The sequence below is a fragment of the Mercenaria mercenaria genome, chromosome 3 (genome assembly GCF_021730395.1).
Source record: "Mercenaria mercenaria strain notata chromosome 3, MADL_Memer_1, whole genome shotgun sequence".
NCBI classification, from domain to species: domain Eukaryota; kingdom Metazoa; phylum Mollusca; class Bivalvia; order Venerida; family Veneridae; genus Mercenaria; species Mercenaria mercenaria.
In genome coordinates, this window is record NC_069363.1 from 45,850,045 (window position 1) to 45,905,775 (window position 55,731).

Below are 55,731 nucleotides of genomic sequence, written 5' to 3' on the forward strand. Positions count from 1 at the left end.
AGCTCAAAACGTACAAATAAAGGAACATAGTGCCGCAACGTCTACAAACACAACGTTAATTCAGCAAAAATTCTCAAACTCTTTATGCTTTCCATGTTACAAGGTTATATAACAGCTGGCACACATTGGTAAGTAATGACATAAAGACATGGTATAGAAAGTCAAACACAAAACTGCTGGTGTATACACTGATAGACGTTTATAATCGGCCACCTATGATTATTCCGTTAAGACTACGCTGAAAATATAACAATTAAGTATACCAAGCATGCTTGATTTAAGCCATTTCATTTGAAAATTACCCTCGCGAATAAACAGCACATGGGAACAAAGGTGATCTAGAAAATTTCAGTCGTGTAATTTTGATATTATCAGAATCATAACAGTGACCGATTATAAAAGTCTATGAGTGTATACTTCTGATCCTTCAGGATTATGGAATCCATTCAATATGATCAATATAAAATTCCGCAGGGGATGTGAAAGTTTATTCATATTTATTTACCTATCATGAACAAACACAGTCTAACCTAGTCGTATTAATTTGCTTAGTTTCGTTCTTTACGTCCAAAATATCTTCTCAGATCCTTTATTAACGAATCATTTACGAATATTTTATTATTTTACCAAATACATTGATAAAGAAAAATTATTGCCATGGAAGCTGTTACGTATCCTCAAAATGGCCATGATTTCCTATACCTTGTCACAGATGTGGTTTTGAATTGCGTAATATGAATAACGATAGTAACAGCTGGTAGAATAATAACGGTAGTCCTTCTAATGCATTATGTATTTCATTAGATTGCATTATAAACATCCACATCTAGATACTGAAAGTTTACAACAAATATTCAAGCAACAGCTTATTATTGAGATTGCATGAATCATTCTAGATTTAGTAACCGCATCTGACCGGGTAAAACGTTTAAGCCTTTCTTAACCATAAAACTTATGTAGAGAATAATTCTTGCGGTTTCTTCTTCGGTTGTCTTAAAATCTAAACGTGGGGGAAATATGTTTTCCTTGGAATATATTATTTTAATAGATTGTAATAGGAGAATCAATATAACGTAAATATATTTATATTTCGTTTCCAACAGTTTGTGTTTCAGAAAGAGCATTCTCTCGGCTAAGATATTTAAGTGTTGATTTTTCGATTGATTTCGGCCATTGATCACAGCGTCGCCACATTAGCCTGAACTAATACAATGTATATAAATATGCATAAAACATTACTTATAAATATGCATAAAACATTACTTCACTATAGAAGTGATTGATCATCAAACTATTTCTATTCTTAATCGAACATGCTGCACCATGAAATAAAGATTTGTTGATTTAATTTCGTTATTTAGTCATTCTGTTACAATTTTTGATATTTTTGTCATTTTAATCATAATCAATTTCATCTTTTTTTTTTTCAAAAAGTTCTTTTTTTCTGCTATAATAATCATTAAACTCAATTTCTTCTATCAAAATTACAATTATAAAATCGTATTGGAGGACGTTGTCACCTGCAATTATTCAGCAGTCATGTATTTTCTGCATTCCTTATTTTAACCTAAGCCGCCATATTTATGACGTCACAACTTTTTCCAGTCGCGTGCCTGGAAAGAGATACATCGGAAATTTCGATACCTCACTTCAGTCTACAATGTGGTATAGGTCTCAATATATTTCTCAATTCTTTTATCACGGCGACCCATATCTCATCAAATCGCAACCGAAAATAACCAATTCTAAGTCTGTCTGAAATATTGTGAAGTCCTATGACATGTAACGTGTTCCGAAATCCACACCAGTCTTTACTCAGCTGCCCCACTCGTTTTACAATCAATTCAACCAATACAAGCGCGTTAAACATTTTTTCTCAAGTGTTCCCTGTACAACTGGTAATCTTTAACTAAACAAAGGTTTTTTTTCTGCCGCATGCAATTACTTGGAGGAAGAATTATACAGTAGTGTCATTAAATGCAGGTGTGCATGTTTAATTTAGGAATGGATAAAAGAAAAGTTATAACCAGTGTTCATTTTTTATTCTTTTATGTCAAATAACAGTTTATTTTTTATTTGTTTATATTACAAAAACGAGTATGTTAGGTAAAGTTTAGATGTAATGTAATACCCTGCACCATAAACATCTAATAAAAGCGTAAAAGCAACAACATGGAATGATTAAACTGCTAAGTGCTTGCTAAAGTTACACTACCGATAAAACGAAAGTCGGTAAAATATTATTTGTCCTAAAGCTATATGAAATTTGAGGAAACCTGTTTCTCGGGTTTGTTGTCGGTGCAAACGGATATTATATATTATATGAAAAAAAAGATAAATTGGGATGCATTTAATTTTTAATTTAACTGGGTTATCCTAATCCATTTAAATAAATTATAAGATAATATAACTCGAATGGTTTCACAAGTTTACGGAATCTGTAGGAGTGATAATGTGCTGTTGACATTAGTAACGTCGCTCGGTAATGACGTCATTATATTGTGAGACGTCACTCTTTGGAGTTTTTTCAAGGACGTCACTGAAGCGTTATTTGATTCCGAAATTAGAGGTTTCTCAAACAGACTTATGAACATCTGGAACATTTCATTGCATATATGACATTTTGTATTCCACAAGTACAGGAAAATTTGTTATTAAATGTTCGGCCATTTCTAAAATGGTACTTACCAGAAATTTGCACAGTCCACATATTTTCTTTCTACGCTACTTTATTTCTCTACATCATACAGTTTAAATACAGTTGAATCTTAAAAGCGACACGACGCCTATGTGAGCACTTAATAATTTTTGAGTCGGCTAAACGCTGAAAGTTTAATAGTTCCATTAGATTGTCTCTAATTTCAAAGAGTTCATTGACCGGATGAAGTTCAGTTATGTCAATCCCATTTGCTATGACTAATAAACGATGTAATCTGTCAAATTTATGAAGTGTAATTGTGCAATACTCGAAAAAAGCCACGTATTTTCTTTCGCGGTAACTCATTAAGCATAAACACGTATAACGATTCTGCGGGATTTGGTAATACATTTGCGCATATAATTATGGTGACTAATTTTATGCCTTTTTGTCACAAAATAGCAATTATGATGTTCACAAATTCAAGTAAAAACTGCATATTAACTTATTAGCCAAATTATCCATTTGTTACCCTGTCCGTTTCAAAAAAATAATCTTTAAAATCATTGCGCAAATAACAAATTTATTGCGCTGTGCATTTCATGAATTGTGCTGGCTTACCAAGCTTGCGTAACATCCAGCGAAAGACAAAATATAGTTCCAGAACATACTGCTAGTATTTCATTGAGTCGGGTACCTCTGAAAGCATTGGAAAGTCTCTTATCAAAGAGTTTACCACATCGATGAAATTAAATTATGACAGCTTCATTTTAAATGGCCCGAATAAGATATGTGCAGTACGTTAATTCTTCCGCGAGACTTCGCGGGTGAATCCTAATTACATTATGGGCACTTGTCGGCGAACACACGTGACCTGTTTATAACAACGCTTCCAAACTCCAATACAGTGTTACTTCCACTTATCGGTACAGTTGATTGTTTGACAATATTCCTGCGCGGAGGTTGCAACGCCTCTACGACTTTGCGTTTGAAAATACGGACTTCGGTTCACCGAAAAAAATATTACGAAGATCGGCCAGATCAAAATGATGCAAAATCGCGAGTGGCGAAAATGCAAACGTCTACATACAACTTCGTTCTAAATCGTAACCTTTCTGGAATTTTGACTGGTTCGGATAATTTGCTTACGATTCAGGTCGCAAAAAAATGAAACCGTCACCCATTCTGCGTTTCATGATGACAAATGGGTTGAATTTTGCAGTCAGTAAGCGGATAAATTATCAGGAGAAGAAGCTCTTATTGGTTTGTTTAATTACTACTGATTTTAAAAATGATTTTATTTCTTATTTTTCGAGAAATAAACAAATCGGCGAAACATTAAATTGTCTTTTCTTGTAGTTTTTGAAATCGAAAGTAGGTCGTCTATATTAGACTGCTTTGACGAAACGAAACAATTTTTTTTATGAAATGATTTAAATAAGAGGTAATTTCACCCTAAACTTCAATGTCAGATACTCCCACCTAACTAGAGGCCTGTACTGGTTCTTCCCAGGAAAGACGGCTTCGCGTGTATCGGTGCTATACACCGGGCACGTTAAAGACCCCAGACTGTCTATTCGAAAAAAGCTAGGCTAAAATAGCCGGACACGTCTGTACCTGAAAAGTTCTCTCTGTCTGTTCTGGGGGCTTTATCTCACTCTGTCCCTCTGGTCAGATCGCTCTGTGTCTGTACTAGTAGAGGATGATTTCGCGCCCTGTGTGGCTGCAGTTGCTATATGTAAAGCGCCTTTGAACGTGTTTATCATGAAAAGGACGCTATATAAATCGGGAATAATAATAATATAACACAATGAACAATAGCGGCACAGTTTCTGCACTGCTGCTGTCGGAACTCACTATATTGCATATAAGTTCTAATAGATGTCTGGGAAACAAGACAACGCAACATCTTTATTGTTCGCACAGCTAAAACTTTAGGCTCTGGTGGCTAAATGTTGCTTTTTTTTCTTTAAAACGTGTTTATAATCACTGTTAGACTAAATCTGTCTGAGTGAAACTAGGATAAAGTAAGGCACACATCTTTTATAAAGTTATTGACTTTGTATACAAAACCTCATGTGAAAGACAGATTTACATATTTATTACAATGTTTCGGATGTTCCATTGTTACGATTTGGGTTATCAGCAAAATTTTGACCAAGATTCATGTAGATTAGGTAGAAATGTATCATCTGCAGTGCTAATAATGGTTTGTATTATTTGATCTAGCGGCCTTATTTTTACCCCAATCAACAACTACCGAAAACATAGCCTGAATTCATAGCGACTGGTTTTTTATAAATGTTAGTAGAAAATGTTGCCTCAAAGGTGATACTCAGCAATATATGACCATTTTGTGTCGATTCGCCGTAAAACCCAGCTCACTCAAAGGTGATAACAAGATTTCCTCCTATGATTTGGCTTAGTGGCCTTGTCATAAACCCAAAATGATACTGTTGCAAAATTGTCATAAATTCCACCAAATTTAAGACAAACATTCTGGCCAATTTCATGTAAATCAAGAAATCAAGAAAAAAATGTAGCTCATGTAAATCAAGAAAAAAATGTAGCCTCCAGACATGCTAATCTACTTTTTGACTCCCTATAACACATTTTCGGACTTCGCCTAGATTTCGTAAAATCGCTTTGATTGAGCTTTTTCGTGGACGGTAGTGGAAATGCCTGCCATCGTAGACTAACAATCTGAGAACCTCCCAGCTACATTAGGTAAAATGTGACCTCTTAGTGTTTAATGTGATAAACCACTGGCGCCAGATCAGAAAGAAATGCCTCTGTACATGTTATACCCTACCCCTAGATAGTTCTATAAGAAACCATGGTCGTGAACGGGAAAATATAAAAACCCATTTCAATCGCGTATATCATATCTAAAACACGCATTCGGATTGTGTATATTGCATAGATTATGGTGATAATTTATTCCTTTTTGGTCACAAATAGCAATTAGTTCATCAATTAGAAAAACGATATTAATTTACAATTATTTGTTACCTTCCGGTTACACAAAAAATTGCTTGAAATTCCTGCGATAAAAATTTCGTGTGCATTTCATGAATTGGCTGGCTTACAAATGTATGCAGTCGCCATTGTTAAACTATACTTGCTAGAATTTTTGAGTGGTACCCTGAAAGATTGCAAAGCTATTATCAAAATTTACCACATGATGAATTATAATATTATGAATTCATTCAAAATGCCAAAAGATATTCAGTCTTAATTTCCGAGCTTCGCGGAGTGAATCTAATTGACATTTGTGGCTTTGTATTGTTTTAACAGTTCCAAACAATGTGTACTTCGGCCCTTATGTACCGGATTGTTCATATCCTGGGAGGTTGCACGCACTCTTTTCGTTAAAATACGATTCGGTCAACGAAAAAATATTACGAGATCGGGCCAAAATGAAAATGATGAAAATCGCGAGTGGCAAATTGAAGATACATACACTTGTTTAAATCGTAGTACACATTTCCTGGAATTTTGATGGTTGGATAATTGCTACGATTGCAGGTCGCAATAAAATGAACCCGTCATACCATGTTCTTATAGAATACAATGGGTTGATTTTGACACGTACGAGCGGATTAATTGATCAGGTGAGTGAAGCCTTATTAAATTTGTTTTAATACACGAATTTTAAAATGATTTTTTTTTATTTTTCAGATAAACAAACCAAACACAAATCTTTTGAGTTATTGGAATTAAAGTTTCTTATTAGCACAGTTTAAAACAAATCAACTTTCTTATCGAATGATTTGAAATAAATAATAAAATTCAATGTCTTACCACCTAACTAGAGCCTGTACTGTTCTCCCAGTAAAACGCATTGGTTGTATCGGATCATATTTAACACCGGCACGTTGAAAACCCAGATGTCAATTCAAAAAAGCTAGCTAAAATAGCCTGGCAACGTCTTGAAAAGTTCTCTGATGCATTTTGGGGCTCATATATCTCATCTGTCCCTTGGTCAATCCTCAATTCTGTATCAGTAGAGAGATTTCGCGCCCTTGAGCTGCAGTTGCTTATGTAAGGCGAAGTGTTATCATGAAAAGGACCTATAAAGTCGGGAATATACTATATAACACAATGACAATAGCGGACAGTTCTGCCTGCCAGCTGGAACCATATATGCATAAGTTCTATGATGTCTGGAAACAAACAACGCAAACTTTATTGTTCGACAGCTAATTGGCTCGGTGGTTAAATATGCTATTTTTCTTAAACGTGTCAAAACACTGTAACTAAATCAGCTGAGGAACTGGGATAATATGGAAAATTAGAAATTATGACTTGTAATCAAAACCTCATTAGACTATTTACATAATTATATAATGTTTCGGTTGTTACCATTTCTTAGGGTATAAAAATTTTGCAGATTTCAGGTAACGATTAGCTAAAATTATCATCTGCAGTGCTAAAATGGTTTATTATTGATCTAGCGGCCTTATTTTTACCTCAATAACAAACAAAATAGCCTGAATTCATAGCACTGTTTTTATAATGTTAGTAAAATGTTACTCAGGTGATTCAGAATATATCCAGTTCGATTAGCCGATACCGCTCCTCAAAGGGATAACACCCCTATATTTGGTTAGTGCCATTGTCATTAAACCCAAAATAATTTGCAAAAGGTCATAAATTCCCCAAATTTAAAAAAAATTCTCCAATAAAATCAAAATTCAAGAAAACCAATATGTAGTTACATGTAATCAGAAAAAAAATTACCTCCAGACGCTAACTACTTTTGACTCCAACCACACGACTTCGCCAGTCTAAATCGATTGACTCTATATGAAATGCCCCATCAACTAACATCCAGAACCTCACCACTTAATTAGAAAATTACTCTTATGTTTAAGTGAAACCAGACCTAGTATTTACCTTATCCAGCTACAACTTGTCAGAACTTCTCTGAATCAATCTGTAAACGTCATCTGTGAACGTCTAACATGGAAAAATTGTTAACATAAATGAATCCCATGTTTTTTCAGCTTTTATATAAATCAGTTCAAATCTGTCTCATCGGTTAAGGAATTTAGCACTACAAATCATTGTTTATTTTATTTATGGTCGGTATCACTTGGTCAAACTTCGTTTCTCCATAGTCTAGCTCAATAAAATAGGAGTGCTTGTCACAGATAAGATGTATCTAAGCGGAGCTAAATTCAAGAAGAACATTCTACTGTTCATAAACAGAAATGTAGCAACAAGATGTTTAATAAAAATATATAATTACAATTGTAATTTATCTAGTTACCATTAATTTAACACTTTCATCTTATAGTCTTCATGAAATGCAGGAATGTTTCTCTTCATTGTTTACTCCTCCTCCTCTTTGAAACGCCTTATCTGTGAAAGATTTATTTCCGCCTGACAAGAATTTAAACGTAGAAACGACAGGGTATGAAAGTGATACACGATTGTAATAAGAATGAATAAAAACAAAATGATTTGACTAGTACTAAATTCTTAAACACATGGTCATTTTGTTGATTGTGTCAAAGTTGTAAGCAACAATGTGGTTTTCATGTTACAATTTCCTGGATAGACTTCAAAGTACATGGTGGTTAAGTAATGATATTATGAGTAAAGAGTTGATCATGTGTAAGTAGAGTAGGGATAATACTTGTTACTGGTGTTGACACTAGGCCTATAAAAGAAATTCTCCGTACAGTGTTAAAAAATTAGGTAGGTAGTAGGAACATGGTTTTGGGGAATTTTTTATAAAACCTTTCAATTTGCGTGTTCAAACTAAACCAATACGCGGTGCTTAAGAGTACATAATTGATTATCTAAATCAACGATCATTTAACTTAAAAGTGCACAGTACCTGTCCATTTTACAAGTTGAAAAAGATTCTAAGGCTTAAAACTTTTAGTCAGCGTCAAAAATTGGTAGTCTTATAGGAAACAACTTTTCGGCTAAGAGATGGTACAGCACCATATTCACATTTAGGAAATTAACAAGACAAATACTCAGAATCGCATATTTCAATATCCACAGTGATTTAGCGTTTGAACACTGCGAAGAATGTATCATGATAACTCATCGTTGCTGAATATTTTTGTTGGGTATAAGTCCAACCAGTAGTTATATTCATTCCTGTTAAGTTTATATAATTCAACTTTTGGTTTTGCTAATATATACTTATGCGTAAGTGTTACGTAACTTGGACGTGACAATAATTTTACACCCAGCCAATAGATTGAGATAATAGACCGAATTCACAGGAATGTTCCAAGCATTGGTCCTGGGAAAGTAACTGTTGACTGACACGTTTTCTGATATGAATTTGAAGAAAGTGCGTACAAAATGAATCTAAATATCCACTTGTTTATACATAGTAAAGATTTTACTGAAAATAGCTGTTGTTTTAGTTAGATGAAAATTAACGCGATTGAATGTGATTTTAAATTGCCTAGAAAGTTTATCAGTATATCTAGGTGTTTATTTGTTTATAACATATGACAAGAGACATTTCATTTCTGATATAGATACAATTAATGAAGGGGTTATTAAAAGCGTTAATCTATGCATAACTGGATTTTTTTCTCTCACGAACGTCACCACAGATAGTAAACATATTGATTAAGGTGTAATGTTTTTTTATAATTAAATTAAACGTCATCAGTTATAAACAATATTCTAACACGACCAGCGAATAACCTACATACATGTAGAGCAAAATCTATCTCGGGTTATTCTGCAATAAACCACTCGCGTGCAATGACGTCATCCGGTCCAGGCGCGTAGCACGGTCATAAAAGAGTAGGCCTAGTTACCATTTTTTCTAACACTGTTGATACTAGTATGTGGTGTTAGAATCGAAATAACAAGTTCCCAAGTGTGATTTATCGTAGAATAACCCTAGTTTTTCGTTCTTATGCGAAATAATATATCACTCAGGCCTACGGCATTCGTTATATATTCTTACGTATAAGAACTCAAAACACGGGTGATTCTACGATAAACCACACTTGGGAACTTATTATTTCTTAAATACTAAGTACGAATTATTCTCGAGTTGCCTTGCATCATCGGATTGTAAATATCCAAACTTATTCAAACTCCTCAACTTGTGGTCTCTTATAAAATCAAAACAAGAAAAAAAACCTTTAGTTTCATTCCATTAGATATTCCATTTCTTCTTTAGTTTTGAAACTGTTTCTGATATATTGTATCGAACGTCCTTAGCTTTGTCAATATTTTTTTTGTGTATATGTGTTTTAATCATGCCTAATAAAACAAACGGTTAAACAAATGAAGTTATGTCCTTTTGTTGTGTTTTCTTTTGATTCTTTGTGTAAATGTTCATTCTATGCATTTATGTAGTTAATACATCTGTGGTGCAGTATCTATTTCTAAAACATTGAGTCGATCCCTTGTTATCCGGTAAAACAGAGATAAACACTGTCTGTTAAAGCACAACAGGTGCAGTTATGTATATATCAATTACGATAAAATGCAGACAAAAAATGAACAGCATGAGGTAGACATAAAGTACAAGATAAACATAAACTAAATGGTACAAGATAGATAAAAAGAAAATGAACAAAGCAGTCATAAATTAAACGGTATAAAATAGACATAAACTAAATGAAACAAGATGGTCAAAAGCTACACCCAAGATAGACATACACTAAGTGGTACACTATAGACATGAATTAATCGGTACAAAATAGACATAAACTAAATGGTAGAAGATAGTCATAAACTAAATGGCACAAGATACATATAAAATTAATTCTAACACGATCAGCAAATAACCTAGATACATGTAAAGAAAAATTTATCTCTGGTTATTCTGCAATAAACCACTTGTGTGCAATGACGTCATCCGATCCTGGTGCGTAGCACGGTCGTACAAAGTAGTTACCATTTTTTCTAACACTGCTGATACTAGTATGCCGTGTAAGAATCGAAATAATAAGTTTCCAAGTGTGATTTTATCGTAGAATAACTCGAGTGAGTTTTTCGTTCTTATGCGAAACAATATATCACTCAGGCCTACGGCCTTCGTGATATATTCTTACGCATAAGAACTCAAAACTATTCTTCGGTAAACCACTCGCTAACATGCCTGGTGAAATAACCAGGACGTTAGTTTTGAGCGATCATATATTCATTTAAACACAGGTGATTTGAAAAATTGAAGATAAAAAAATCAACAATGTTATTGGTATATTTGATGATTTTTCTGCATTTATATCAAACCACTACTGATGACACTAGAGTTGTCACAGGAGTGACGAATTATACCCTCGCAATATGTCCTTGTCACAGAAGTAAGCCAATGTCAAAGCTGAACTTGATTGACCTTTGACCTACTGACCTCAAAACCAATAGGGGTCATCTGCTGGTCATGATCAACCTCCCTATGAAGTTTCTTGATCCTCGGCCCAAGCGTTCTGAAGTAATTATCCGAAAACTGTTTAAATGTTCCTACGGACCTCAAAATCACTAGAGGTCTTTTGCTATTCATGATCGAACTCCATATTAATTTTCATGATCTTAGGCCAAAGCGTTCTCAAGTTATCATCCGGAAACCGTTTAACTGTTCCGGGTCACTGTGACCTTGGCCTTTGACCTACTAATCTCAAAGTCGACATTGACCTGTATTTCATGATGTTACACCAGTGTACCAAGATTTTTGATTTCCTAGGCTCAAGCGTTCTCAAGTTATCATCCGGAAACCGTTTAACTATTCAGGGTCACTGTGACCTTGACCTTTGACGTACTGACCTCAAAGTCAAAACTGACCTGTATTTTCCGATGTTACATGTGTGTACCAAAATTCATTTAAATCAATAGCCTTTTATGAGTTATTGTTCGGAAACCATGAAAACCAACGGACCGACAGACTGACCGACAAAGACCGACCGACATACCAACAAGCTCACTACTACATACCCCCCCCCCCCCCCACCACACACTCAAACTTCGTATTGTGGGGGTATAATAAGATAAAAATCTTAAGAATGTAAATTATTTTATAGAATACTGATTTTTTTTAAATATTAGATCGGTTCTTTTCAGACAAGTTTAAAAGGAAAGGCAGCGTTGTTTCAGTGTTAATTTCATCTGAAAGACCCTCTTAGAATATTAGAGACAGTAAAAGAATTTTCGAAATCGGCTAAGAAATAAGAAACATCATTTCAATGATTTATTAAAATGATAGTCATTCGTATCCATGGAAACATTAAACAAGAGCTGTCGGAGGACAGCGACGCTCAACTATTTAACAGCCTTATCAATGAATGAATACAAAAGTAAAAAAAAAGGGCTTAATTTTGTAAAAATGCAAAACAGGGTTATGGAACCTGCGCAGTGCTTATCATCTCATGACGGTGTGAAGTTTTGGTACTGAGATACCAGCTTACATACAAAAACCTAACCAAAAACTGCTAAGTTGAAAAAGGGCCATAATTAAAAAAAAACTGCAAAGTAGAGTAATTGAACCTTTGCACTGCATGTCACATTATGGCAGTGAACAAGTGTGTGAAGTTCAATCCATTTCCATTGGTGGGTACTGAGATACCAGCTTACATACAAAAACTTAATAAAAAATTTCTTAGTCGGAAAAGGGGCATAATTTTGTAAAAAAAAGCAAAATAGAGTTACGGTATCTGTGCAGTGTAAGTCAGATTATCACAGTGAATAAATGTGTGAAGTTTCAATCCATTTCAACAAGTGGTTACTGAGATACCAGCTTACATACAAAAACTTAACCAAATCGGGATGCGGACGCCGACGCCGACGTACGAGCGAGTCCAATAGCTCTGCCTATTCTTTGAATAGGCGGGTTTAATTTACTTTTACATATTTGCTGTAACTGTATTTCTTTAGTTTATTCTAGAACGAAAGAAATTATCATGTTTAACATCTTAAGATATTAGACCCATAATAGAGTACCTCCTTTTGAAGAGTATTCAATTCCTACCATAAACCTACTTTGACTGAAATTTTTCAGTAGGTGGGGTGGGGAGGGTAGATTCAAGCCCCACTGGGACCAACATTTTCTCTTCTTTTCCTTTTTTCTAGTAAGTTTTTACTTTTTTAAGACTTATTATTAATTTTATCGTACAAAAGTGGAAAATTTTCATTTGATAAGCGATTTCTTGTTGTTCAAAGTGAATCTACATCTGAAACAGAAGGGGGCAGAGTTAGACATCTTTAAAATACTGAAAGGTAAAAGTTCTCTTTTTTGCCTTTACTCTTTAGTTTACTTATTGTGGAAGAAATACTGGTAGGTTTTACTTCTGCCCCTATGTTATTTTTTAATGAAGTAAGCAAACTTTAAAACAGTCCCGCAGGATTCGACCTTAATTTTTCACTGTTGGAGTTAGAATTCTGTCTCATTAAATCTGTTTCAGATGTAGATTCAATTTAATATTAATTTCCAATATTTTTGCTCAGTGTTTTCTTTTACTCGACCTATTCCGCCATTTTTTCAGTTTGAAATTTGTCTCTATTTGAGTTTAAGGAAATACAATAAATTATACAAAATTTATATATATATATATATAAACTGCACGGTAAAAGTTGTTTAAAGATTTCAACACAGTGAGAAACATGACCAACTTTAAGAATATACCAAGCAAATGCCATTTTTTAAACATTACTATTAGGGGTCCAATACCTTAAAGTCAAGAATCTATAGAAATTTACCTATTTCAAAGGTACTTACTAAATAAATAATACGACGGAGTATAAATGACGTCATAAACAAACTAAAGTGGCTGCCATATTTAGCAATATTCATGAATTTTAAAATATCATTCTAAAAAGTGATCCGATTTTAAAATGTTAAGTATTATGAATGATTAGACAATCGCTTTGATATAAACCCAGCTTATTGTTAGGCATTTTTAGACATAAGAAGTTGATTTTAATCAAAATACATTCAGTTTGAAAAATTTCTTTCTGGTCATTATTTGTTGATAAATATAATCATCTGACAGAGTAAACAAATACAATGAAAATTCTTGTTAGGCATATATTAAGTTATAACAACTAACCACAGTCGTTGTTTAAACATTCTCTATCAAAAACGTTAAATGATTTATTATATTGCAGAATTAGAATTATTATATTATGAAATTATAACATCGCTCGATTTTTGTCAGTTCATCAAAGAAGACTTTCAAACGTTGCATAATGAAATTTTCAGATATACACGGTTTAGGAGCGCGGACCGGTGAATGACAATTATGACGTCACTCACGTAAAACTGCCACCTGACGTCCGATTCACTGCTGCTTAGATGAATATATTTCAGCATAATTTTAGTCATAATATTCCTATGGGCATATTAAAATGAGAATAACTAAGATCTTCTCCTGTTTTATTATCTGATATTCAACAGTTAATTGGTCAAATGTTTGGATATTTAACTACTGGTGCCGAAGTCCCTATGATTAACTTCCTGCCCATTTGAACTGCAGTAAATCAGACGATAAACCACGCGAAAACCTTTTTGTGTTTAGTAAGTGATAAAGCATAAGAGTGTAACAAACCGAAGAAGTTGTATGCATTTCGGAATAATTTCACGAAGGCGTAACCAGAGTGATTTATTTTGCATGTCGTATAACTGATTCGGAATGTTTAATTTGATTTAAACACCTTTCTGTTATATATTTGTTCAATTCTGTTACATACATATCTTGATTGCTACAAGTAGGTCGATGTGACATTGAAAATGAAACAGATACAATATAGAATACTGAATATACATTTTAACATGGTATATCACGATTCCCGTTGAAATATTTACGCACCGAAACATTCCAAATGCTGTCTTTAAGAAATAACTTATTTGCTTTTGAGATACCTTACCATGCAATTAATCAAACCTGATTAAATATAGAAATTAATATGAAATAGAAATGTTGATATATGCAAAATATAGCATCTGTTCTGTCATTATATTACCACTATGAATTAATGTGTTCTGGTCATAAGTGTTGAAATGCAATTCTGTTCTGTTTGATCTGTTCTGTTCTGTTATGTTCACTCCTTACATTATCATACCAGATATTGACGATGTTGAAGTGTAATATACATCTGTTGTAAATCAAGTTAAGATATTCATTTAATTGTTATCAAAGAACTTATTTATAAGCTCTATATCGAATCTGTCCTTTTTCGGCTCATTTCGCTTCATTTTGTATCTAACCAGCTGTTTCAATGATACAAATTTAATACCATAACAGTACCCGAAATTATTAGGATCATAAAATAAATCCCATTCATCCTTTGGGCCACTGTCACTGAAATGGTCCTCACCCCATGCACGTTCTTGCGAGACGGAATTGTTCTTAAAAGCATGAGCTTGTACAGAAATTCCATGGCGACTTCCAAGTAAAGACTTATCAATAACATGTAAAAATAAAAGGTCAACATCTGTTCTTTTGCGCAGACCAAACAAACCAAGCACTGTTCCCGAGTCAATCATGACATCATCTCTAACAACGTATATACCTGGTAGTGTACTAATTGGTGCTATAGATGAACGACTGGCAACTTCTTTTGCAATTGATTTACACTCAGACGCATTCTTAGCGTGATTCATGAATTGTATAGAATTCGGATTTAATATCATTTCTGCTAATATTAAATTCTCTTCTGCGTTATCGGGAATGTGAGCGGTGGATTTAAAAACTTTATCATTGTAAAGCTTTCTTATTGCATGTTTACACTGAACTAGATCTCTTGCATCCTTTGCATAGACAAAAAGAAATAATGCTTTGTATGTTGAATTATAATTTAATAGCATCTGTTGAACTTTTGTTTCCAGCCACGTTTGTTGCCCATACATATGAGATATCAGTTGCCGTATTCCGCTTTTAGTAAAATTGATTTCTCTTTCATATAAAATGTCATTATCTTTTGAGCATTGTTCTTTAACAATGTTGCGCATAGCTTTATCTTTGCCGCGATTGTTTGAAAATACGGAAATAATGGATACTGTTTTGTTCAAGAACGGCAGCTTCAATTGAATTTTCATCCATTCTAACATAACCACATTTAACTCCATCTCCAACATCCCTTGACTTTTGAAGAACTCATATCCCCAGTGAAAACGCTGCGTATATTTGTGGTGTTCAAAGCTTGCATCCTTCGACAAAATTACTGCAGCTGCTAGTCTGTGTGCACCATTTAGAAGAAATCCGCTTCTATCTATTGGAATCCTTGACATGCTAGAATTGAATCCTAAATTCTTGGTGCTTTCTATGGTCTTATGGAATGATAAAATGAAGTCAGATTTTGTATTTTTATTTCTGCATGATAATTTTCTATCGAACCAGGATTTATCTATTTTGTTGCAGTATTCTTTGAAATTATTCCATACTCGTAAATGTTCGGCATAAGCGACTTGCACTACTTGTGGAACTTGATTTTTATGAGCATAGAAATATGCATATACCATTTTGATTATCAAATCAAATCTGTCGGATTGTAGGTAATTTGAAGGATTTTCATATAGTGAGTTTGTATTGCTACTTTGGTTTCTATTTGCAATGATTCGGACCTGATTGCTTTGAGAAATATTGCCTGTCATGTGACGAACTGGCAGAGCAAACATACAATACAACATAAATGCTGTGAATGTTAAGCATGTGCATAACCATAACAGTCGTTTTATTATCGTTTCTTTTCTATAACAACGTATAATGTTTTGCAAAGGCATATTCGTTTTTCTTGTATATCGCAGCATGCAATGACGATTCTATATGTCAGCTTTAGTTCAGAGCAGGCATCAGTTTGTAAGTGACAACCTAATCTTAACCTCGCATAGTCGTAATGTTCACTGCATCACTTAATGCCACAATGTTCCTTCAATCATCTAGATGAAGTAACAAAGGTCAATCTGAAAAAAAATAAATAAAAGAGATAACTAAACACCATCTTGAGATGTTAACATCAGCCATTAAAATGTAGATGTGTCGTCGATAGAATGTTTCTCCCTCTCCGAGAAGTGTGGCAACTTTAGAGCTATAACTGATGGTGATTCATACCCAAAAAAAATCTTGGTTGAAACGGTTAGTAAAGTACTCAATCATACTCATTATATCTTGTTAAATTCTACTCACTGTATATTTTCTTATAATCCTGGAGAATTATTCACTCACTCCCAATAATATCCAATGTGACCGGCCTCCTGTTCTAAACAATTTTAGAAGACTTCTAATCTAATATCATCTAATAATGGTTAATCATAATTTCCTTATATTCTTATGCAATAGAATAGAAAAAGAGGTTACAGACATTGTAATAAATGATATATTTGATGATGCGAAACGAATACTCAGTTTGAAGCAGAGTAAGTGATTTCAAAGATGATAAGAGCACCGAAACTTTAATCAAAATCTGGATACCTACGACAGATACGCGTATTCTTCGAACAATGGAATTATTATAATGTTTCCTACTTTTTTGGCAAAATGATCATGATAGTATGTAAGCAAGTTGTTTAACCACGCTCGGCAAAACGCAGAAACATTGAAATTACATGAATACCATTAATTAACGAGAAAATCCAGCGAATTTATACCCCCCGCTAAATAAATTGTTTTGTGAATGAGGTGGGTATATTTTAAAAGAAATTTTATTTCCAGATAGACGCAAGTTATGTACAAAAGGAACTGGGGTCGTGGGTTCGGGTCCCAATGGCGTGACTACCACGTCTTCTCATATAACATCAGTGTTGGTTTTTACAAGAGCGGACTCGAGAGTGGTTCAAATAAGCTTAAAGCTTTCATCACAATCGAGCTAAAATAAATTAGTATAAACTAAATGGACTGTTCAGCGGTTTGTTGGTATCTATGTTTTACAAAATCAAGGGGAACATTCTTTAGTGATCTATAGGTTTCATTAAATGGCAGTAACTCTGCAGTTAATGAAGAGAATCTGATGCGACACGCATGTATCACCACCCCATAGTGATCTATATTTGTATTAAATTTATTGACGAAACATCAATGGATTACTTTGTAGTAGTTAAAGAGAAATAATTCTGGGTAATAAAGAGATCCTGTCGAATTTGCGCTTGCACCACTGCCCTGTAGTGGTTTTTATTTGTGTAAATGTTTCATGAAGATCCATCAATAGGTTACTTAGATACAGTTAAAAATCCCTAATTTTTACCAAATCAAGGGGAAAAACTCCGCTTTGAGTAGGTAAAGGGGCATAGTACTAAAATTATGTGAGCAAAGGTCTTGTGCTAGTTAATCATTATGTAAGGACTGGTGATTCTAATTAAAGTACATTTTGTATTATAAGCATTTTCATTTGTTTTACCAACCAAGGAGACAAACTGTTTTAACTGAGTCAACGGGGATAATATTACGTTTGAGCAAAGGTCATGTACTAATTAATAACTGTATGGGGTTTAGTGATACTAGCTGCAATACTTTTATAAGCATTTCCTTTTTATTCAAACAAAACAAATCAAGAGGATAACTCTGATTTTACTGGTCAATGGGAATAATGTTATGTGTGAACAAAGGTCAAGTACTCATTAATAATATGTGAGGTTTAATGATTCAAGCTTAAATATTTCTTGAATTATAAGTATTTTCGATTTCGGACAGACGGACGCACACACGCACGCACGTACGCACGAACGTACGCACGGACGGACGGACAACGCCAAAACAATATCCCTCCACCTTTGGCGAGGGATAATTAAATCTGTAAGAAGATACTTTGGACGCATAGACCGTAACAAAGCAAACTAATAGCAAAGTTTGTTTGTGAGAGGTTTTGAGATGTGCTATAGGTCACACGCACCGGCTTAAGTAGGATGCATTGAATATACCAATCAATTGAAAAAGCAGGACACCCTTGTAATGCGTATTTAACAAGTTGGCAAATAAATACTTTAACCAGTGTGGTTTTACAATACCTTCCTTTTTAATAAAAGAAACTGGATCCCAGTCTTACGCAAATGCACGCGAGGAGGCGGAAGAGACAAATATTAACTTTTTTGTTTGTATTTAAGGAGGTAGGTTACCTTGTTACTCTAGGTTACATTCCGTAGCAATTTATTGTATTTCGTGTACAATCTCAAGCTCGTTTATCTCTGTCCCTTTGAGTGCAAGTTTTATCCAGGTTTGAAGTACATGACCCTCCACAGGTATCTCTCCACAGGTATTTTATATTGAAAGAAGAAAGAAAATACGGATATATAACACTTTTCAGTGTATTTCGATTTCACTGTTATCCGTTTGCGTAGTTGATAATTTTATTAGTGTGCGCGTTAGCTTTCTAAAATCAGTTTAAAATGTATATGTTGCGGGGCTCTGTTTCCATGGTAACGCATTTTCTCTCATTTTTAAACAACTATGTATCATAACGGATTTTCGAATGCTTCAGTGCCATTCTGTTAATGATCAACATGGAATATTATGGTAATATTAGTAGCGGAATACTCAACACTTTACATGGTACCCTATTTAGCTTAACGTTTAAAGTAACCATGGCAACAGAGACATTTAAAATATCTTATATCTTGCTTTTTATCGTAATTTCTTTGACAGTGTAAAAACCGAATGAAACCGAATTTTTTTTTACTATGCGCGTCTGAAAAAGCGGAGGTCATGGGTAAACGGTGCATAACCGGACAATCTAGAATAACACATGTAACTGTAACTTAAATTTTGCAACAAGTAGCCATTGAGGTAATTGAGGAACCTGGTAACTTTAATGAATTCTAATGATCCATTATATTAAAAGAAATTATGTTATATCAAATATAATATCGCCATGGCATTGACTGAATCTAATTACACCTAAACATGTTATCTGATTCCTGTTTTAGGATATATGTAAATCCAAAAGTGTAGGAGTTTTCATTGATTTTTTTTATCTCATAAGCGACAATGTAATAAAATTGCGATTTCCCATAAGCTCCTATTGACCAAATGTTACTTCAGTCTGTCAACTTTTGCAAAATATTAATGTAATCGAATTTTACAAAGTGAAACAAATTTTGTCCAATTTCAAACGGTAGTAGAACAAACTTAATATTTTGAGACGTTTCCAATCCATCGCAAGTGTACGATTTAGTGCTTTCGGTCGTAATATTTCAAAAATTTGCAAATTTGACTCAGTTTGTCGTCAGATTCTCATAAGGTTTTAGGAACCAAAACAACACATTACTCGTGATGTTGACAGATCTGAGTTTTGACAATACTGATTTGAGATGGAAATTTACACCTGAATTTTTGCTTGAACATACGATGTTGGTCATTAAACTTAAATTGCTCTCGCAATCAGCAAACTTCCAAAGAAAATTCTACAGCTTCCATTGGAGGCCTTTACAATATTTTTACCTTGTCGTGGCAAAAAACATATTGCAATGCGTCGTATTTAGACACCTTGTAAGCTCATACTAGTATCTCAATTATTACACATTAAAACCGAATGAAACTTCCCAATAATAATACCAACTGAATAACTCAGGATCAATAACTCTTTTTTATACTTCGATGAAAAATGTGCTTAGTTTGTACTTAACCAATTATTCAACACATCGTGTAAGTAGTTAGTATCTCAGTAACCATACATCACTGCTAAATAAAATTTAAAACACTTCTTCGCCTTGATAATAACAATTTAATAAAACAAGTTCCACAACTCTTTCTTTTTTATGAAGTTATACAACTTAAGAAAATATATATGCACAGTACACACAGGCTTCTGTTTCGTTTGTCTTGTATACATTTTGTTAGTCCGTGATGTAAAGTGGAAGGGGGAATATAGAAATGATGTTCATACACCTGTCTATCCTCCCCACTCGGCCCCATTCTGACAGATACTGTCTCTTATTATCCCCACCTTCCCGCTAACATTTCTCACCCGCCCCCCACCCCATTCTCACGCACTGTTACTTTAATTAAGTTGCTTGTTTTCTTGATATTGTGTCGTCTCCCCCACAACATCCTCTTACATTCCCCATGCCGCCCAACCCTATTAAATGAATTAGACACAGGGCAAAATAATGTTTTCTGTTATTTTTTTTCAACAATGGTGACGATACGTGCTTTGCACATGAAAATCAGAAAGTTAGTGTTACTGCTTTTTATTGCAATAAAAATTTGACACTGCTATTTATGTCAATTTTTATTACAGTAAGAATTTGACACTTATGTTTATGTTAACATAGCATGTATTTACGAATTTGATTGAAGTGATGTCTACAGTATATGCTAGATAAACTGCCTTTACAATGTAGATTTTGTTTCGTCTTAACGGTAAATACATAGTGAATCACCCATAATAAGACAAAAATTCCAATCTCGTGAAAATCAGATCAACTTTTTTAAATGATCATGGACACACACCAACACTTTCTCTCCAGACGTCTTGACTAATATTACATATCAATATTACTAATATTAAACTTCACCTAATATCTTCAGACTGTTAATATTTATAACAAGGTATCTTCTAGTGCACACTTACAATTTTTTTTAGAATATATTTTATGTAACCCCAAGCTATAATCGTTTATCAATTGATATCATGCTCTAAGGTATTTTAGGTTAAGGAATCCCCAAATGAAGAATAATAATTGAGCCGCGCCATGGGAAAACCAACATAGTGGCTTTGCGACCAGCATGGATCCAGACCAGCCTGAGCATCCGCGCAGTCTGGTCAGGATCCATGCTGTTCGCTAACAGTTTCTCTAATTGCAATAGGCTTTGAAAGCGAACAGATGGATCCTGACCAGACTGCGCGGATGTGCAGGCTGGTCTGGATCCATGCTGGTCGCAAAGCCACTATGTTGGTTTTCCCATTGCACGGCTCAAATTAATATTATAGTATAAAACAATATTTTGAAAATATGGCATCTTTGTTACAAAAGTCTTATACTTTAAAGTTAATGCTTAAATTCATTTTATATTTAAACAGTGTCGGTCTGTAGTACGTACTTCAGATATTTTTCATTGCTATGTTAATTTCCATTTCCATACCAATTCTACCACACACAATACAGGCCTTAACATGAATTATACAATCCGTAAAACTTGTTATATAACAACTAACCGATACCAATATTTCTAAGCTGATACTATCTAAGGTTTGAGATGACATTTGTTACAAACAAACAACATTTTTGAACAAATAAACTAATTCTGACTCTTACAAAATAAAACCATTGTCAGCTATTATTGTATACCCTGACCCAAACGTTGTTGTTCCAAACAGTCACATTAAATTGACACCTACCCTTGAATTACTTTTGAATTAGATACACTGTCATATGCCACTTTGATTTATCAATGGCCTTAAGAGTAAGAATGCTCAAGTCACCAATATATTGTCTCCAACTGACGTTTTAGTTAACCAATGACGTTACATCTTATGAATATTCATTGTCAATGTTGCATCAATATTATACAAAGACAGTTTTGAACTTTTATGGTGTTCCATTAGATCAGTGGTTGTCCACGTTGGAAATTTCTCAATCAATTTATAATTGTTATTCTAGCATAAAACTGCTGTTCTTGTCACTTTTTGGGGGTCTTTTAACAGGAGAGAAAACGTGTGTTAACAGGGAGATTCTCGCGCTCACGTGCTGTTATAACACCTTTTTATATATGCGCGTTCCGTGGCAGAGCGTTAACGCATTACGGCCCCAAAACGGATAATTCAAATTGAAATGACGTCAACGTGAAAAAACAACTCGGATATTCCCGCGCATTTCATGGAAATTTAATGACGTTGAGGGATAATGTATTCATTTATTCGTTTTTTCGCGTTTTATGCTAGAATAGCGTTAGCGCATGTTATTTTCGTGTTATAACATCTTCAGAATCCCTCGGGATACGTTGGTACCCTTGCCCTACGGGCTCGGGCACCAACCAATCCCTCGGGATTCTGCAGACGTTATAACACGAAAAAACATGCTTCATCCCTACTTTGGTGTTCCAGTAGGATAAACAATGTTACTATTATTCGAAACTGAGTTTAAAAAATACGGAAATTTGCAGGGTTGTTCCATTATATGTCTTCGGACCTGCACATAGCTTCGTAAAAATATAAATAATTATAGCTTGTTGTTACATAAATTATATTCTGATAATATGTATAATGCATCTGTCCCTGCACTTAACGATTACTGACACTTTGCTTAGTTAACGCCAAGATTATCTTAGGGGAAATGCCTATGACAGACTTATCTGATGTGATGAATTAGATCTAATACACAGCTAAATCTAAGAGAGAAACAATCATAAAACACATCAACTAATTAATCAGGAAAATTCGTGTTGTTTTTTTTTTCGGGGAAAAAAGCTATCCCTAGAGTCGTCAATACTTTTCTGACATTTAGCAGACTTTTAGCATTTTGAGATACTGCAAAATGAGACAAATTGTTCAATAAAATGACCTAAAATGCCGAATTCTGTTTCCGCCATCAAGTTTTCGACCATATAAACAGGCGACAACTTGAAATTTAGCATACCGCGAAAAGTCGAAAACTTGGCGTTTCAACATATCGACCGAAATTTAGCACGTAAAGTAGATATTTAACTTCTCGCACCAAGATATTCCCTCGAAAAGTTGAAGTTTACAAAACGAGAATTGTCGCGCAAACGTCAACTTGTCAGCTAAACTTGTAGGGCGAAAAGTAGAACCTTTAAAGTTTGAACTTCTACTTTTCGCATCAGATCATACTAGTGGGACAAAGCGAAATTTGAGCAATAAATGTCATCTTGTCGCGGTAGGGTATAATTTCGGCAGGTGATATTTTAACCTGTAAATCGACAGCACGACTTGTTGAAATTTAATGCTTAATATCAAGATGTCAAGTCGGGTTAGAATGAATAATAACATCACAATTTCAGTTTTCTTTGTTTAAAATGAAGTAAATCGGGTCCTGTTAGAATCAATATCCTTTACCGTGAGTACCTAGATAATAAATTGAAGACAAAGTTAGAGAAAGTACTTTTTTAAACGATGTTTGATATTTTCTGCAAGATAGAACATAGGCGCAATTACAAATGAAATCATATACATATTGTTTTGATTTTTACGGGAAAAAAGTCCATCTGTTAAAACGCTTGTCTGACTACAATTGTTTGCATACGTCACGTCGTCGTAGGAGATATGCATTTTAATAAGGAACGTTAAGCACAGAAAGCGTGCAATGTGACGCGACGAATTAACGTTGTCTGTTACAACAGCCTCCGAAATTTGACGATTTTGTAGGGTATGATATCTAATAATTCAGAAGTATGTAAGAAGAATTTTATCAATTTAGATATCTAAAGGTGAACGCAAAGAAAACTTGTGGACACTGTCTAAATTTGACAAACATAAAGCCTAACAGAGACCTGCCTTCAAAAAGATATAGCATGTTTAACAAATCCGCGCCTCAAATCTGTTTCATTTCTAAACAAAACAAATATATCCGATGTTTTAAGCTTAGGTTTATTAGTTACAAGTGTAATGGATGGGCGGGGGGGGGGGGGGGGGGGGAAGAGGAGGATATTACCTGTAACCTGATACTTAAAACCATTCAGCAAAGCATTAATTACTGCCGTAAAACGGGGATATTTATTACCTCCACATCATACAAAGATCATGAAATTGACCCCTTATACCCACACCGTCAATGGATAATTTACATTAAGGTTGCTATGCGAGTCAACATTAAGTGAACATGTCATACATATAGCATACATTCTAACACGGACATATGTGTTTCTTATTAAAAAAAATAAGAAGACTGAAATTGTGACTTCATCATGCATGCAACGAAATCTTAAATTTCCTTCTCGATTCTTAGCACGTTTGAATAAAAGCACATTTCGGTTCAACTAAATCGTCCAAAACTAGCATCAAAATGTTTAAGCTGAAATCAAAACAATTCTTGTGAAAGTTATAATTAAAGCTAGAATTTACGGTTAAATTCATTTGGAATACCTGCTGAAATTACCGTAGAGAATATCTAATCATTTTGACGGCATTTACATAACGTGGTATGGTGTCGGCCGGTATAATTTCTCCTTCTTTGCTGTATAATAGAATGGGCGTTTCTGGACACGAACTGTGAATTTCATAACAAAATTACAGCAATGGCAGCTCTGTACTTCTAAAGTTTATCATTATTCAAGTCATTAATGACTAGAACACAACTGTCATGAACAATGAACTTTTTGCTACATTTCAATGTTTACAATCACTGTACAAATCTTCATTCCTATCTGTCAAGGCGGTCTGTGACGGAGTACTTCATCTTTCCGCACAGAAGTGTGCAGAAAACAGACAAAGCAACTGTTAAAGACATCAGGAATGACACAAAACTTACACAATGGCAATAAAAGAGAAAAGGTAATTATAGATTTCTCGGAAGCACAGATAATACATTTGAAATGTAACCGCCCAATATAGGTATGGCTTCAAAATGGAGACTTCACAATTTCAAAGAACTACTTTTTAGGATAAAACGATCGGAAGTACTTCAATAACGGGTAACCCCAATATCTAACTAAATTTTTAATTTAGCCAAACTTTTCCCTCACAATCTTGTAACCTAGGGTCTTACGAGAAACGTTATACAAGACATTATCATCGCAAACCAAAGTCTATACTACAGAAACATTTCAAACGTTAGAACTACTTTCCGGATAAATTGGCTCGGGAACTGGAATTTTGAAGGAAAACGGCACATAACAAGTTAGAATTGTCTTTCCTTTAAAATTTTTCGATTAGATGTTCAAGAAATCAACTGTAATGTCACAAGCTGGTGTTAACATGTTTTATGTACTTTTAAGCCTTATTTTGGTGTAAAATGATATACCCGGTAACACCTATATCTAAGTAAATTTTTAATTTAGCCAACATTTTCCTTCAAAATCTTGTAACTTAGGGACGTACAAGAAACGTTATACAAGATCATCGCAAACCAAAGTCGATTAGACCTACTTTGCGGATAAATTGCCTTGGGAATTGGAATTTTGAAGGGAAAAGGCACACGACAAGAATTGTCTTTCTTTTAAAACATTCAATTAGATGTTAATGAAATCAACTTTGATGTCACCAGCTGGTCCTGTAACATGTTTTATGTACTTTTAAGCCTCATTCTGGCGTAAAATGATATATCAAAATAAGTATTTACCTAAAGGACATGCAGATTTTAGTAAAAAAAGCATAACATGCCCACTACAATTACAGAAAAATGGACATTTTAATGACTTAAAGAACACATCCCCTAGGCGAAGACCAATATATTTGACTATATCATGGACGATTACTGAACATAAACAGGTCCATATATCACAGCCAATCTCAGAATGAATGATTTCTCTAATTAAGCTGGGCCATGCCTGGTCGTGTTAATGATTATTTTTTGTACCATCAAGCGGCTGATTATACTTTTATATTCTTGTATTATTTCATATACTTGGCTGTTATATTCTTAGTCAGGTTGTTATACTTTTAGATAATGCTCGTCTCGTAAGAGCGCTGGAATTATACCAGGTCAATTATATTTTTAGACAATGTTTATTTCGTAATAGTATTGGAAGTAATGCTGTGTTTGGGGTGTTCTGCGCTTCCGGGAATTCTGCTTTTACCTTTTATCTTTTATTCCAGGTCATTGACGTAAGACGTATTTACATGGTATGGTTATTTCTAAACTGGCGTTAATATTCATTCTTTCACGCAGTTAATTAATATTCATAAGTTACGTAAAATGTGCGTCAATGTGACGTCAATTGGATTGCGAAATCCATCGCAAATATGGTGTTGTGGTGTAAGTACGCGCCAACGCCTACCACGTGGTTACCGTAATAATTATAAATAAATTTACCTCATGAAGAGCGCATTGCTTAATTTTGAAATTTGCCTAATAAGCTTGTTCTAGCCTATGTTGCTATGTTACTGTCACTATGGTTGGTATTGCACCATATATTATGAATATTTTATAAGACAGAGCTAGCTATGTACATTTTGTATAAATACAGCCTTCTCTAGAAGTGTTAGTGGCATAACTGACAGAAGGGACAAAGCGGCAGAAATGGCAGTTGTACGAAATGTAGGGTCGTAGGAAATAGATACCTGGTGGTACCTTGTAACCTGTGGTACAAAGCGTGCAAGAACGTATTGGAAACTTTGGAAACAAGATATTCCTTTAAGATTTAATTTGGATGAGAGGGAAATAATACTTAAACAAATTTGTAGTGAAAATAAACCAAACGGACTTCGTTATTTATCAAAAGAACCTTGGCGACGTACTAATAGCTGCTAACTACACTACACGTCAAATGCGAAGTCGATCCATATAATCTTTGATGCATTCAAGTACGAAAGGCCAATCATTATAACTGGAGCCAGACACAGCTTATGGTACACTTGAAACTATCAAGCAGTGATAGACAATAAGACACTTCAGTTCTGGCTAAAGACATTAAGGCCAGATGTAAAGCTTTCATAGAAAAGCTTCGTTCTGAGGGAAATAGGCTAACGGAGCGTGTAAATCGTTTACCGAATACTAGCAGTCACTCCGCGCATCACAGCTTCTGTCCACACGACTTTAGAGGTTGGTGTGGTTTGTGGGTAGCTGCCGACTGGTAGTATCAAAGTATCGAAAGATAATAAACTGATATGAGCCTTTCATAACTCAGATCTCAAAACCGCGCATGATAATTGGCTGATAATGACACATACCCGTGACACTCAATAATTTAGTGCATACCTTCTGAATTTATTTTTACAGTAGTAATGTGACATTGTGTCATTAATAAGTATTAGCTGATCGTAAGAGTGCATGACATCTTGCCCTCTGTCATGTTGTGTAGTATGATCAATTTAAGGAGACTCATGGTTGCTAGTTCCTGCGGCTTGTAACTACACTGTTGCCTGACGAAAGATAAAAGGTAAGGGTAGATTTCTCGGAAGCACAAAACACCACAAACACAACCACAGAGGCACGTATTTGCAAAGTAGGCCCACAAAAAGAAGCTGTATCGGAAAATGTTATAGACGGATTGCTTCAAAAATCCAACAAGTACATTTTCAATTTTATTCAAAATATAGAAAAAGGGGAAGAAAGAGGTAAAGGTAGAGGGAGCGGGGGGGGGGGGGGGGGGGAGGTAAAGGGAAAGTGGAAGACGGATGAATATTGAAAGGGGAATGTTTTGTTCCTTAATCATAGTTACCCTATGTTCCGAAGTCGCATTTCCTGTGCTTACAATAATAAAATATTTAAATATTAAATAACATACACATACATAAAAATCTATACATATATACATACTTTAGAAAAAAAACTTTAGTGCAAATAAATTGCAGGAAAAATAAAGGATATTTGCTTGTTTCTGATTTATACAGAAATATTTCTATCAAGTCGACCCTATGTCTATGTATATCTGTGGTGTAGAGAAAGTTGAAAATCTTGTAAAATGTATTCTTTAAAACTTTTACTTCACAACCGACCGACATATAAAGTACAAATCATATTTTGTTCAATGGAGTGAAGAAATTTTGCCCGACCTTAACACGTGAAAGCAATTCAAACTTTTAGTAGAAATGTAACCGTTGCAGATTATATATTAAACCTAAAGTTATCCACACTGCTTCTGTTGATGGAATCATTATTTCAAATATAAGGCAATTTTGGATTTTTTAATGTTTCATCAATATTAGTTCTATCTACAAAAACGCATACATGGATGTTCTTCATTTGGATTTGTTCTGGGTTTTTTCTTATACAGTACTGTTCATTTCACCTTGTTTTAAAACAATTTTTCCGGACTTAATGCACAGCGTATGCCACTGTACAAATTTGTCACTACATCAGTTCCATCATCTAGAAGGAATTTCATATCTCTTGAAGTAGCAAGAAATTAGTGCTGAATCAGGAGTAGAATCATGTTGGCGTATTTGTCCTTTGTCATTTGTATTGTAGATATACCTTTTTTAGGACATGTATCGAACACTTATATTAATGTCAACTTTTAGTTTGCGTTTTGCAGGTTTTTACTGCACTTCTCAAGTACTGAATTTTTTTTTTTTAATTCATTGTCTTAAATTTAATTTCCTTTTCGATAAGACATTGAGATGTCAACAGACAGCGATTCTCCGTGTATACAGTGCCGTTAATTCCACAAAAAAAGCATATGTCTTATTATTTCTTACCATAAATTGAAAAATGTTTAAATGCCAAAACTGCAATAAAATTGAAAAATGAGAAATGAAGGTAGCAGAGGCTTACAGGGTGCAGCAATCCCGATCACAAAAATAAAACTAAGATTTTTAGACATAGTTTTGTCGTATTGCAATATCGAAGATAACCAGAGCTAACCCCTTAACTAAGTCAGGCCAAAGATTATTGCTTGAGCTCTATAACACTGGGGATGTCCTGTCATATATATACCTAAATATTTGTAGTTAGTTTTAGTTGATGTGACGCTAACAATGAAAGAAGCAACGCCATCTGAAGCCATTCTATTCGCCTCTACTATTGAATTTCATTCAGATATGCCTGATAGTAACGTATTTTCTTGCCGTAGTTTTAATATTGCACCACCATGTTATAAAAACATATCTTGTCACTCAGAGTGTATTCATGTATTCAAAATAATAGCAGACTCGGTTCTTGGGTTATTAAGATATTGGAAGCGCTCCTCACGCATCCTTGCACTTAAGTAGAACTCTATCAGACACAAGAATGATTGGACTCCTTGCTCCAAAAGGATCAAACAATATAAGAACATCAAGACTTGAACTTAGTGTTTTAATCAATGAGCAATTATATGCAATAAGACATGAAACCAAAAAAACAACCCCTCAATATCTGCTGGATATGAAAACGTGGATATTTTTAACGACATTTTGTTGGGCTGTATTGCAAAATGCAGGTTATGACAGTTAGTTCAGGTACACACTAAATATCAGTGCGAGTCTGCAGTTTGCAATATGCGGCGGGTTAGTTGTACCCCACATCTGATTTGCATGCATAATAGTTGCAGACAATATGATAATGGGTGTATTAAGTGCCATATTATTTTATAAGTTTGATGTTCATCTCTTTGCACTATTATGCAGTTATATGATAATATTGTCATTTATTAGCCATGTGTTATCAAAATGGCATGTTTCAATCCACTTGGTCTTTTTTGTAAACGTAAATCAAACAGAGAAACTACCAACATGTATCAGCAGACCTAAATCTTATTTATTGTAAATAAATGTTTTTTTATGGCTGTGAGACTAGGTTAAAGTTTACATAAGCTTTGTCAGTATAATTTAATGTAATATAATCTAAATTAGTCGAATCTAGATTGGGGACGACACTTAGTTTTTAACTATCCGTATCTACGCCATTTTTGAACTACACGTTTTTTTTTTGTTGTTGTTTTTTTGCATTGATCAACAAAAAGCATTTTGACTGGCACCACCCTCCTCCCCCAAAAGTTATTAATAATGTTTTAAGATACTTTCATGTTCCTCTTTGTACACTATTAGCAATGATCCTCTATTTGTCAATTTTAGTAAATAACTTGTTTATGTTTTGCTTGATGTTCATCATGTTCAACTATTCTGTAATTATTTTATACTTATATAGTCATCGGGTTAGTTGTACCCATCATTTGATTTACATGCATACTAGTTGTAGACAATATATTAAGAGGTTTATTAAGTGCCATATTATTTTTTAAGTTTGATGTTCATCTCTTTGCACTATTATGCAGTTAGGTAATAAAAAAAGTCATTTATTAGTCATTTGTTATTTAAATGACATGTTTCATTTCAATTGGGCTTGTTTGTTTATGTAAATCAAACAGAGAAAAGCTTCCGACATGTATCAGCAGACATAAATCTAGTTGTTTGGCTGGAATATGAATTGATAATCTATATTTAATGTAAATCCTTTTGGTTTTACTGATATTTGGGAGAACCCGTTTGATGTCAATAGCAATACATTTATACACGTTTTCAAACAAAATGTTATTGATTGTTTTAAACAAAAATGGTTTTCAGATTTAGAATCTAATCAAGTGTTGAACACTTTGTATAAAAATATCAAGCCACAATTTTGCATGGAACACTATCTTAGAACTATTGTTTGTAAATCTCTCCGTAAGAATATCAGTAGGATAAGAATATCAGCACATATTCTACGCATAGAAACTGGTAGATATGGACGTAATAGGATACAGCGTAATGAAAGACTATGTCAGTTATGTAACATAGGTGATATCGAGGATGAGTTTCATTTTATTTTAGTATGTTCTAGTTATCAAGAATTTCGCCTTAGATTTATTAAACGTTATTAGTATATAAGACTAAGTATGTACAAATTAGTTGAATTATTGCAGTCAAACAATAATTCTTGTAAATTTAGGTAAATATAATAGCCTAGCTGGCAAACAGAGAGACGAGTCGCTGCAATTGATATTGTAGTTGCCAATGTAGAGTTGTCAACCATGGTGAACCTACACCTGCGGTGGATACCGCCGTGGGGTAGGGGGCACACATGTGTTGCTCACTGTGCAACACAGGGTGTGCTGCCATGAAGACGGTCTAAAGGCAACCCACTCCTGCTGGCTTGGCTCCTCTGCTTATGGTGGGTACATTGGTCGTTTTCAATTATGTACATTGTTAGACGTGTATTTTGATCAATAGAGTAATATGTATTGTAGTTTAAATGCATGAACAAAAAGGTGTCTTATCGGCCAAAGGGACTGTATGCAAATTTGTATGAAAATAACAGATTTCATTCTGTAACCATGTACACAAGTCACTATAAAACTATAAAATACGGCGACATTATACATCCGTAGTGCAATTGACTTTATCAGTGTTCTTGATGCATGTATAAATTAATTGTGAAAAGTTTCTCGGTGTTATTTGGTACTGTATGACCTGTATAATATGCACAACGTATCATAGTATACCATGCATGTATTGATATAACAAAATGTATTATCGTCTATTCTCCACACATAATATATGACCTCAATATGCTATATGTTCTTTATTTTTCTCTACTTAAGAATTGATATTTATCCTTGTTTTTATGAGTTTGTCATGTGACCTAGAAATTATTATATTTTAAAATGTATTGATATAAAAAAAATGTATTTTTGTCTAATATGACCTCAATATGCTATATGATTTTTTTTTCTCTAGTCAAGATTTGATATTTTTCCTTGTTTTTATAAGTTTATCATGTGACCTAATTACTATTATATTTTAAAATGTATGTATGTAACGAGATACTTTATATGTATAAGTTACTGAAATAAAATGATGTTCTGTTCTTAAACCACAAGCACGCTACAAACTCGATATACACGTTTTCTCATTGCAAAGTTATTCTGGGCGTGGGTGTCCTTAAACCAAACAGAAACAAAACAAAACAAAACAAAAATATTTATTAGTACTTGTGGCATTGTCTAGTCATTTTACTCCTTGAATGGAAAGCCTGGCAATGGAAATGTGCGATGATTTAGTTATGGATTTTGCTTTTATCTTAATTCTAAAAAAAGAGGCTTGTCAAAAGGAACATGCGTGTAAAAATGAAGTAATAGATGTTTAAGAAATAATTTATAGCAAACCCGTGTTTTAACACTATTTATGCACGATGGGCGGTTATACGTCGGTCGTAATAATTATAAATACTATTCAAATAGTATATAAAGTATATAAATACTAATCAAACATGGTTTTTCTATAAGTTATTTCGATTTTAATATATCTTTTATTGTAAGATTTAGATGAAATGTTGGCAGAAGCTGTGATTCCCAGTTAAACACCGCGGAGTGACTAGTATTCGGTAAGCGATTTACAGGTTCCGTTAGCCTATTTCTCTCAGAAGGAAGCTTTTCTATGAAAGCTTTACATCTGGCCTTAATGTCTTTAGCCAGAACTGAAGTGTCTTATTGTCTATCACTGCTTGATACTTTCAAGTGTACCATAAGCTGTGTCTGGCTCCGGTTATAATGATTGGCCTTCCGTACTTGAATGCTTCCAAGATAATATGGATCGATTTCGCATTTCACGTGCTGCGTAGTCTGCAGTCAATTGAATCTGCGTAAACAATTTGTATGTGTAATCCGTGACTTGTCTGTTCATTGTTATATAATCCGCCAACATTAAATCGCCCCTATTGGATGTACGCACGTATTGAGAGTACAATATAATGTCTAAAGCTTCGAGTTAGGTTTAAAATAGGTTTCACAGTGTACATTCACTCAACGCGGGAGAATTAATGCCGACCTTATATAATTATGATTTTTCAAAACTTCACTTTATACTTAGAAAATTCGGCAAATAAAACAACATAGATTCATGTGCTTGATTTTCAGCTAGACTGATTTGAAAACATTGAACTTCGTACAAGTTTTCATAATGGGAGACTATGGGAAAATCAAAATTTCAATTATTAAACATGTCGAACATTTTTATATTATATGAGCCGTGCCATGGGAAAACCAACATAGTGGGTGTGCGACCAGCATGGATCCAGACCAGCCTGCGCATCCGCGCAGTCTGGTCAGGCTCCATGCTGTTCGCTTTTAAAGCCTATTGGAATTGGAGAAACTATTAGCGAACAGCATGGATCCTGACCAGACTGCGCGGATGCGCAGGCTGGTCTGGATCCATGCTGGTCGCACACCCACTATGTTGGTTTTCCCATGGCACGGCTCATATCATGTCTTTAGAAAGACAGCAACGTTTATATTTCAATTTATCTACTCATCGATTGCCTTCATTTTCATAAAATGATTTTCATTTCCGTATGCCGGGTCCAGGCTTTATTCTATGTTTTACGGATAAATGACCTTAGGCCATCACTTCCTGTGTTTCAAGTGTGCAGAACTCCCTTAAAGAGCGCTTGCTTTTTGAGAAAATGTAGAATCATGATAAATCTATAAGATGATAAATACAATATCAATCTATACAACTGCCTTTTACTAACAAGTCTGTATTCAGTGACACACATCGCGAGCTTTAGTATTTTCATGAATATTTCACTAGACAAAATGACGGGACAATGCAAAATTGATTTTCCTTACAATTTCATTAGCTCACCGTTTCATGTACCCGAACGACGTGTGTACAAACGACAACTAGCTTTTTGCCATTAAAGATATAATGCCACAACAAAACGGTAATGTAAAGGTAATCGTGAAGTGGTACCACATGCTCAAAAAAGAGTCAACATTCCTTTTGAATTTGATATTACCTGATAAATGTGTAGTATTTACTGAAAATGTTTTCATTTTGACTGTACTTTTAAAGCATACAATTAAAATTGAGCATTAGTTCTGAAATATTATTACAAACATTTGGTCTGATCGTTGAATTTAATCACTTTAGAATGTCTGTATTTTCCTAGATATTTGATCAATATTACTGTTTGTTAGAACATCCCATCTTAATTTCTCGGTCCTTTATTTAACTTGTTTTGAAAATTTAATAACATAAAGAGTTAATTTATAAAAAGTAAAACGTAAAACAATATAGTCAGATATATTATATACTAAATCCAAGTGATAGGTATCGAAGACGATGGCGGTACTTGATATCCTTGGCTAGAAAATGACCTAGTAAAATGAAAATGCAAAACAAATTTCTTTCTATATTTAAATCGTGAACTGCAATAATATTCTGCAAACTAAACACAAATTAACGCCTAACATAGTGCATTTAAAATAGTTTAACCCATTTTGGTTGTCGAAGCAGTAATCGCAACTATTTCATAGACCGCTGCCGCCCATACAGCACTTTACATGGTAAAATGTGAACTTAACATGCACCAATCTTCACAGACCGGTGCCTTCAACACAGCGCTCCACATGGGAAAACGTTCACTTTACATACACCAAGCTTCACAGACCGAGGCCTTCCACACAGCACTCCACATGGCAAAACGTAAATTTACATACACCAAGCTTCACAGACCGATGCCTTCCACACAGCACTCCGCATGGCAAAACGTAAATTTACATACACCAAGCTTCACAGACCGATGCCTTCTACACATCACTCCACATGGCAAAACGTGAACTTTACAAACACCAAACTTCACAGACCGATGCCTTCCACACATCACTCCACATGGCAAAACGTGAACTTTACAAACACCAAGCTTCACAGACCGATGCCTTCCACACATCACTCCACATGGCAAAACGTGAACTTTACAAACACCAAGCTTCACAGACCGATGCCTTCCACACAGCACTCTACATGGCAAAAGGTGAATATTTCATGCACCCAGGCTCATAGACCGCTGCGGCCCAAACAACACTCCACAGGCGTTCTTTACATGCACACGGTTTCATAGACCGCTGCGACCGAAACAACACTCCACAGGCGTTCTTTGCATGCACACGGTTTCATAGACCGCTGCATCCCAAACAACACTCCACAGGCGTTCTTTCTTTACATGCACACGGTTTCATAGACCGCTGCGGCCCATACAACACTCCACAGGCGTTCTTTGCATGCACACGGTTTAATAGACCGCTGCGGCCCATACAACACTCCACAGGCGTTCTTTGCATGCACACGGTTTAATAGACCGCTGCGGCCCATACAACACTCCACAGGCGTTCTTTACATGCACACGGTTTAATAGACCGCTGCGGCCCATACAACACTCCACAGGCGTTCTTTCTTTACATGCACACGGTTTCATAGACCGCTGCGGCCCATACAACACTCCACAGGCGTTCGTTCTTTACATGCACACGGTTTCATAGACCGTTGCGGCCCATACAACACTCCACAGGCGTTCTTTACATGCACACGGTTTCATAGACCGCTGCAGCCCAAACAACACTCCACAGGCGTTCGTTCTTTACATGCACACGGTTTAATAGACCGCTGCGGCCCATACAACACTCCACAGGCGTTCTTTACATGCACACGGTTTAATAGACCGCTGCGGCCCATACAACATTCCACAGGCGTTCTTTACATGCACACGGTTTCATAGACCGCTGCGGCCCATACAACACTCCACAGGCGTTCTTTACATGCACACGGTTTCATAGACCGCTGCGGCCCAAACAACACTCCACAGGCGTTCTTTCTTTACATGCACACGGTTTAATAGACCGCTGCGGCCCATACAACACTCAACAGGCGTTCTTTGCATGCACACGGTTTCATAGACCGCTGCGACCGAAACAACACTCCACAGGCGTTCTTTGCATGCACACGGTTTCATAGACCGCTGCAGCCCAAACAACACTCCACAGGCGTTCTTTCTTTACATGCACACGGTTTCATAGACCGCTGCGGCCCATACAACACTCCACAGGCGTTCTTTACATGCACACGGTTTCATAGACCGCTGCAGCCCAAACAACACTCCACAGGCGTTCTTTCTTTGCATGCACACGGTTTCATAGACCGCTGCGGCCCATACAACACTCCACAGGCGTTCTTTGCATGCACACGGTTTCATAGACCGCTGCGGCCCATACAACACTCCACAGGCGTTCTTTACATGCACACGGTTTAACAGAACGCTTCCACCCATATAGACTCAACATAGCAAAACGCGAACTGTACGTGCACCCAGCTTCGTAGACCGCTGTCGCCACTACAGCACTACATATTAAAAAATGAATGTAATAATAAAGACACAGGTGTAATAAAAACGAAAATAGACATGAAAAAGCCTCACCTGAAAATTCCGTGGAAAATGCAGAATGTTCAACAACTTTATTCCAGTATAATAGTAAAGTGAAAAAAAGGGCAATACATTTTAAACCTTCTTTTTAAAACATCAAATCCCTGCCGACTGCCGGAAACAATAAACTCTATAAGAAAGAATTACACGCTACTGTGTGCCTTTCGCATTCATCGATTGTCTATTTATAAATGAAAATGTAAAATCATATCCACTATTAAACACGTAAAATATTAATGGTTTCCTTTAGTTGAGGATGAAAAAATGTTTACTGACAGGTATGCAACATGAAACTTAAGAAATACTGGGACACAATAGGGCACATAAACTATAAAGAGTATTTCAATCCTTTTGTGAAGTTTATATAGCGTGACGCATTAAGGAGGTAGTATACCTTGGAACCAGGGTAGATTCAAATTAATTCAGTCGTACCGAATTATGTTATTTCGTGTAATTCAATGTTTTACTGCTACAATCTCAAGTTTGTTTATCTTTTATGCTTCAAGTAAAGTTTTTATCCAGGTTTGAAGTACATGACCCTCCAAAGTCACTTTACATTGAAAGAATAAGGAAAATACGGTTATTTAACACTTTCTAGTGTATGTTGTTTTCACTTCTATTCGTAGAAGTCTATCTCGTTGATAATTTTATTAGAATGAGCGTTACCTTTCTAAATCAACTTTAAAATGTATATGTCGCCGGGCTCATGTTTCCATGGTAACGCGTTTTATCTCATTTTTTTAGGTGACGCCGTTTAAATTCGTTTTCGTTACCTATGCCACGTGAATTCAGTTTGTAAATCAAACTACTTGATAACGCATTATAGATAATGTATCAAAATGGAAGATTTATGCAACACTCTGCCTGATTGGACGAGTGTGTCAATTTCGTTCACTCTGTTGATTGTGCTACGCTGAGTGAAATGTAGACAAGGCGTTTATCCTAAACGACGCTGTTCACAGTTTTAAAGCTAACTTTGGCTCAGTATATTTAGCAAGAATATTGATATATCTCAAAATGATAAGTAAGTTTAATAAATATGATAAAAACCTGTTCAAATACCAACATATATCAAATTAAAGAAAGAGCTGAATACGGTCTGCGTATCACATGAATAAAGGTGTGATAAGAGTCTTTTATGTAGAGAAGTGCTTTTTAAAAGATTTTCCTTGTTACAATTGTCGTCTGTATATGAAAAGGTTTCTTGCTTTTGTGACTTCAGATTGCATATTAAAATGAGTACTTGTTTGCTTTGATATATTTGTTATAAACTATTTAACTGATTTATTATATATGAGTATTTTTCTTTAGTATGGTATGCAAATATTGAACTCAGTTGAAATCTGTTTTATTATATATATGCTATATAATGACTGGATCTCATTACTCTGAAATGGAGGTACGCTGCATACAGTTTATCTATGTGATATGACTACGTTCAAATTTTGCTTATGAAACAGAAATATTGAAATAATTGTATGTTTTGCTTGACCTTCACTTTTTTATAGGTGTGACGTCATTGTCCAAAGATTCACGAATAGCGAATATGCATTTGTTAAAGCGGGATCAGTTGGCCTATTTTAGAAATAAATAAAAATAATAAATAAAAAATCCTTTAATTGATTTTTTCTCATGTATTCTAATCAAACTTGATTTGTAGCATCTTTATTAGGCCCGCAGCCAACTTTGGGACATTTAACCCCTTTTAGGAGCTTCTAGAGCTAAAACTAGAAATGCCTTTATACAGCGTCTCATGAACAGCTTGGTGGATCTTTGTCATACTTGGTCTGGAGCATCATTATAAGGTCCTCTTCCAAATTTATTTATATAGGAACTTGGGCCCTATTAGGGACCACTATAGCTAAAAGTAGATATGCCTTTCTTCGCATTAACCACTAAAATGTAATGGATTTTTATCAAACTCGATGTGTAACAATATCGTAAGGTCTCCTGCTATTTTGTTACAAATGGGGATAGGGACAAATTTAGCTAAAAATATAAACACGTTTAATGACCTCTTCTCATGAACCGCTTCATGAATCTTCATCAAACTACTGCTGTAATTATTCGTCTAAGGATAAACGAAACAAAATTGCAACCCTACGAAACCTTTGCGAAAATTTAAAAGAGAACCATTTAAATTGTTAAAGTGCGGTGTTTAGTTTTGCAATTTGAAAAATGTTAGATGAAAGATGAATGTTAGATGAAAAATTCATAAACTTCTTTCCTTATTACAATTCGCCGACCATCATTTCTAAAGATATTTCTTGTTAACAACTATCATGATTATAACGGGTCATTCCACAGCTTCAATGCCGTACTCTTTATGTCCAGAATGGAATATTAGGGTAATTTTATTAGCATAATAGCAAACACTTTATACGGTATCCTATTTATCTTAACTTTTGAAGTAACCATGTCAACAGAGATGTTTAAAATATATTATATCTGGCTTTTACAGTAATACCTTAGGAAAATGTTAAATAAACTTATCTTTCTAGTTGAATGTAGCTTCGAGACATTTCATTTTCAAAGTTAGTAATATGTTTGTTTTTTTTTTGTATTTATTGAAACAAATATCAAAGCTTAAAATACTTGAAGCAGTACTCCTCATCTGACTGTTTTCTTGGAAAAGTAATTGTGCGTGCAATTATTATTCTCGTGGAAGTGTTGAAATACAGATAAAAAGCTGAAACTAGATTTTACATTTAGATATATATATATTTCCATGATAACATTAATTTAGTTCAAGATATCACTATTGTCTATTGTAATATGAATAATGTTAGAACTTAAAATACAAAAACCGAATTATCAATGGAAATGGAAAAATAGGTATTACAAATCAACCTGCCAATTTTCTATTCGAAAATGACCCTGCACTAAGCTATATTTCAAATAACATCAGTTACCATCATCTATTTTCTTACATTCTGCATGTAATTTCAATATAAGTACATAAAAGCCGCTTAATATTGGTTATTATTCAAAGCGAAAGACTCATAAAGATATTTCGGCAAATAATGGCTGCTTTTAAAAACAGCTCGAATAAACTAAAATGCTCGGAATTACATACTTTTCAGATAAAATCTACTAATTTTGCGAGGTAACTGACACGTATCGTCATGACGTCGATGACGTCATTGTAGCTAACAATGTTTTGTACTGTTTCTGCGGTAATTAATTCATTAAATTTAATTTTTAATTTTTTAAGAATTATTTTACCATTAAGCATCAGATCGGACATAGGTTAATGACTTTGTTTCAGAATATACAAACACATTTATTTTTGTCGTAAACGTTGTCGTAAATCCTCAAGTTAGTTTCCGGTTGGGCATGCGCACATACAAATATCAAGGTATACTACCTCCATAAATAGTTATAATAGTTTATTATCTTTTCTAGTAAAACGGTCACAACGCCAATTTTTAACTCGATGTGACGATGCGTGTATTTGAGAAAATACGTTTTTAAGGAGTCCGATGCAATAATTATTTAAAATTTGTAATAAGTACATTTGTCGGTTATATTGAAGAAAAACGAACTTATGATTATAAATTTCACTGTTTTAGTCTTATTGGACATGGGAGTATGTTTATATCGATAAAGAATCAAGATGTAACATAATGTTCTTATAAAAATATTACCGTTACCTTATTACATATATGTAAACTTAAGATAATCATTAAATGTATCTTTGATGGTTGAATGGCAAGAAATATCATTCTTGATAAATTCATAAAATAGACAATATTCACATAGCTGTTACATATATCTAAGCCAACTTCAGCATACAAATAGTTACCTCATTTATCATTAAACTGACTAAAAGGTAAAAGAAAAGTTTGTGTCATGAAGAGACATATAGTTACTGCAAATCACATCAAAATTACACTGCTGTGACCTGTTATTACTGCTCAAATTGAGCTTTACATCACCAAATTCTCTGTCACTTTTTTCTACCAAAATGACAAAAATACGTCCGACATGAAATTTAAACAAAACAATACAAACTTGGCCACCCCAAGAGAAAATATAATGTTCAAAAACCTGCCCGGCATTAAGAGACTAAACCAGACGACTTCCTCACTGCATGGTTCCTTTAGTGTTCTTAAACCTGATGTTTGAACTTAAGCTGCCTTGATGGAAAAGGAAAGGTTAAATGGCGAATGGAAAATAGATATTAACGTTCATGTTTTACTATGTTTTAGACGTTACACTTATAAGCTTCTACTTCTGACGCGAAGTTTCAGTACCTTCAAAATGGACATGGTGGTATACCATATTGATCGCTGAAAATGATAGAATATAATTAATTATCATGGAGATGTCATTATGTAAAAAATGATAAAAATCTTATTCTTGAAAAAATCGATGAATTGCCTTACATTGGTATTTCAACATTTATTTAAGACAACTATAGTTTAGTCAAATAATGGCAAATTAGTGTAACTATATTCCAATCTCTTTATCTCGTTTACTTTTTATACAGATCCGTGTTAAAACGACATTTTAAGGTTTAACGTATAGCTAATTTAGACCTTAAATGCTGACGGATAAAATGCTATGTAATTCTGAAGCAAACATGTAACCGTTTATAAATACTAAACTTTCTGCCCACACGGCTTGATAGGTTGGTCTGGTTTGTGGGTAGCTGCCGACTTGTGGTATCATTCTAATCTATCAGCTCGTGGAATTCATCGCGTGCAGACGACAAAAGAATGGCCGTGAACCGATGTCCGTCTTACTTGAGATACAACTGAATGAGTGTGTAGTTTTAAGATATAATTATACAAACGCTGTATTTCGGTTGGTCTGACCTAGGTAGGATTCTGTTTCCAGATCTGGCGGTTAGATCAGCTTCAAACAGTATAATGTAATCAAAAGTTTGATTGTTGTAATGCTAGTTAATGTTTACAATGACTTCGGAAAAAATATTTTGATATAAATCTCGTTAAAGACTTTAATTTTACCTTTGAACTTCATTATTATAACTTACTAAACTATCTTCAATAATTTACCAGTACGAAAGGAAACTTCGCGCCAAACAAAGCAGTGTACGTAGTGCTGAAAGAACAGGAGATGATACAACGATACTAGTGTCTTTGTTGTAGACCCTAGGCAGACAGACAGTCTGATGGGGTTTCAGGAATGTTGGAGAAAAAACATTGCATTTGTAGTGTGAGCAAGATTTATTGTTGTATTTAGTGACCTAATTATTGACTGACCATACCCCATATGCGAAATTGACCTCTAAGTTTCGGTATGTGAAATGAAATGTATTGCATACACAATGTTGTGCTTAAATTCAGACTTACGTAGTTGTTCATCTGAAATGAGTTTCAAATTTAGCTCAAATGTTATCAAGACCATTATTCTGATAAATGTCTAATCAGGAATGTGGCCCCTATATAATACTTTCAAATTATGATGAGGAAGGACCAAGATGTACAATGAATGAAACACAACAAATATCATTTTATCCCGCCCAGGGGCAATGATTAATTATATGCAGTGAGACATGGAATGAAAAAATCTCAATATCTACCGTATATGACAACGTGGATATATTTAATGATGTACATGTATCTAGTTGTTTGGTTGTTATATGATTTGATAATCTATACTTATATACTCTTTCATTGCAAAGTTATTTTGGGTCTTAAGCAAATGACATTAATGACGTTATACTACAATTTGGTTTTAAAGCAAACAGCTGCAATGTCCGCGCTGAAGTAGGTTTGTAATAAATTTAAGGTAGTTTAGCAATATATGAGTTTGCAACAGAATCATCTCTTGAAGTAAAATTCTTCAGTGACACTAGCTTCTATTTGATACAAAATAGTTCGCCCCAAAACTCAGTTTTGGTCAAGAAACTACTACTGTACCCTTCCTATTTTGATGAATTCGACTTTATATAAAATAATATTTATTTATAAATTGTAAAGATCTAATCACGTATGTAAATCAAAGATTTAATTACACATACGAAAACAGATAAGAGAAAATAAAAATAGTCGACGATAATGTAACATTATATAAATTCTGCGCTCAGCAAAATTGTCGACTTCGAAAGAAAAAGAAATACATACAACGGTTGATCTAAAATTCATTAGTAGTATTAGAAATACCGATTTTAAAACAATATAACCCCCCCTGACCCCTTGTCCCTATTCTATAAGTGGACTTTAACCTTGCCCTAAACTTAGAATACTAATTTGGTACTCTTAATACCCTAAAAATCTTTTAAATCTTTAGTCAAACCGAATGAAAACCTTTGGTTTAACCAAAAAAAAAAGATTTAGCCTTGGTCCGAACTGACCAATGCCGGACAATTTAAAATTCACAGGTTTTAAACCAACTAAAAAGTTTTAAATACATATGATATAGATGAGTTTACAGAATAAAATATATTGTTTGAAAGAAAGAAGATTTACTGATAATATAAATCCTCATTATGTTACAACAAAAAACGGGAGAAAAATGATAAAGGCTACTTGTTCATCTTGTGGAAAAATAAAATCAAAGTTTGTTAAAAGTACAGGGGGTAATTTAGATATTCACAAAGCAATGTTACCTTTATTACCTAAGAAAGGTTTAACACTTCCAGGATATAATTATTGTGGGCCAGGAAATCCCCTAGATAATGGACCCCCTGTCAATGAACTGGATGCAGTATGTATGGACCATGATTTTTGCTATGACAGTGGTGTAAAAAAGGGTACATGTGATAAGCAAATGCTTTCCAATTTAAATAAAACTAAATCAAAAACATTGGAGAAAAGATTGCAAAACATTTAGTTGTAAAACCAGCTATCAAACGAAATACACACTTGGTCTCGGACAAAAACAAAATCAAAAAACGGGTGAAAAGGGGTAGAGCAAACTTTTACTACCCCCGAAATAAATTGGAGCGATGAATTAGCAGAAGAATTACACAAACCAATTAAAGAAATTTAGGAACGAGAGTGATGTTAATGATATTGATGATACTTGGTCAGCTGATTTAGTGACATCAAGCTTTTTCAAAATATAATAAAGGAGTAAGTACTTGTTAACCGTTATTGATATATTTAGTAAATATGCTTGGGTTATTCCATTAAAGAATAAAACTGGAGAATCTGTTACTGAAGCATTTGAAAAAATAATTTTAGAAGGACGATTACCAGTAAATTTATGGGTAGATGAAGGAAAAGAATTTTATAATAAAAAGTTTGAATCATTTTTGAATAAAAATAAGATTTATATGTACCATACATTTATGAAGGAAAGGCTGTAGTAATAGAAAGATTTAATAGAAGTTTAAAAAGAATAATGTGGAAATATTTTACAGCAAATAATACTTATACTTATTTAGATAATTGCAGGATATGGTTGATAAATATAACAAAACAAAACATTCTAGTATAAAAATGACACCAACCGAAGCTAGTAAAACTTAAATAAAGGTACTGTTTACTTTAATTTATATTGGTGATTTAAAGATACCAAAGAGTAAAACAAAATTTAAAATTGGTGATCGAGTTCGCTTAAGCAAACTTAAAAGACATTTGAAAAAGGATATACACCAAACTGGACAGAGGAAATATTTATAATTTATAAAATTAATAATACAAATCCCAGAACATACACTATTAAAGATTTAAATGAAGAAATAATTCAAGGTTCATTTTATGAACAGAACTTTTACCTACTACACAAGAAGTTTTTAGAATAGAAAAAGTTATTAGACGAGACTATAAGAAAAAACAAGCTTAGTAAAATGGAAAGGTTATAGTGAAGAATTTAATAGTTGGGTTTCCGTTTAGCGATCTTGAACAAATTTAATTTAGAAAAATAAAAAGTTTAATTATATAAATGAGTAATAAAAATCTTATTTCTAATAATAATGGAATAGAAACAATAGATCAATTAATTATTCACTTAACTAAACTAGCTGCTGCTTACAGAAAAAGTTATAAATTTTGTGGGAGAGTAAGTACCGGATATATATTACCAGCAGGTATCTTTGGTTGCTCAGCTGCATTAGCACTTGTTCCAGCTATTCCTATATTTGTAGCAGTTGCTGGCGCTGTTCCTCAGTAATTACCATATTTACTAACAGACTAAAACTTGACGACAAGAAATTTATTTTAAAAGCACATCATCACAAAATAAACAACTAATAACAAAAGCACGGATTGGGAAAAGTAAATAAGAAGAAGAGAAACAAGTTATTCAAGATATTTTTACAATACTATTAGAAATGCAGAAAGAAAAAAAATATTCAATGCCTTTTGAAACGTATATGAAGGAATTTAAACTTAACGGATATAAAAGTAAAAAAGAAAGAAGAGTTATATTAACTTAAATTAAAGATTTTTTTCTATAAGTATTTTATATAAATGAGAAAATTATATCAGTTGAAGGTAATATTGCATCAGGAAAAAGTACGTTTTTAGATATTATTAAAGAATATAATCCTAATTTTAATATAATTCCAGAACCAATCACGAATGGCAAAATGTTATGGACCCAAGTTATAATTCATATAACCTTTTTGAACTTGCTGCTCAGAACCTTCCAAATATTTATTTTCCTTTTCAGCTAACAACTTTAAACAGTCATATAAAAATGTTACTTCTGCTAAACAGTTTGATGGTGTTTCTGTCCTTGAACGTTGTTATTTAACTAACAGTAACGTTTTTACAAAACAACATCACGACAATGGTGTATAAATGACCCCGAGTGGGCAGTATACAATCTTTTTCTTAACTGATCATATTATAAAACCATACGGAAAAAAACCCAATTGACGGATTTGTTTATGCTAAACCAACCCAGAAATATGCTTTAAAAGGCTTCAAAAAAGAAACAGAACGGAAGAAAATAGAGTTGGTTTAGATTATTTAGAAAAACTACACAAATTACACGAAGAATGGTTAAACAGAATGTCTCAAGAAGGTATTAAATTTTAACAGCTGATAACAATTTAGAAAAAATGACTTTAAAATCTTATTCAAAAGATATAGATAATATTACCTATTTTTTAATGTTCTTTAGGTGCGTTTTTAGAGATTTTTTTCTATAAGTATATTATATATAGATGGTTAATAGAAAGGTAGATAGAATGATTATGTCAAAATTATCTAGCACTTTAGGAGAAATATGAATCCAGACAAAATTCATATAAGAAAGTTCTTAAAAGAAGAAATGTTATTAAATCAAAACTTGATCAAATAGTTAGCGATGAATATAAAAATCATGTCATTGATAAATTACAAAGTTATAGATCCTTATCTTCGTAAAAGAACTTTATTTGAATGGAACTGTGGTTGTCATTAACTGAAGAAGAAAATGCTGTACCCTCGAGTACTAAAACCTCTAGTTTTAAAAAGTTATGTGATTGTCCCAGACCAAATAATATTCGAAACAATCCTAAAAAAGTTATTGTAACCGACTGTGATACTAATGAAGAAAAACATATAAAAGCAATTATGCAGCGTCTAAAGACCTTGGTATTAATTCTGGTTAATAACAATGTGCTGCAAAGGAGAAAACCGAGTAAAAATGTGGAATATCAAAAACTAATGGAAAAAGATATAAATTTAAATATTTTATTTCTTCTTAAAGATAATTTAAAACTTTATTTATTTTATTATTTTTTAATTATTTTTTTAATCCTTTTTTGCTTAACGAATTTTATTTTCTAAATATAATATATAGATGGAAATCGAGAGATCTACAAAACAATATTATAAGAAATTTGAAATTAAAATTACATATAGACAAGATCCAAAGAATCAATTATATTTAACTATAAACGACTCTTATGAAATACTTAAATCTGAACTTAAAACTTTAAAAGGATAAAAAATAACGTTGTTTTAAAATAACTTTTGCAAAAATGGATAAAACTGATACATATATAAATCAGCTTATTTTCAATCAAGCTTTAGAAATTATTAACACAAACGAAATAAAAAAAACTTTACATCAAGCTTTTGATGAAATAATAAATAGATTGGTAATTGGTTTTCTGAAGGAAGTGGCTGGAGAATAGAGTCAGTTGATGCTCATTATATAAATAGATATAAGTATAGTCATTGGCTGCTTCAAGTTATTTAGAATTACCAAAACCATTACAACATCCAATGAAAGGATTAATAAATATAAAGAATGATGATAACGAATGTTTTAGATGGTGTCATTTAGCTTACAAATTTCCTATTAAAGAAAACCCTCATAGAGTTTCAAAATATAAAAACATATAAACGATCTTGATTATACTGGAATAAAGTTTCCTGTTACATTAAATCAAATACCTAAAATTGAAGTTTTAAATGAAATATCATTTAATATATTTGGTTATGAAGAAAATAGTATTTATCCATTGTACATATCAAAATATCAATACGAAAAACACTGTGACATGTTGTTAATTACTAATGATAAAATAAATGATAAAATAACTGATGATGACTGTAAGCCCCCAAGAACTGTAGTCCAACATTATGTTTGGATAAAAGACTTTAATAGATTAATGACTAACAAAACCAAAGACCAACATAGAAAATATTTTTGTAAAAGTTGCTTACAACATTTTACTCAAGAAAGAATATTAAATGAACATATTCCAAATTGTTTAGCTATTAATGGTACCCAAGGCGTAAAAATGCCAAAAGAGGGAAGTAAGGTACAATTTAAAAATTACCATAAAGGTTTAGCATACCTTTTGTAATTTATGCTGATTTGAATCAATAACAAAAAAAGTTTTAAACTGCTTTACCATCAACTGAATCTCATTTACTGAACCATATCAAAATCATATAGATTGTGGTTACGGCTATAAAGTTGTTTGTTGTTATGACGATAAATATACTAAACCAACCCAGATTTATAGAGGCCCTAATGCAGTTATAAGTTATTGAAAAAATGCTTGAGGAAGAGGAATATTGTAAAGAAATATTTTAAAGAGCACTTTAACAAAGAACTAAGAATGTCTAAAAAGATGAAATTGAATTTAAAAAACAAAAATTTTGTCATATCTGTGAAAAAGAATATATAGAAGATTCAATCAAAGTAAGAGACCACTGTCATATAACAGGAAAATTCAGAGGAAGTGCTCACTCAGAATGTAATATTAATTTAAACTAACACATAAAATTCCTGTTATTTTTCATAATTTAAGAGGTTATGACGGTCATTTTATTATGCAACAAATAGGAAATTTAAAAAGAAATTAATGTTATCCTAACAATATGGAAAGATATATGGATTTATGATTTCCGACTTGGTCTTTATTGATTCATTCCAATTTATGTCTCAATCATTGGATAACTTAGTAAAAAATATTCCAGAATTTAAATATTTATCTCAAGAATTTGATTACATTAATTTATTAAAAACAAAAGGTGTTTATCCATATGATTACATGGATTCATTTAAAAAATTCAAAGAAACAGAATTACCTTCTAAAGAAGAGTTTTATTCAATTTTAAATGAAACACACATATCTGATAATGAATACGAACATGCTAAAAATATCTGGAAAAAAATTTAAAATTAAAAACAATGGGAGAATATCATGATCTATATTTAAAAACTGACGTATTACTTTTAGCTGATGTATTGAAAATTTTAGAAAACTATGTTTGGAGTACTACAAATTAGATCCTTGTCATTATTTTAGTAGTCCTGGTTTAGCTTGGGATGCAATGTTAAAAATGACTGAATTAAGTTAGATTAATAACTGATATTGATATGTATCTTTTTATTGAAAAGGGACTGAGAGGAGGATAAGTTATATTTCAAACAGATACAGTAAAGCAAACAATAAATATATGAAAGATTATAATTCAAAAGAAGAAAGCAAATACATTATGTACCTCGACACCAATAACTTTACGGTTGGGCTATGTGTCAACCTTTACCCTCGGAAACTTTAAAATTTATATCCGAAAAACAATTTAAGAAATTAATTGCAAAAGGTAAAACTAACTTTATAGTTGAATGTGATCTTGAATATCCAAAAGAATACATAAAACCACAACGATTACCCTTTAGCTCCTGAAAAATTAAAATACCAGATCAATGGCTATCTGATTATAGTAAAAATATTAAAACAGAATTTGAAATAGGAAAAAGTAATGTAAAAAAATTAGTTCCAACTTTAATGAAAAAACAAAATTATGTAGTTCATTATAAAAATCTTGAACTATATACACAATTAGGGTTAAAAGTAACAAAATACATAAAATATTAACTTTTGACGAAAGTCCTTGGTTAAAAAAGTATATTGATTTTAATACTCAAAAAAGATCTAAAGCAAAAAATTCATTTGAAAAGGACTTTTTTAAGTTAATGAACAATTCTGTATTCGTAAAACGATGGAAAATTTACGCAAGAGGTTATATTAAATTAACTCATGATGAAAACATTTTATTAAAATACATAGCCAAACCTTCATTTGTTAGTTCAACGATGTTTAACAAGAATTTGTTTGGTATTCATAGAATAAAAGAAAGTTTGTTATTAACAGACCTTGTTATGTTGGAATGTGCATTCTAGATTTATCAAAATATTTAATGTATGATTTTCATTATAATTACATTAAGGAAAAGTACGAGGTAATTGTAACTTACTATTCACTGATACTGATTTCATTAGTTATGAAATATAAAACCAAAGATGCAATATGGGATTTTTATAAGGATAAAGATTTATTTGATAATAGTTGATTATGATAGTAATTCAAAATTTTTATTTTGATAATAATAAAAAAGTAATTGGAAAATTTAAAGATGAAGCTGCTGGCATTCCCATTGTTGAATTTGTTGGATTAAGAAGTAAAATGTATTCTTATTTATTAGAAAATGAAGTTAATGTTAAAAAATGTAAAGGAATTAAAAAAACTTGTTGTTAAGAAAACAATAGTTCATAAAAATTACAAAGATACTTTGTTTAATTCAACCCAAACTAATCACACCTTTAAAGTTATTCGTTTTGATAAACACAATCTTTCCAGTTATGTTATAAATAAAACATCTTTATCATGTTATGATGATAAAAGATATATTCTTGATAATGGTATTGATACATTAGCTTATTCTTAAATTAATTCTTAAATTAAAACTTAAATTAACTCTTAAATTAAAACTTAAATTATAGAACCATAAATTGTTAACTGAATATTCATAACATTTAAAGATTAATATAATAACATCATTTATTTTAAATTCATTTGCATAATTAATAGAAATAGATTCATTATTTCTGTTATTTTTTACATGATAACTTTGAAGATTACATTTTCTTTATTTTTTATTTGTAATTTAGCTTCTCCTTTATCTAATTTAATTGCATCAACAAGAATATTAAAATGCAATTAAAATTAATTGTTACATTATTACCTTTTTGAACTAAACCAGGACTAGCATTTACAGTTTTCCATTGAAATAATCCACCATCAGTATCTTGGGTATAACATGTTAAAAACAATGGAGGTTTTCTTATTATTTGTTTTTCTATTTTATTTACTTTTTCATTTATATTATTGAATATCCCATTATATAATTATTTCAGTTAAATAAAAACATAGTTTTAATAAGTTTAATTTACATGTCCTTATTGGTTAAAATAATTTATAATAGTTTGTTCATTTTGTTTTACATTATTAATTTTTAGTATTTTATACAATAAATCATACAACGGTACTCTGTCTTGTAACATTTTTAAATGAAAAAACAATAATATCCACAAAGCATACTTGTTTGTTCTTGAATATGAACATTGTTGTATTTTACATTTGGTGTATACTTAATTACTTCTTTTGCGGAGAAGCCCAAATGGATCGAAATACAAAGCATTTCTCAGAAACCTCTGGTTTTATCAAAGTATAAAGTATTAAGTAACAAACCCAATGTGTTCCAGGACCAACAAGTCGTCCAAAATTTATAATTCCACATTCGTCCTTTTCTTTCGTTGTTTGGTAAATTATTTCTACTAAATACACCCCTAAAGCTTTAATTTTTAATTGTTTTTACCCATTGTTCATTTCAAAGTTAGAAATAGGTTTGTTTATAAATTTTATTTTTTTTTTACTATAGGAATTCGTTCTGTAAGGTCTCCGTTGTGAATCAATCTGTATACCCTGGCCATGTCCCTTACCACTAACAAAGATGTAATCAAAGGTATTCCTAACTAGCAGCCAACATACCTAAAAACCCACCGTCTTGTTTTTGTTTTTGTGTTAATTTAATCACTCCAGATCCTACTAGTTGCTTTTTTGATTAGGTGTAAGATATGGTGATATCATATTCTCTTATCATTAGCTACTGAAATCATACCATTTCCAAGTATTTTACTAACACCAGTACTGGCCAGTCCAGAAAGGGCTCCAATGCCTAGAGGGGCTAATATTTTTGGAGCTATTTTTTGCTGCCATTGGAAGAATTGTTTTTCCTAACAACCAGCTAAAGCTCTAAAATCCACCATTTTGACCTTGACTGGACATTTGGCTTTTTGAAATTGTAATTTCTAATCCCTTCTTATTTGCAACAGCTTTTTAATTTGATTAATTTGTGTTTTTGTTAATAGTAAAGGGAAGTTTCCATGTAATTGTTCATGTTTTAATCTAAAAGTATGTGGAATTTTGTTGTTGTAGGCTCGGGCTAAATTTTTCTTTTGTCCATCTGTAAGGTTAACTTTATATTCAATATAATTTGATGTCATTATATATAATTTATATTTATTTTATTTAATTTATATTTATTTTATTTAAACAATGACAAGTTCATTTAAACAATGACAAGTTCATTTAAACAATGACAAGTTCATTTAAACAATGACAAGTTCATTTCCAATAGTATTTATTTCAACTGTTTCCTCATATAATACAATTGCGTAAATACGATATCTTGCAGTGGGTAGTGTATTTAATTTAACTGTTAATGTAATTTGTTTAGGATCTTCTGTTATTACTTCCTTTTTATATTCCAAGTTAAAATGAACAAATCCATACAAACTTTGAAAATTAAATCTATTTAGCAGACTTCCAGTAGTCTTATTATTTTGTTTATAATAATAATTAATTACATCATCGTATATTCTTGATATACTTGTGTATTCTGTTTCTGGATAAAAAACACCATTACCAACTTCAAGACGACAAGAACTCAAAGTACAAGCATTATCTGCTGCATTAACTTTAAATGTATCTAATAAATGTGGGTTATGTTCTTGATTATTACTTTTGTCAGGTCGTTGTAAATAAACAAATACATGTTGTGGTTTTGTTACACCAGCCGTTATTCTAAAAGTTGTATTAATCTGTTGTGTATCAGTTGATTGTGTCATCATTTCCCTAAGGTATGACCATCTTGCTTTTGTAAATCTTTCAGAAATTAAATTAAGTCCAAATTCATTGAAAATCAAACGCGGAACCCATAGAATTAATTTTGTTACAATTACTCTACCAGCATCAACAGTATTAGCTCTAAAAATTAATTCATCATCATCTGTTAGCTGCAGTGTTATTTGAATTTGACTTGGAGGTATAATATTAGTTTCTAAACCCTGAAAAAATGAATAATTATTTAATGGAATCTTAGTATTTACCTCATTATTATCCTGGATTAATTCCTGTCTAAATTTAAAACCTGAATTATTATCAGCGACAGCAGTAGCAGTAGTATCTAAATAAATATATTCGTTTGTTCCAGTTGATTCTGCATAATCATTAGATAGTTCAACTAAATTTTTTACATTTATTACTTTGTATAAATTATTACAATCATAAACAATTTTTCCATTTTGTTTAACCACTAACTGATCAATTAATGAAGCTGCATTATTAATTAGAGCAATTTGGGCTCCATTATACCTAGTACCATCAGCAAGCTTATTTACTTTAAAACTTACTTCAAAATAACCATTAAACCAATCAAAATATGAACTTCTATCATTAATTGTAAAGTGATATCCGTTTTTTTGTTGCTTAACATTATTTCCCAGGACAGATATTAAAGCTGTATCAAATTGAATAGGAGTTAATTCATATCTTTCGCAAATTGTTTCGTTCTAAACATGTATATATTATATATTATTTTATTTTTTATTTTAGTTTTTATTAAAGTTAAAACTTTGTTTTTATTAAGAAAACTTAGTTTTATTAAGTTAAAACTTTAGTTTTTATTAAAGTTAAAACTTTAGTTTTTATTAAAGTTAAAACTTTAGTTTTATTAAAGTTAAATCTTTATTTTTTATAAATAATCTGGTTAATACGTTTACGCGTCCCCGATCCTGACAATAATCTATTTAATCTTATATTAATATCCTCCTCATTAATCATTATTTTTACTGTTATTCTTTTCTTGTAATTCCTAGCAATTAAATTACCAACGTGCTGGAGCAGGTTTCTTTTTAATTTTTTCACAAATTTTATCAGCAGCTAAATTTCCAACTTCTGTGCCAACCTTTTTTGTTCCACTTTCAAGTGCTGCTTTTCCTGCTGTTTCCAAAGCTTTTTTTCCAGCTGTGCTAATTGAAGAGCAACTCCGCTTGAAAACAATTTCGTTAAAGTGTCAAAGATACCTGTTCCGTGTATGATTTCTTCTTTGGTCTGAGCATCAACATAATAAATATTCCTTTATTTTTGTCATAAACTTTTTTGTACATTTATAAAAACTAAAATTTATAATTTCATAATTAAAGTTTTAAAACTTTAGTTTTAATAATTTCTTTAAAATTAGTGTAAAACTTGTTTCAAACCTCATTAAAATTAATTATTCTACCAAATACATCTGTAATATATATTTTATTGAATTTATAATATATTTATTAATTTCAGAATATCCAACTCTTTGTGGTTCTTTGTAATGGATAAGCTCTTGTTAAATCTGCAGTACTTAAAGCATAGATAATATCACTGAAATTACCATCAACAAGTGAATTATCAATAAGATCACAATGAAATGTAAATTGTATCCACAGAATTAGTTATATTTGGTGTTGTAGTTCCCCATTCGGATTCTCAATGCTTTTTTCTAAAACCAAGCAATGTATGAAAATTTGACATTTTAAATCCAACATAAAATTATCTGTAATTGAAATCAAAATCTTAAAACTACTTAAATCAAATTCCAAACTTATTGGAGCAATTTCTGATTTATTAAATTCAAAATCATCATTACTTATTAATGTTTCTCTAATATAATTATTAATATCTGTGTAACTGTAAGAACCATTTGTAAATATAATATCTTTCCATTCTTTACCATATTATTGTAACGAATCTTTTATTGTCGTATTCATCACTAATATTATGCCAAGAGTAGGTCATAGTGTTAATACTATCCAAACCAACAACATAAAGTTTTTATTTTGTCTAAAATTAAAGAACGACTAAATCTGATTGTAAAATCAACTCGGAGTATTTTTATTATCTTTAACTGTTTCAGAACTTAATACTATTTTTTGTTCCATTTATATAATTATTAAACATATCTTTTAATAAAAGTGTAAATTCAAGAAAAATAATTTTTAATAACTTTCATGTTGTTCTGGTAAGAGTGAATTCATTTTTATAGTTCATCAATTATTCTAATACCTTCATTTTTTAGTTCTTCATTATTATTCCAGCATCAATTGAACCACAAATTAACTCCAAGTCATTAACCAATTCTTTTGGATTACATGGACAAACGTCATAACCCTGTCCTCTAATTACTTTTTTAAATTTCATAGATCTTTATTGATAGGTAATCCTGATTTTTCTGTTATTCTTTAATATTTTTATTGAATGATTGAATGTTTTTTATTATTGTTATATCTTTTATTAATCAAATCAATTAAATCATCATTCTACTTTAGTGTTAATGACTTCTTTTCCAGTTATTCTATCCTTAGCAATTAACTTATTTTGACCATAAAGTTTATTTAAGTTAATAATTAAATTACCATATTGTCCATTTGGTGAAACTTTATACTTTGTTTTTGGTAAAGTGTAATTTTGTTTTTGATTATGATATCTTATTCCTTTTCCCATATACTTTTTTCCTGTTTTTAGAATATCGTTGATTGCGACTCTATATTTTCTTAAATTATCCGACTTAGCTATAATTGCTTCCTGTTGCTTCAGATCATGATCTGTTTTGTTTTTCTTTCTAGTTATTGCACCAGATTTGTTACCCAATTTTTTTATATCCTCTGATACATTTTCTATGATATCCTCTACTTCTTCCCTAGTCATTTTTTCATCAAGATTTTCAGATTCAGTGTGAAAAAAATCAAACACTTCTTGTGGTGTGTTATATTTTTCTGTATCTAAAAGATCTAAATCAATTTCTTTATTAAAATCAACTATAAATTCTTTGGTCTTGCTCCCATTTCTTCTTTTAATGGTAATAATGGTTGTTGTAGTCCCGGAGGTGGTGGTTTTTCCATTAACTCTGTCACCATTTTTAGATTTTCTATTTCATGTATCTTATCAGCAAACTGTTCTGGAAGTAACGCTAATTGCTCCTTAATTCCAGGTAATGCTTTTAACTGACTTGATAATTGTTCTTTTTGACTTTCTATTTTTTCAGTAATTGGTTTATAAATTTCAGTATACATATCCCGATTTGTTAGCTTTTCTTATTTTTTCTCTCATTATTTCTTCTCTAAGAGCTCTCATCTTTTCCCGACTAATTTTTTTCTTATTCTTATTTCATTAAGTTTTGATTGCATTTAATATAATAATGTAAGATAATGTAAGATATTGTAAAATAATGTAAAATAATGTAATATTATATAATGGAAATTCCAAATTATGATACAAAAAGTGATAAATCCAATAACTTTAACAATTTATCCTTTTATGCCAGATTCATGTTTTAGAATGTTAATATGTGGATCTTCTGGATCTGGAAAAACAAATACATTAATGCATATACTTCGAAAACCTCTTATATATTATGATAAATTATACTTGTATGCTAAAAACTTAGAACAATCTAAATATCAAGATTTAATTAACAACTTAAGTCAAATTGCAAAAAAAAATTAAAGTAGATCCAAATGAAATACTTGAATATTCAGCTGATCCAACCAAATTGAACCTGTGAGAATCTTGAATCAGAAAAACAAAAGTAGTAATATTTGATGATTTTGTATGTGAAGATAAAAAGTTCAAAATGAAATAACAAAATACTTATTCAAGGACGTCACAAAAACTGTTGTGTTATTTATTTAAGTCAGTCTTACTATAAAACACCAAAAGATATTCGAATTAACTGTCACATTATATTTTATTTGAAAGTCCAGGTAAACGAGAAAATAATATGATTTGTGATGAACAAAATATAGATCGTGATACTTTTGCTAATGCAACAAATCAAAAATATGATTTCTTATATATTGACAAACCAAGGAAGTTTTTAAGAAAAAA

General features: G+C 32.5%; 1 protein-coding gene across 2 annotated transcripts; it reads right to left on the bottom strand.

Moving 5' to 3' along the window:
• Positions 1–9,250: 9,250 nt before the first annotated feature.
• LOC123524939 (uncharacterized) lies at positions 9,251–36,655 on the bottom strand. 2 transcript variants are annotated; one of them, XM_045303565.2, is made up of 2 exons: positions 36,318–36,655; positions 9,251–16,526 (listed from the first exon to the last, which is right to left on the bottom strand). In XM_045303565.2, exon 2 carries the CDS (start codon positions 16,371–16,373, stop codon positions 14,748–14,750), a length of 1,626 nt encoding a protein of 541 aa, XP_045159500.2. In that variant the 5' UTR covers positions 16,374–16,526; positions 36,318–36,655; the 3' UTR covers positions 9,251–14,747. The 2 variants fall into 2 exon arrangements, with proteins under 2 accessions (XP_045159500.2, XP_053394325.1); XM_053538350.1 differs by lacking the exon at positions 36,318–36,655 and adding an exon at positions 18,672–20,513.
• Positions 36,656–55,731: the final 19,076 nt, after the last annotated feature.

Coding starts and splice junctions, on each gene's coding strand:
- LOC123524939 (XM_045303565.2), bottom strand. CDS start 16,373: ATGCTGCGATATACAAGAAAAACGAATATGCCTTTGCAAAACATTATA.